The sequence below is a fragment of the Tamandua tetradactyla genome, chromosome 2 (assembly GCF_023851605.1).
Source record: "Tamandua tetradactyla isolate mTamTet1 chromosome 2, mTamTet1.pri, whole genome shotgun sequence".
In the NCBI taxonomy this organism is placed as follows: Eukaryota; Metazoa; Chordata; class Mammalia; order Pilosa; family Myrmecophagidae; genus Tamandua; species Tamandua tetradactyla.
This window is the reverse complement of record NC_135328.1, coordinates 125,733,606-125,802,339: the sequence shown is the minus strand read 5'-3', so window position 1 is coordinate 125,802,339 and position 68,734 is coordinate 125,733,606. Positions and strand designations below refer to the sequence as shown.

Here is a 68,734-nt window from a genome sequence, read left to right as displayed (position 1 = left end):
CCAAAGGCCAAGCCACTCCTCTGCACGGGGGTGCTCTCCCTCCTCCCCCAGCCGCCTCTCCCTCCTCCCCGAGCCACCCTCCTGCCCCTGGACTCCTCTTGTCAGCTGGCTCCAGCCCTGCAGGGGCCCCCCCAGCTGGATGCAGCAGGGACCCCGGGGCCAAGGCTGCCTGCCTTCCCAACTCTTGTCAGGGGACAGATTGTGTACCCCCAAAAGATGTGCCAGTGACTCTTGTGAACCTACAGCTTCTCTAATTTAAAAATAATCATAAAAAAAAAAGTACAGGGTACCGTGGAAGGAGCTTCTGGTGCCCTTCCTGGGGCCTCCTTCCCCCCGACCCAGGGCCGTTTGGAAGCGAGTTGCACAGACAGACACCTGCACCCGTGTCCATCACGGTTTATCCACAGAATTTTCCACAGTTGCCAAAAGCTGGCGGCACCCCCCAGTGCCCATCCTCAGAGAAATGGATAAATGAGACGCGGTCCCCACACCGACGGGGTGTGATTCAGCCATAAAAAGGAATGAAATTCTGACATGCACAAGAACATGGGTGGACCTTGGGATGTCGTGTTGCGTGAAATAAGCCAGACATGGAAGGACAAAGTGTGTGCTCTCACTGCTATGAAATAATTAGAATAAGCAAACTCATAAAATTAGGAGAATAGAGGTGACCAGGAGCTGATGTGGCAGTAGAGTTTCTGTTTGGAAAGTTTTAGTAAAGGATGGTGGTGATGGTGACACAGCATTGTGAATTAACAGTACTGAATGTGGCTAAAAGGGGAAATGTTATACATATGCTACTAGTAAAAATTCTTTTTAAAAACTACAGGATTGTACAACACACAGGGAACTCTAATGTAAACCATGGACTGTAGCGAATTGTGCAATTATAGTAATCTTCTTCCATCAGCGGTAACAATGTACCACACGAATGCAAAGTGTTCAGGATGTTTCTGCAGGAGTTTTCTGTAAAGCTACAACTTCTCTAATTAGAGGAAAAAAGACTTCACGGAGGTCAGGCTGTTAGAACTGGAATTAGACTAGTGACATCGAAATCTCGGTGCAGGAGGGTGGGCCTGGGCCCAAATGACTGGTGCCTTATAAAAAAAAGGAAATTTGGACACAGAGAGACAGAGGGTGATGGCTACAGATGGTGGAGGCAGAGACTGAGGTGCTGTGTCCAAGCCAAGGTCCCCGGGGCCTGGCAGCCCATGGGTGCTTCTCGACAGGGCACCTTCACCCTAGAGACTTCGGCCTCCAGATCCTGGAGAGAAAGTTTCCGTTTGTACAGCCCTAGGAAACAGATGGCCCTGCGCCCCACTTCCTGGGCATCTCTGTGTCCCCGAGCCTCTGTGCCCTCAGCTCTGGAGGGCAGACGCCATCTGGGCTCAGGTGCCAGTGAGGATGGGAGAGGATGGGGACCCCTGGGCCCTGGCGGGCGTTCAGTGAGGATTTATATTTCCTTCTTGCGGGTCCCCCAGAAGGTAGAGCTGTACACTTCAGCCCTCAAAGCCAGATTCCAGCTGGAGAGCGGAGAGTGGAGCCAGGGCCCCCGCTTAAACCTCCTGGCCCCTTCTTCACCCCCACTGTTCTAGTTAGTAAGCTGCCGGATTGCAATATACCAGAAACGGAAAGGTTTTTGGAAGGGTAATTTATTACAAGTTTACAGTTCTAAGGCCATGAAAATGTCCAAATTAAGGCACCCAGGGTTGTTTTCTTTATGCATCTCCAAAGGTCTCTGGCTGCGTGGGCTCTATTGGCTCTGGTGGCTCTCCAGCTTTTTTCCAAATGGTTCCCTCTTAAAGGGCTCCAGTAAGCAACCCCACCTTGAATGGGTGGCGACTCATCTCCATGGAAGCTACCTAATTGAAAGTTACCACCCACAATTGGGTGGGTCACATCTCCATGGAAACAACAACAACAAAAAGATCCTACCCAGTAACACCGAATGAGGATTAAAGGACATGGCTTTTCTGGGGTGCCCAACAGATTCAAACTGGCACATTCACCTCTTGCAGAAGCTGCGTCTGCAGAGCTGAGGCTGAGCTGGGGCAGGGTGGGCAGTGTGGGGAGGTTAGAGGGTACCAGGGGTACGAGAAGGGACAAGTCCAGGCATGACCAGGACAGTCCAATGGCTGTCGGACGTCTGGGGGCAGCAAGGGGGTCTCATTCCTCATCCCCAGCACAGGCACCCTCCGTCATTTGAGGGCCAGGTGCCCTTACACCTCAGATGTCCTGGGTCTCGGGAGTAAAAGAGCCCTTCACCTCATCAACTTCAAGATGCCCGTTTTCCCCAGGGTTTCATCCCTCTGAAATCCTCCAGGAGCCTCGTGGCTCACAGGCAGCACATCTGCTCCCTCAGGAGCACGCACACTCGTTGTCTTACAGGCGGCCAGCTCTGACCGCTGATGAACTAGGGGCACTGCCTTTGCGAGGCAGGGTACAGCTTTAACGAGGCTACCGAGTGAGACTGGGGAAATGGAAGCTGCTCCCACCCACCCTGTAATGTCCCTGAATTTGACTTGCAGCTCACAACCGATGCTTTTTTGGCTGGAGAGGTTGGACTTAAATGGCAGAGCCGCACAGCCAGAGGCACCTGGAACTGGAGAAAGGGCGCATGGTGGCGTGGCCCTGGGGGAGTATTCCAGAAAGATGTGCTCCACTGGAGGCTCCATCCCACAGGACAGGTTTCAGTAAGCTCCCAGCAGTCAGGCCCCAGCCCTCATCCCCCTCTGCCCGGGGATGGGGTGGGGCGTCCTGGTTTCTCTCTTGGCTCCCTCCAACTCTTGCTGTGATCTGGTGAGAGCAGGAAAGGGGAGGACCTGCCTCTAGCACTCTCTGAGAGCACTGCAGGCAAAGCAGGTAAAGGGGTCACCTGCTGGGGAGAGCAGTCAGCAGGAGCTGCCACCATCAGTGTCCACCAAACTGCAGGTGCCACTCCATGGACTGTGAAACCCCCAACCCCCCAGGTCCCTTGTCACCTGGGCAGGAACCTCATGAGCCTAAAAGGCAAAGAGGAAGCATGGTGGGTGATGGGGGACCCAAACCCAGGAGCACGGGTGAAGGGCACCACTTCTGCCCAGACACAGCCCCTCCCAGTGTGGTGCCCAACAACGAAATCCTCTGTGACGACTGGGTTCAGGTGCCAGCCTGGCCCGGTGATGGTGCCCAGTTACCTGACCTAACTGTCACTGCAAGGAATTTCATAGCTGGTTAATAAACCAAAAGGCTGGTTTATTAAATCCTGAGCACATTCTTTGCATCCATAGCTGATTACATCTGTAGTAGGCCAAAGGGTGTGTCCCCCACAATGAGGTGATGTTTAATCTAATTAGCCGATGGCTTTAAAGGAGTAGTCAGAGGAGAGACTCTCTCTCTCTCTGCTTCAGCCTGCCCGCCTCTCTTGGGGGATTCATTGAAGAACTTGACCGGAGCTGCCAGCTTGCTGTCTGCCTTACAGAAATTGGACTTGTGCATTCACAGTTGCATGAGATACTTTTATAAAATCTCCTATTTACAGATATCTCCTGTTGGTTCTGCTTCCCTGGAGAACCCTGGCTAATACATCCCCCAGTGGAGAATGTTTCAGTTTGCTAAAGCTGCCAGAATACAATATACCAGAAATGGGTTGACTTTTACAAAGGGGATATATTAGGTTACAAATTTATAGGTCTAAGGCCATGAAAATGTCCAAATTAAGGCACCAACAAGAGGATACCTTCACTCAAGAAAGGCTGATCAGGGCGGGCCATGGTGGCTCAGCAGGCAAGAATGCTTTCCTGCCATGCCAGAGGACCCGGGTTCTATTCCCAGTGCCTGCCCATGTAAAAAAAGAAAGGCTGATCATGTCTGCAGGCCCTCTGCACACGGGAAGACACATGGCAATGGCTGTTGGCCCTTCACTCCCGGCTTCTAGGCTCACACAACTCTCTCAGCTCCTTCTGCGTTTCCAGACATCTGTGGGTTGGCTTCATCTCTCTGCCTTCTAACTTGAGTCTGAGCTCTGTCTTTCTCCCTGAGGTCTTTTAAGGACTCCAGTTAACTAATGAAGACCCACCTTGAGTGGGCGGGTGTCACATCTCCATGGGAACGTCTAATCAAAAGACCCACCCAGAATGAGTCTGCACACACAAGATTGGATGAAGGAGCATGGCTTTTCTGGGGTGCGTAGCAGTTTCAAACCAGTGCAGAGAAGGAAGCAGGTGGGCATCCAGGATGGAGGGAGGCCCGAAACGTGCCTGCAGCCCTCCTGCTCCTCCTCTGCCACCCTGGTCACCATGTCCTGGTCGCTGTGGGACCCATGTCCTTGCCCCAAGGAGCGGCGAGCCAGCAGCCTTATTGTGCCCAGCAGTGCACAATATCATCACACAGTTGTGTATTCATCACCATGATCATTTTTGGAAAGGATTGGCATGTGAGTTGGGCAGGGGACACCTCTGGGTAGTGAGGGTGGAGAACCCAGCCCAGGGTCTCCCCATACCTCAGTTCACCAGGACCCGGTAATGATGAACCATGAAGTGGGCGGCTTAAATAGCGACAGTGGACTTTCTCATGGTTCTGGAGGCTGGATGCCTGAATGGAAGAAGTCAGCAGGGCCTTGCTGCCTCTGAAAGAGAGAACCCGTTCCATGCCTCTTGCTGGCCTCTGCTGGGTGGCTGGCATGCTGTCTGTCTGTGTTCACTTCCCCCTTTTTGTACGGTCATCTTGGACTAGGACTCACTCTAAGCCAAGCTGGCCTTGGCTAGTTAAGATGTCCTAACTAATGACATTTTCAAACATCCCATTTCCAAACAGGGCCATTTTCCTCAGGCTGGGCTTAGGGCTGAAACTGGTCTTTTTGGGGGGCACCGTTCGACTCAGCACACAGGCAAGAGTGGGCACCCAGGAAGCACCCTGCTGGAGGGCTGGGAAGGACGGGCTGCAGGCGGGGGTCTCCCTAGGAAGCTGGTGCAGCCTGTGTCCCCTGAGATTGGTGATGAGAGTCTGGCCTGGGCAGGTGCAGGCGGAGTGGAGGAAACAAGAGCACAGGGACCTCCTTCTCTGTCCACTACCCTTTCAAGCTCATGCTCTCCAGCCAGGCGAGATTCCATTATCCTGTCTCTCTTTGCCCCGCACCCTCACTCCCATTTCCCTGCCTCTCTCCCTCTCTTATACTAGCTCAGCCAAACCCTATCCTGGTTAAGTCCACCCCCGAGCCCTACTGCAACCCCTGGAGGGCCAGCCATGAAGCAGAGAGACAGTAGGAGGGATTAGGTTCCCGACCTCAGCCGTGACCTTGCTTCCTAGCTCTCCCGAGAACCTAGATGGAACACACCTGCCCACCGTCAAGCCCCCAGCAATCTGCCCGGCCACCACCCTCCATCCCCTCCCCATTTCTGCAGATGCACAGTCTGGACCCTGGACCCCAGCCCTCACCACTCCTGACGTCTCCCTTCTCCGGAGCACCAGCCCTTCCTCCCTCCCCCATCCTCATCAGCGTGCAGCCTGGGGCAGCATCTCCCATCTGTAAAAGTCCTTCCCCGCTGAGCCCTCCTTGGGGTTCGCCCCTACGAAACTTATTCGTGCAAAGGAGAGGCTAAGCCTATTTTAAATTATGCCTAAGAGTCACCCCCTCTTTTGTTGCTCCGATGTGGCCTGCCTCTCTAAGCCAGTTCAGCAGGTGAACTCACTGCCCTCCCCCCTACGTAGGACCTGATTCTCAAGGGTGTAAAGCTCCCTGCCAACATGAGACAGAACTCCTGGGATGAGCACCAAGGGATTGAGAAAGACTTCTTGACCAAAAGGGGGAAGAGAGAAATGAGACAAAATAAAGTCTCAGTGGCTGAGAAATTTCAAACAGAGTCGAGAGATTATCCTAGAGGTTATTCTTATGTATGATATAAATATCCCTTTTTAGTTCATGGTGTATTGGAGTGGCTGGAGGGAAGTACCTGAAACTGTTGAGCTGTCTTCCAGTAGCCTTGATTCTTGAAGATGATTGTATAACTATATAGCTTTTACAGTGGGACTGTGTGATTCTGAAAACCTTGTGTCTGATGCTCCTTTTATTCAGGGTATGGACAGATGAATAAAAATGTATGGATTACTAGTGATCAGTGAGAGGGAGTGGGAAGGGGTATGGGATGTATGAGTTTTTCTTTTTATTTCTTTTTCTGGAGTGGTGCAAATGTTCTAAAAATGATCATGGTGATGAGTACACAACTACATGATGATATTGTGAGCCATTGATTGTATACCATGTATGGACCGTATGTGTGTGAAGATTTGTCAATAAAAAAATATTTTTTTAAAAGTCCTTCCCTGGCCTTCTGGGCCCCACCTGCTTTCCCTACTCCCCCTTTACAGCGAAGCTCCTCAGGAGAGTCTCTTGCCCTTTCTCTCCTCCATGCTTTCCGAAAACACCTCCAAGCAGTCCGGGCCCCTCCACTCACTTGCACCAGCAGCTGATTCTTAATTCTTCATCTTGTCAGATCTTCCTTCACCTCTGGGACTCTGCACTGTCCTGCTGCTCCATCCCAGGGCTTGGCGCGGAGCCCTTGTCTCTGTCCCTGCTGCCTCCCCAGGGATCTCTGCCACCCCTTTCCCTGCAGCCCTCTCATCTCTGCTTCACTGGACACAGGCGAGACTCCCTCTTTCTCTCACACCCTGGCACCAAGAGCTAGCAGCTCTCCCTTCCCAGTCTACTCTGAGTCTGGCCCTTCCCTCCAGGGCCACCCCAACTCTTGCCTGGGCCACCATTGTCTCTTGGGATGGCCTCGTGCAAGTCTCCTGTTTCCCCTCCTGCTCCTTCCACATGGCAGCCAGAGGGCAGAGCCATGTCCCTGCTCACATCCTCCAGGACCACCATTACTTTCAGAGGTGAAATCATGCTCCTGCTCTGGCTTGGAGGGCTCCACATGGTCTCATTCTTGGCACTTTTCAGACTTTGCTCCCACTGGCTTGTCTTCAAGTGTGCTGAGTCCCTTCTACCTCAGGGCCTTCGCACATGCTATCCCTGCTGCCTGGGCTGCTCAGGTGCTCTCTCACCTCCTTTGGGTCCCCTTCTCAAAGAGGCCTTTGGGCACTTCTATGCAAACCAGTGCCGTGCCCATGGTGCCCTCCCCTGTCCTGCCTTACTGCTCTTTATAGCACTTGTCCCTACCCTTAGGTATTGTTTTAGTTTGCTAAAGTTGCTGAAATGCACTATACCAGAAATGGGGTGGCTGTTGCAATGGGGATTTATTAACTTAGCTTATACCTCAGAGGCTGTGCAAATGTCCAAGTCAAGGCATCATCAGGATGATACCTGAAGACTGGCTGCTGGTGACCCTGGGCTCCTCTGCCACAGGGGAAGGCACGGGGTGGGTCTGCGGGCCTCTCCCTTCTCTCTAGGGTTTCGTTGCCTTCAGTTTCTGGCTTCTCCACCTGTGGCTTTCTTTCTCAGCTCCTGTACCTTTTTCTCTGTTTCTCTTCGTCTTATAAAGGACTCCAGTAAAAGGATTAAGACCCACTCGGAGGACGCCTCAATGGAAATAACCTCATCAAAAGGCTCCACCCATGCTAGGTCCACAACCACAGGAACATGATCTTCTAAGGTTCATACAGCTTCAAAGCACCACGTGTGCTATCTTGTTTTGTGGCCTATCTGCCTGGAATGTAGACTTGATGGCACCAAGGGCTTGGTTTCGTTCTTACCTGCAATGTTTGGCAGGAGCAGGAGCCCACGGATGTTAGTGAAGGAAGAAGGGATGGGCGAATGGGAGGCGGACACGAGGGAGGGGGAGCTGCCTGTCAGGGGCCCTCTGAGTTGGATCATCTTGTGCAGGGTTTTCTAACCTTTGTTAGCCGCAAAATATTTTCCTCAGACATCTTCTGCAGAACCCCACAATACAGAGAACTGATGGGTGACTGCATGGATATAAATGTATACATGCAATTAAAAGAACCAGGCTCCTCTGCGCAATTAAACAACAGCAAAATTGCATCTTTATATTGCAGGTTTGCAGGGAAATGAATGAACCTTGCAGCCTGTGTTGCAAGAACGTCCTAAAATTTAGCTTACTTTGGGTGGACTTGTTAATTACACTTTTGAAAGAGCTAAAATTTTTAAAACAAAAGCCAGGGTGGCAAGATTCTCTGTAGCCCGGGTAGGGTAGGCAGATAAAACACCACATGCGTAGTTAAATTTGAATTTCTGATAAACAACCAATTGTTTTAATGTATAAGTATGTCCCATTAATTTTTCAGTCCAGATATGGGACGTACTTACACTAAAAAACGATCCGCTGTTCATCTGAAATTCAAATTTCTGGGGTGCTGCGCTTCTATTTTGTTACTGTGAACGTCTTACCCCGAGGTTCCGGGAGCCCACGGAGGGGGCGGGGCGGGGCCTGGCCCGCGGGGCGGGGCAGAGGTGTCGGGGGTGGGGCCTGACGCGTAAGGCGGGAGGCGTGGCCTAGCTGGACACCGGCCAGAGGGGCTCTCGCAGAGCGGGCAGGGGCGGGGCCTGGCGGGGGCGGGGCCGCGATAAGGCGGGGCCAGGCGCGCGGCCCACGTGACGGCGGTTGCCAGGGTGAAAGGTCAGCGGGCCCGCGCCGCACCGCCGGCACTTCCAACATGGCGGCGGCCGGGACGGCGGCGGCGCGCATCCCGGGGACCGGAGCTGGCACGACGTCCCGAGCCCGGAGCCGGCCCGCGTCTCCACCCTGGGCCGCGCGGCCGCGGTGGCTGCTCCTGCTGCTGGCGGCTGCGGCGGGGCCCGGGACGTGCGGCGCAGCGCGGCTGTACCGCGCGGGCGAGGACGCCGTGTGGGTGCTGGACAGCGGCAGCGTCCGTGGGGCCACAGCCAACAGCTCGGCCGCGTGGCTCGTGCAGTTCTACTCCTCGTGGTGCGGCCACTGCATCGGCTACGCGCCCACCTGGCGGGCCCTGGCCGCGGACGTGCGAGGTGAGGAAGGGCCGCCGCTTCCCCTTCGGGCGTCGGGCGCTCTCCGGCCTCTCGCGAGAACCCCCTCCCCACGCGCCCCGCCGAAGCCAACCCTTGGCTGCCCGTGTGTCCCCGGGGATACCCCGTCAGATCTGGGAAGTCGGGTGCCGGGGTCAAAGCGACAGGGACCCTTCACCCGCAACTCCCCTCGGGTCCTGGTCCCTGCAGCCTCCGTGTTTTCCCATGGAGACCCCCCAGGTACCCCCCGACACGTACGCCCACACACCCATCCGCAGTAATTCCATCTGAGTGCCTGGAAGCCATGCTTCGGGGAGTCCCTCATTCTTATCCCAACCCCTTAGCCACCTCATTCCCTTTAAAAGCCCCTTCTGCAGCTTCCTCTTTCTGGTTGGGAAAACAGTGAAAGGTACTCAAAGTGAGTCCACTGCGTAGAAATCCACATGCTCAGCCGAAAGCATTTCACTGTGAGGGTCCTTGTTCGCAAACACTCAGCGTTTGATAACGCTCGTTCACCAGACTACTAGTCATTTTCTGCACTTTAATATTGTTAAAGTACTTTCCTAACACGCCCCATCGTTGGACGGTCACTAAGCTTTAAACATCGGAGTTGTACCTGGAGGGGACATTTGCAACAACTTCCCTGCGAGCTGGCACGGGTTTAAAATGGCCTTTAGGTTCCTTAGAAGGGGCGGGCCTCCTGCCAACAGGAGCCAAGGGTTTGGCCAGGCTCTCTAGCAAGTGTGGAACTTACCCCTAATGATAGATTTCAGCAAGCAAGAGAGTCACAGATTGTTATTCTTCCTTCCTGTGCCTTTTTTTTTTTTTTTTTGTCTTATATCCAGCCTTGTGTTTTTCTTATATATGAACAAATTTAAAAGGCAAGTTTGTGTCAAATCTAAATAGACAAGTCTGTACCTAATTGTCAGGGGTTAACTTTAAAATGCATTCTCAGATTATTTTAGGGCACTTGGGGCTTTTGAATCTAATGGGTTTGTTCCCTTTGTTCTAATGATTTTGAAAGTTCTCCCTGTTCCTGGGACTTGTAATTGAGATTAGAGACTGTAGGAAACCAGACAGAAAACTCATTAGTGGGTGTTTTGGTTGTTTTTTTTTGGCCTTTGCCTTAGAAAAAACGAGTAATTCAACAGTAAAAAAAATTGTTTGGTTCTTTTTTATTATTCAGTGACAGAAGCACAGATGTGTAAATTAAAATGCGGGTAGCCCTGGGAAGACTTTTGTCACTTTTTTATGCATAAAGGCTTTGATTTTTTTTCAGTTTAGTATCTGAAATGTAAAAGCCGTAAACCAGGCTCAAATATTGCAGACTATTCCATAGTTGAACCAACAGGTTAGAAGCCTTGAAAATTGCCCCTGGAACTTTGAATTTACTTCTGAAAGTGAAACTAGAAAACCCATACCTGATAGGTGTGATTAACTTAACGAAATACCGGTGCTTCACAGGGCCCGGGCTGGGCTGGAAGGGCATGACCCTGAAACAGAAGTCAGGTGACTGGACGGGAAAGGCAGCTGTGGCCTGATGTGACCTGGAGGCAGAAGGGGCTGCGGGGCGCGCAGGCAGAGTCCCAGGCCTTCTGACCACTGATGCAGAGTCAGCTGCCAGGGGTGGGGATGGATGCAGAGCCGTTGATGCTAGGGAGAGCCCCACTCTGCTCCCAGGCCTTTAGGGCCCAGGTTCTCAAAGCTCACCCCAGACCTGTCAGCTTGGACACTGGGAACCCAGCAGTGTCCTCCCAAGTTGTGAAGTTGAGGGATCACTGTTCTAAGGGACACTGGCTCTGCAGGAAAGGGCCTAGGGCCAAGGAGCCCTGGAAACACTGTTTATCAACTGTCCCCCTTAACATGTCCAGCCCTCACATCCTTGAGCTCTGCACCCGCAGGGGGTGCTATGACCTTGCCCGCAGGAGCACAGGTCTGCTCCAGGTGTCTGCCGGCTTCCACTTTGTTCCCACCTGGTCCCCCTGTCCCTGGACCAGCTCCTTCCAGTGCTCCTCCCCAGCCTGCAGCTGACGGCGACCTCCCCCTCCCAGGCTCCTGCCCTGGTGTCTTCTTGGAAGCTGGGCTGGCTATGGGGCCTCGCTGCTCTTACCTGCAAAAACCGTCCTCCAGGCTCTGTCCCCTGGCCATGGTTGCCGTAGCTGGATGAGCACTCCATTCTCCCTGCTGATGCCTTCAAACTGCGCTCTTCCCTTTGCTCAGGACTAGTATTCCCTGGAGAGTGGGTGGGGGGCAGAGGGTAGGGCCCCTCTCCAGCACAGCCTCTTCACTCACAGTTTGGGGCACCTCAGTTCTCATACAAGTTTTTGGATCAAACTTTCTTTAGCTCTTAACTGACTTGTTCCAGTTTTTAAAATCTAATGTTTTTCTTCCTAAGAAGGTGGCTTAACAAACAAAAGGCCTACTGTTTGGTGTAGCTTAATGTTAGTTTAGTGTTTATGTAGACATGGCTCAGGCTTTCCTTCTAAGTACTTTGCAAAACAAAAACCTGCATGTTCCTGAAAACCATTTGCCCTGGAGCAATGGCAGTTAGCTGGGTTTTTGATGGACGTTAGAACACCCATGTGGCAGGTGGCACAAGGCAGGTGCCTGGCATTGTGAGTGTGCTTTCACCTCCCCTCCCGCGGAGACAGCCCTGGGGAAAGGAAAAAGCAGGTGGACTCTCCAAAGGAGACAAGCACGCAGCCGTGGCTGGTTAAGGGTGTCCTCGCTACCTCTCCCTGCCCCGCCATCCACCTGGGAGAGCAGAGCACCAGGGAGAGCAGGGGTGTTGCTGCCTGCCCAATGCCCCATTTCCTGTGCCCCTTCAGCGCCCCTCCTAGGGGGGTCCTGCAGCCAGGGACCAAGTGTCATGTAGGCACTCTACTCCTGGGTCTCAGAGGTTGCTGCAGCACAGAGTGGTGGGGGTCTGTCGGCTTGGCCTGCCTGACCATGGCGCTCTTCTGTCTCCTGCTTGTTGTATCCTTGGCTGCTGGACTAGGTGGTAGGCTTCTTGCAGATTAGTTACACCTCTCGGTTTTCCCCCCATGGCCGATGTTTGTTCATCAGAAGAAGGAAAAGAGAGGCTCATCACAGAGGCTCGAAGGTGAAAGGAGGTACAGACGGCAGCAGGGAGAGGTTCTGGGTGGACACTGGCCACATGAGGTGACATGTTAGTGCACTGGTGGGGGTACAGTAGAGCCGGGGGGAGGTACGGCAGAGCACTAGTGCACACTCCTCACGGGCCCTGCCTCCCTAGGACATATGAACAGGGGCCCTTAGAAAGGGTGGATGCACAGGTCTTGTGGAGCCCACGGGTGACTGTCGCCGAGAAGCTTGGAGGTGCCGAGATGTGACTCTGGAACCCAGATAGCACATACGGTGTTCACCCAGTATGAGGTATGTGTCTCTGTAGCCACTGTTTCTGTAATTTGCTAAGAAAGGCTTCATTGCCCCATCCAGCCAGGGAAAGCTTTGGGGGTGGGGGGGGTCACTGAACGCTCTGAAACATTGTGCTCTCTCACCTCGCTCTCTGGACAGCAGGTGATTCCTTCATCCTCCCAGGCACGTCCCTTCCTTGTGTTCCGTCCCCAAGCTTTGATGCTTCAGTCTGCTAACAGGATGTGTTCAGTGAGCAGAGTTGCTGCCCACCCAGCATTCCTTGAATGCTGAGAATTATGTGTGGGGTCAGTTTGACTGACCAGGCGCTGAAGGCAGGAAGGCCTCGAGGCCCTCCCCACTGAGTGGAGGCCGAGATACAGCGGGAGAGCACCCGGCTCTGGGCTGCTTCACTGGCCTGCCAGGGAGGGCCTGTCTCCTGGGCAAGAGAGCCAGGTGGGAGCCTGGGCCAGGTCTGGCCCTTCCTTGGCAGATGCCATTGAGGTGCTGTACATCTCCAAACACAGTCAGTCACTCGGACCTCATTCTAGAACCACCTGATCCATGGCCATGGGTCTGACCTCTACAGACTTTATCAGTAAAACCCTAAAGAAGAGTCTCTTCAATAAATGGTGCCTAGAGAATTGGATATCCATATGTAAAAGAATGAAAGAAGACCCGTATCTCACACCTTATACAAAAGTTAACTCAAAATGGATCAAAGATCTAAACATTAGGTCTAAGACCATAAAACAGTTAGAGGAAAATGTAGGGAGATATCTTATGAATCTTACAACTGGAGGCGGTTTTATGGACCTTAAACCTAAAGCAAGAGCACTGAAGAAAGAAATAAATAAATGGGAGCTCCTCAAAATTAAACACTTTTGTGCATCAAAGAACTTCATCAAGAAAGTAGAAAGACAGCCTACACAATGGGAGATAATATTTGGAAATGACATATCGGATAAAGGTCTAGTATCCAGAATTTATAAAGAGATTGTTCAACTCAACAACAAAAAGATAGCCAACCCAATTACAAAATGGGAAAAAGACTTGAACAGACACCTACCAGAAGAGGAAATACGGATGGCCAAGAGGCACATGAAGAGATGCTCAATGTCCCTGGACATTAGAGAAATGCAAATCAAAACCACAATGAGATATCATCTCACACCCACCAGAATGGCCATTATCAACAAAACAGAAAATGACAAGTGCTGGAGAGGATGCGGAGAAAGAGGCACACTTATCCACTGTTGGTGGGAATGTCAAATGGTGCAACCACTGTGGAAGGCAGTTTGGCGGTTCCTCAAAAAGCTGAATATAGAATTGCCATACGACCCAGCAATACCATTGCTGGGAATCTACTCAAAAGACTTAAGGGCAAAGACACAAACGGACATTTGCACACCAATGTTTATAGCAGCGTTATTTACAATTGCAAGGAGATGGAAACAGCCAAAATGTCCATCAACAGAAGAATGGCTAAACAAACTGTGGTATATACATACGATGGAATATTATGCAGCTTTAAGACAAGATAAACTTATGAAGCATGTAATAACATGGATGGACCTAGAGAATATTATGCTGAGTGAGTCCAGCCAAAAACTAAAGGACAAATACTGTATGGTCCCACTGATGTGAACGGACATTCGAGAATAAACTTGAAATATGTCATTGGTAACAGAGTCCAGCAGGAGTTAGAAACAGGGTAACATAATGGGTAATTGAAGCTGAAGGGATACAGACTGTGCAACAGGACTAGATACAAAAACTCAAAAATGGACAGCACAATAATACCTAATTGTAAAGTAATCATGTTAAAACACTGAATGAAGCTGCAAAAAAAAAAAAAAAACCCTAAAGAAGGTAAAAGGTTTCACCCTGTTAGGTAAAGTAACTTAGGCACTTGAGAAGTGAATTCAAAATAACGTGTAGCCACTGTAGATGGGAATGTCTAACTATTTCACAATTATTGTTCAAGCCTGTAGCTAAAAATAGCAGAGCCTGTGCTCCGAGGTGAGGGGAAGGCCTGTGCTCGGGTCCTGCTTCCCGTGGGAAGTCCCAGGCAGGCGCTGTTCCAGGGGCGCCTCTGGCTGCTGCTGGTGCCGGCGTGGTTGTGGGGCAGACAACTAGCACCAAGCTTCCTGCAGAGACCAGGCTCTAGGCAGTGGGGCCCGGAGGAGGGGTGGTGACAGTCCAATGAGACACAAACCCCAAAGCTAAACCTTAAAATGTTTTTGCATTCGATTGGATAAAAAAAGGCTATTGTGCCTTTTGTTTTGCTGTGAATACCATCCATCTGCCAGGGATACTCGCAGTTACTGCCGGCCTGCTCAGCTGTTGGCAGCCGGCGCAACTGAAATTCTCCTCATCTGCTCCAGCCTTCCGCCTGGAACAGGCGGGTAGATTTCAAAGGCAGCCGGAGGCCTGGAGAGGGGCACGTCACCCACCACTGGGCCGGCTGGTCCTCCTGGGCCAGGACAACTGATCTCCAGGACTCTCCCGGGGCCACTGTGTCTGCACACCATCGGGACCACCCTGGGGTTGGAACACATTCATATCTTCACACATTTGCGTATTTCTCTCTACCTCAAACATTGTAGGCATGTGAACCCAGCAGGGAGCACCATAGGCCCTGGTGCAGGCAGAGGCGAGAGCGAGCTAAACCAAAAGACCAACAGAATGAATGGGCACCTGCAGACCACAGGTCCTAGAGAAATGAGCAGGGTGATTTGAAAGAAAACAGATTGGCACTGGGCAGTCAGGGAAGGCCTTGGAGGAGGCGGTGCTGGAGCCTCAAGATGAGCAGAGCAGCCGGGGAGCGGGCATGCCATGGGGAAGAACAGCCAGCAGAGGCTGGGGCAGAGGCCTGGGGAGAGCCCCTCGGGCGGGCCACCGTGCTGGGCAGAGTGCAGCTCATTCTTGGGTACAGAAGGCCCAAGGATGGTTTTAAGCACAAAGTAATGTGATCTGCTTTCTGTGTAAACAAGGGCCAGAAGCTAAGAAGGAGGGATAATTGGGAGTCTATGCAAGGCAAGGGTGGCTCAGGCTGGTTGTCCCCATGGCAGAGGGAGCCCTGACGCAGTGCCAATGGGGTGGGTAGAAGAGGTGGCGGGAATTCCTGTCTCTGAAACTAAGCTCTGGTGTTTTGGAATTGACCTCTGGTTTCATGAGGGTCTCCTTGGTGAGCAGGAGATGCCGCTTTCCTGGTAGATCTGCATTATTGCCTGGTACAGATGGGTGGTTTGCCAAAACCCGCCAAACCAACTTGGTCTTCTCTTCTAGGCGGGTGAGAAAGCAACGGGATGCAGCCATGGCAGCCGGGAGCACCCCAGGGCACGGCCCCCACCCCTACCACACCTCTGGGGCTGCCTATTTAGTGCCGCCTGCTTGCTTCTTTTTCTTTTTTTTTTTTTTTTATACATGGGCAGGCACCGGGAATTGAACCCGGGTCCTCTGGCATTCCAGGCAAGCGTTCTTGCCTACTGAGCCACCTTGGCCCGCCCTGCTTGCTTCTTCCTACTGCTGAGGAAAAATTATTTAAACTTGGGACTAGGAGAGTAAGTCCTTTCACAGTTATGTCATCCTTATCATGCAGACTTTCCCAGGCCTGTTCTTTTCCTGGATGCCCCCATGTGACTCCCTTCTCTGTCTTAATGAGGTCCCTGCTAACTCAGGAACCTAACCCTGCAGGAACCTAACCCTATGGCTAGCTTCTGTCTAGTGGGGAGAGCCCCAGAGGCTGCAGACATTGACCAGTGCTGTCTGTCACCTTCTCCTCTGTCCCCTACTCCCATCAGCACCCTCATACTGGCCCCCTCCCACATCAGAGGAAGACGCCTTGGGTACCTGTTCACCTGTGTTTGTAAGAGTCACACCTTTAGCTTTTTTAAAAGTATACTTGACGCTTGTGATGGACTGGAAAATATGCATCCTCCAACTGATAAATTTACTGAGTATTTTCTTTATCAGCAATATCAAAGTAAAGATTCATCTGTGTCTGGTTTTTGAGAACACTCAGCAGACCATCTTGAGAGCAGGTGCACTGATGCTGCCTGCTTCTCAGTTCCACTGCAATTGTGGCCGTTTCCACCATTGTCATGGAAACAAGCAAGTGGTTATAAATTTGGGGGAAACCAAGAATTTCTTTTCTTTGTCATTTTCATTTTTAACTCAGCAGTTGCAGAGATACAGGGTGGGGGGGCAGCCGTTCACCCTCTTAGTGCCCCTCCCCTGACTACCTAATACAGGCAGAGCCTGGGGGGGTTTGGTCTGGAGACAATGACGACTCAGTTGTCTTCACCCTCCACCCAGGCCCCTAGCAAGTTGGGACACCTCCCTGTCCTGTTGCTTCTACCCACCAGGCTCCCTGCCCCATGTCCCTGGTGGTGAGTAGATGAAAATTTAGCAGGGTGCTTGGCTAGGTGGGGCCTGTCCGCCTGCATAGAGTCTGGAGTGGGGGTCTCAGCCATGCCCAAGGCAGAGCCAGTGAGAGTCACGCATGCCTGAGAGGTCTAAAGCCACCGTGTCACTTCCCCTCGGCAGTGGCTTGTGGTCACTTGCCCTCGGCTGTGCACATACTGCAGCTGTTCCCCGGGCACTCAGGAGAAGGCCCCAACCTGTGCCCAGCCCTGCCCTATGCCCCCGCCCCCCGCAGCCATCTGCCCCATGCTCGATTGGAGTAAGCCCTCCTGCTCTTTCCTAAGGACTCTGCTTGGTCCATGGGTGGGGATAGGGCAATCCCCATTGTGTGTTTTCATAGCACGAGGTGCTCTGCCAAACACCTGCTAAGTCCCCAGGATGGTGGGGATCAAGGCGCTGGGCAAAAGCTTGGCGGCCTGGCAGCTCTGAGCAGGTCCGGAATGATCCAGGGATGATGCAAGGCCAGAAACGTGTGTTCTACTGAGTTACACTCAGTCCACTTAGCATTGACCAAGCTCCTCTGTTCTTAGGGTGCAATGACACTTACTGGCTGGCTCGGGCCCTCTGGGGCACTGATAATGGGAAGGTCATTTATTTTTCCAGAGAATTGATTTTCTGTGTTTACAAAGGCAAATGGTCAAGCGAAATGAAGGTTTTTAAAGAGAAACTGGTGAGCTGACTTCTTTGCTTGGTGACTGTCTGAGGGCATGGAGGGGTTCCTGCTTGAGCAGCAGAGTGTCTTCACTGGGGGGAGCATTTTCTGGGGGGAGCCTCAGGGTGCTGGACGAGCGGGTCCCAGCTGTTTGGCACCGCTCCCCATCCTTGGCCGAGGCAGCTATGGGGTTCACAGTGGCTTCAGGGCTGGACCGGCTGGAGCCTGGGCTTTTCTCCTCTAGTTCTGACCCTCCTCTGCAGCAGCCCGCCTGGCTCTCAGGTTCCCAGGCAGCAAGACCCACTTGGTACAAGGGAGGTGACTGGGTACGGAAATCTTAGAAGCTAAATTGGGAGGTCGCTTTTCTTGCCAGTGTAGCTTCACCTAGCAAGGGGGTCAGGGACGCCTCTCTGAGGAGATACAGTTTGTGTCGACCCTGGTGAGAAAGCAGCAAGTACGATGGGAGCAGAGAGTCCCCGGTGGCAGTGTCGGAGCAGGATTCCCTGAGACTGCACTGGCGGTGGTCCTGCCCCAACACATATGGTCGTAGGGGGCCATGCAGCCCCTGCAGGTAGGATTTGCAGAATGAGATGCTTTAGCCTTGATTGAATGTTTGCTCTCTCATAGTGGAAACGATAGTTGGGGGTTCCAGAACCACTAGCAGACCCTTGGGCTTCCAGTACTTTGCATCTAGCTGGGAAGAAGTCAGAAAGCTGGGCTAGCCAGGAGCAATGCAGGAGCCTGCACCCAGAGCCCCCGCGTGTCCTGCTGGCTTGGAGATCTGAGTCTTTGAGGGCAACTCTCCCCAGCGGGTCAGAGGCTGGGGGCCTCCAGAGTCTCAGTTTTTAGCCAAATGGGCCCTCCAGTCCTCAAGGCTCTGCACTCGTGCTGCCTGGAATCTGTCACAGCCAGGGCCAGCCGTGTGGGCTGTCCTTTGTGTGTCCCTAGCAACTGCCCTGGAACCACTCCATCCAGTTTGCACGTGTCGCCTGTCTCACCCGCCACTCCTGTGTCATGCACTGGCTACTGTGAGGGTGCAGGGCAGTACCGGCAAAGGAGAGTGGAGCCCGCGGGAGCCCAGTCACTGTGCCGCTGGGCTGTTTTCTTCCCATCGTTTTGTTGGGTGTCTGGGTTGTCGCCTCCGGCTGTGGTTGGTTGTGTGCAGCCTTGGCTCTTTCTGGGTAGGATGCTATTGGTAGGTGAGGGCTGAAAGTGTTCATGAATTTTCAGTAAGCAGGATGGAGGCTGGTGTGGTTGTGAACCAGGGCCGAGGCCACAGAAATGAGATGCAGGATGCCTCCGGGTGAGGTGGCTGGAGGTGGGCAGGCGGCACCCCAGTGAGGTGGGCTTGGGGGGCTGGCAGGGGGCACCCAGTGAGATGGGCTGGGGGACGGGCAGGGGACACCTGGTGCCGTGGGCTAAGAGGCAGCGGGGCGGCGGCTGTGCTGTCCACAGGTGACCCTACTGGAAGTCCCGTTGGTCCCTGCTGCCTCTTGCCATCTGTTCCATAACCGGCTGAGAGTATTAACTGTTCTTTTGTTAAATGCAACTTGAGACGCTAGAAAGATGTGACCTGTGATTCAGGAGAGTTGTCATGATTTTTTAAATTATCCTTCTTCAACGGCCCTAAGACGTCAATTAGTTTCACTTAGGCAGTCACTGGTCGTTGATTACAAAACACATTTCTTTGTCCTTTTTCACGTGATCCTTTGCATCCTATTAATATTTGTATTTTTATAATTACAGAGGAAAAAGACATCTATTTTAAGCAGAGATGGCCTATTGGGTAGAAAATTTGCGGTTCTTGAGTTGCTGATATGTATACACCCTGGTATTTTTGTAGCTTTGAAGGTCGTATTTTCTTTTCCTGGGCATTTTTTTTTGGGGGGGGGCATATTTTTTAACTTCAACCTCTGAAATTTTAGATCATAGCAAGTACTCAGAGAAAACCCTCCTTTCGAAATTTTTAGCCAAATTGCAGTTTTTGGTAAGAGGTAACTTATCAGAACGCAGGGCAGGGAGGGGCCTCAGCAAGGTCTTGAGGACATGTGGCCATCAATTCCCGTTGATAATTCACTTAGATCTGGAATTGAAAGGCTGTGGGAGGAGGGGTGCAGCCTCATGCCCTTCCAGTCCCATGGCCCACCCTCCTCCTGTCTGGGCTCACCCACCAAGCCCCTGGGAACCCAGCCCCCAGACCACCCATGTGTCTCTGTCACTCATGTCCCGCCCCCTCAGGGTACCCCTGCCCCTGTGCACTTGGAAAGGCCCATGCCAGCCAGGGCCAGCACGTGCTTATGAGCCCTTGGCTATGGCTTTAACGCCCTATGGGAAGGTAACCTCCTGGGCATCTTAGGAGGAATCTAGGAAACCATTACTTTGAAACTCGTAAATAAAGACCTGACAAGCATTTGTCCTGTCTTTCCTATGTGGACCGTACTCCTGGGTCACCCAGAGGGTGGGTTTCCCTTGCAGAAGTATCCCAGCTCATAAATGATGCAGCAACTGCCCTGAGGAGTTTTTGCGTCAAGGAGAGATGGCTGATAATGTTCCAGGAAGGAGGTGATCAAGCGTGCTCGCCCCCCAGATGTGCGCACTTCCAGTGCCATCTTGCCAAGAGGATCAGACGTAGATCTAGATCCAAGGAGTAGTTTTCCAGAAAGTGCAGGGGCCAGGGGTGTAGATGACAAAATCCAGACCGTGGGAGACAGGATGAAGGGCCCAAGTTCTTCATCAAGTAAACTGCAAAGAAGGAAGAAAGGGGGGGTGTAGGGGAAGCAGCAGGTCAGAGGGTGAAAAGAGGTCCCCACCCCTTGCCATGAGGTACACACGGAAGTTTGTTGTTGTTCTCTTTTTATTTAAATGTTTGAAATTTTCTGTATTAAAACTTTAAAAATAAAGAAGAGCTGGAAAAGAAGATATTTAAAACCTTACTCCTTTTCTACTCCCGAGAACGGTAGTTTCCCAGGATTTGTGGACGGTGCTTTGGAACGGTTTCACTAGAAACCACCTCGTCTTCTTGCAGAGTGGTGACCCGGACAGGCCCGGGGGCTGCTGCATCACCTGCCTCCTCCTCTGAGTGGGTGTGTGGGAAGCAGGTTGACCTACAAATGTGGGTGTGGAGTCCCCATCGGGCCCCTGTGGGTTGCTATGCTTCTTCATTGGTCTGCTGTTGGCAGGGCCGTGAGTCAAGAAGCGGCCACACTGAGCCGCCCAGCGATGTGCAAATTCCTCAAAGACCAGTCTCCTTTATCGTCCTCAGTGACAGCAGAGGTGTCCGCTCTGCTGTTTGAGACTTGATTCCTCTTTCCCAACTTGGCCTCGATACAGTCCTGTCCATGAAAGGGTGTCATTGTAGGCCTGAGGGGCGGGCCCTGGGCTGATTGCTCATGGCAGCCATGCACCCTGTAGATGTGTGCCAGGGAGGGTGTTTGGCACTGGCGGTCTCGGTGTGGGCGTGCCTGGCACCTGGCACACTGAAGAGCGTGCTGGTGCCTTCCAGACTGGGCAGCTGCAATCCGCGTGGCGGCTCTGGACTGTGCGGAGGAGAAGAACCAAGGTGTCTGCAGGGCCTATGACATCCACTTCTACCCCACCTTCAGGGTAAGTCTGCCCAGCCCCAGCACGCTCCTGGGCCCTGCACGCAAGGTGCCCGCTTTGCGCCCCGGTGTCCTCTTTGGTGTCAGGGCCACTGGGTCCGTCGTGCCTGGTGTGTGAGTGTTTGGGGACGTGCTTCTGCAAGCTTCGTAGGAACGTGTGTTTGGAAGGGGCCGCCTTTCACAGTTCCCCCCACTTGAGCTGCTCACATATGTGCACAAGGCCCCCCATGCTCAAACACGCACACACGCGTGCACGCACCACGGACACCCCACCCAAGGCACACGGTCACACACCACATCCTCGCACAGGTGTGGCAGACCTGAAACCGGTACACAGCTATGTGTCTGCGCTTCTGCAAGCTTTGTGTGGTGCTGGGTCAGTGCCAGTTCATGAGTGGGGGGGAAGGGGGAGAAAGAAGGAACTTGTGTAAAATCCTGTAATCTACTTGCTGCCTTTTCTGTTGTTTTTCTTTCTTTTTTATTAATACTTTAATTTGCCCTCTCCAGACCCACTGAGCACCCCCTTGTTTTGGAATGGACTGGCTTCCTGTTGGTCTCCCCTGAGGCTGCAGGTCCCTGGAGGGCAGGAATGCCTTTGGCCAACCTCTGTCTCCAGGGCCCAGGCCCTGGCAGGGGTTCCAGAAATGGGAGACACTCAGTGCTTCGCAGTGCCCCCCACCCGTGTCCTTGGGTCTCAGGCCTCTGCCCCATGCTGCACCCATGTGTGGTCCAGTGTGGTTCGGGTCAGCGATCATCACGTGCACCAGATGCTGTTGTGGGTGGCGTTGTCAGGAGGGGCTAGGCTCAACCGTGGTGCCGTGGTCAGCGTGAGCCCTGCAGACACAAGGGGCCAAGCTCTACAGAAGGGCCCCTGAGAGGGAGGGGAGCATGCCTGTGTGCAGTGCCTACTGGCCCATGGGCACCCGCATCCCAGGGCAGCCTGCCGCCCCTATACAGGTACTCCCTGGGGAAGCCCCCTGGCCCTGCCTCTTTCAGCCTGAGAGCCATTTGCCCCTAGGGGTTGGCTATTCTGATCATCGCAGGGCACCTCTGACCCTGCCCTGCAGGCTGGACCCTCCTGCCCTCCTTACTGTTGAGGCAGCTGTGGCAGGGCATGCTCCCGCTGTGCTCCACGTGTCTGCGACTTTGCGACAGGGCCTCAGCTCCATGGGACATGGGGGTGGAGGCTCTCCCTTCATGCCTGGGGTTACTGGGGATCATCAGCTGTGAAGCTGAATGACATGTCCTGGGTGACAACAGCACAGCTGCCACTGTCCCCGCTTGCTGCAGGGCATGCGGGCTTTCCCGAGTCTTTGTTTTCTGAGCGCACAGCTCCAAGCACAGTGCGTGCTCCTTCCAGACACAGGCCTTGGCGAGAATGGCTGCAGGACACGCCATGCGCTGCAGGCCTACCCAGTAGGCACAGCATGGGGCTCCCACTGGGGCCATCCTGGAAGGCTTCCACGCCGCATGTGTTTTCTTCCTGGTTTGTTCTTTTTCAATTTACAGAAGTTCTTGTATTTCCTTTATGCTGACTATTTTTTCAGTTGAGAATATCAGAAGTGCCTTCACCCCATCTATAACTTGTCTTTTCACCAGATTTAATGTGTCTTTTGATGAAGAAGGTTTTTCATTTTAGTATAAAACTCTTTTCAACCACTTAAAATACTTGTTAGAGCCCCTTATGTCCCCTTATAAATCCCTCCTGCTTTCATAGCCAGCCATCAGAATGCTCATTTAATGCCGGAAGGAAAGGGAGATGTCATCCTTTATGATTCCAGCCCCATTGAACTGTCTTGTCTCTGGCTGTTTTGGGTCAGAAAATGTAGATAACGGAATGTGGTGGGTCCTATCTGCCCTTCTTGGAAATCTGGTTGGAAGCACTAATATCCACAGAGATATGAAACAGGTGGCTTGTCACCAGTTCATGGAAGCTTCCTGGAGGGAATTGCCTACCGTGCTCTCTATAAGACAGTCTTTTGTTGCTTAAATGTTAAATATAGCCACAGATACCGACTTGAAGCTGTTACTTATTTGTTCTGTGTTTTTCCTCTTAGTATTTTAAAGCATTTACAAAGGAGTTTACAACTGGAGAAAATTTTAAAGGTAAGGACATTAGCCTCATGTTTTAATCAGGTAGATCCACCCCATATAATTATTAAAATGGAAATGGTCCCAGGAGACTAGGGACCCTGCGCCAGCGTCAGCCTCTGCGTGTCAGCGCTGTCCTGCCTGTTTTTATTTCAAGTTTCAGCATTGATAGACTCAACAAGTTGTTATTTTGTGGTCTGCCTTCCTTGGCAGATATGACAGTGAAGTTTTTTGAAAAGGAAACTGTATACAAATGCATGCATGGAGACACGTATTAGTCCCATGTATGGTGGACAGATTCTTATGGAGCCACACTGCATCCGGCAGCCAGCCCCCATGTGGAGCTGGTCTGCACCCCACCCCCCACCCCCACCCCCTGAGTCCCTCATGTGTGTAAACTTTGGCCCAGCTTCTCTCCTACCTCCCCACCCCCAGCACGTGTCTGTGCCCATGGGCCTGTTGATAGGCCTGGGACGCTCCTCTCGGGTTTTGGGGTGGGGACTTGTCAGGCCTGCAGCCCAGCCCTGCTCAGCACAGGGAGACAGGTCACGGCAGTGTGTTGGTTTCCAGCAGGACCCGACAGAGAGCTTCAGACGGTGCGACACGCCATGGTTGACTTCCTGCAGAACCACACGGAGAGAGACAGGCCCCCTGCCTGCCCGGCACTGGACCCTGTGTCGTAAGTATCTGCACACGAAAAGCGGCATGTCACAGTCAAGTTTAATTTTGTAAAATGCAGATTTACATTAAGCAATGAGCACTTGTAGCTGATGGCAGGTCGCTGTTCTTGAAAGCACTAAAAGCCTCTTTTTTCTCTTAAAAGGCCCAGTGACATTCTTTCTCTCTTTGACAACCGTGGTGGCCATTATGTGGCTATTTTATTTGAAAGCAATAGCTCCTATGTTGGACGAGAGGTACTGTGTCCGCATTTTACCCAGTTCTTACTGCGTGATGTCATTCAGTGTGGTGGGCCCCGGGCTAGGTCCTGCTGCGGGAGCAACTGCTGCCGCCTGGTCAGCTGTGTTCATGCATTTAGCGCGCGTGGTTTATAGGAATTGCAGGCTGTGTTCAGTGACTTCACTAGTTTATAGAATAAATGACTGTGCCTTTGAGGATAAAACAGTAATAGGAATCCAGCATGTGTGGTCTAATCCTAAATTTGCAGGTAAGAGAATTCGACAGAAGACCCAGCTCTTAGGGCTCGCTGAATCCTTTCCTTGATGGAGATCTTTCATTTCTTGTGCCTTGTCATCCTGAGCTTTATTTGCTATATTTAGCACTCTTGAAATTGTTGCCCTGTCCAAGATTATTTAAAGCATTGTCTCTGTTAGAAATTCGACTGTGCTTCCACTGCACACATGCCGGGACCCCATGGGGGCCAGGAACCAGACACAGTCATGGGCCTCCAGCCATCTTAGAGACTAGAGGAAAGTCACACCCACCTCACTGCCCTCTCAGCACCGGGTGCCCACCTTGCTCTCTTGCCTCTTCTTCTTGCCGCTGGGTGTGAGCCTCCTTCTGTTGTCTGGGAGACAGTTTTGCTCCTTTTGGGAGCTTCTGGGGTGCATGGTTCAGAAGGAGGCTGCCAACCTCAGAGCTTTAAGCCGCTCACTCCACAGCTCCTGGCAGCACCTCTGGACACCTTGTCACTGCCTCCATGTGCGGTGGTCCCCGTGATTGACCAGGGTCCTGGGGGTGAGGGGGCTGTGATCACGGGCAGTGGATTGCTCACCCAGATCCCAGCATGGACCTCCTTCCTCTGCTCACTGCCTCCAGCAGCCTCGCTCACTTGCTTCACAGTTGTGCACCCCCAAGTCCACATGTGCACATACAGGCCAGGAGAGGAAGGGACAGGCCCCATTTCCCTGTGGGCCAAGCTCCTCCACAGGGCCGATGGGCCGGCTGCCCAGGGCTAGCACACTAGGCCCACACAGGGCACACCGCACCTTGGCACACCACGTGTGGTGTCCGACAGACACTGGCCAGCTCCTGGTAGAGGCACCCCGCTCCAGAGGGGTGCAGCAGCCAGCTTGTCTCGGGGTGTTCCCAGCTTGCTGTTGTAGCAGATGCCCGCAGTTCTGAAAATGGCTTTTCTATGATGGTAGGTCTCTTTGGCAGGTGCACGTTGGGCTCGTGGCTTGTTTTTTCATCCTAATCTCACTCCCTTGATCCCCTCACTGTGCCTCAGCCAAGGAGCACTGGGCAGGGTGGGTGCTCCAGAAGGGTCAGGGCACCCACACCTGCAGGCGTTTAGGCAGGCTGACCTTCCTTGCTCCCTGGTTTCGTGGCCTCATGTTGTGAGGAGGGAAACAGGAGTCCGCAGATTAAGAAAGGGAAGCGAAAGTCCATGCACATGCGTTTTCCTTGGTCTGTAAACCTGTTAGGTAAGGTTGCCCTTTCTGCCCACAAATGCAGGGCTACTCGGTTGCCTTGAAGTCCAGTAGAAATGATGGCATCAGTCATCCAGCTTGTAGAGGGGGTGGATAGAGGTTCTTCCAAAGATGTGGCTTCCAGCCCCTTAAGCAGAATGCTGTTTTTCTTTCTCAGCATTCATGGAGGTTGATCTCCTCCTAACAACATTTGCGACGTGAAGGAAAGCACATTGGCAAGCCGCCTGGCGTCAGGGCATGGTCCCGCCCCGGCAGGGCCCCTTGGGCCCCGGGGGTCTGATTCCCTCTGTGTAAGGGCTGCATGCACCGTGACCGTGTCTGAGAAGCCCTCTGCTGGCCGCAGCGGTGCTGACACCGTGTCCCCTTGGCACCAGGTGACCCTAGACCTGATCCCATATGAAAACATCATGGTGAGCAGAGCATTGGATTCGGACTCCACACTCCTCGAGAAACTCGGCATCCCTTCCATCCCTTCATGCTACCTGATCTGTCCAAATGGGTCCCATGGAGTTATTCATGTGTAAGTGGCTGTTTGGCTAAGGGTCTCTGCACCCCTGGGTGGGGGCCAGGAAACTCGGGCAAACATGGGAAGCCTGATGAGAAAGCCCTGTGGGCAGAAATGGAAATCTCAGGGAACCCACTGCTAATGCCCCCACCCCGGGCTCCTGTGAGATCTGCTCTGCTCGCCACAACTCTTGGCCATGGGTCTCCACTCCCGTGTTGTGTTCCTCTACGTTTCTCCACAAGCACCACGTCTGCCCGTGGGTGTGAATAACACGGGGTACGGGGCCACAGACCCCGCTCCGTCCTTCCCGGTCCCCTCTGCTGGCCAGAACCACAGAAACTGTGCTGAGGCCATTTGACTCTTCGCAGGGACCTGTGCACCCCTAAGGCAGTCACCAGTTGGGACCAAAGTCAAACAGAGGCCGGTCAGCGAGCATGTCGGCCATGCTGCCCGAGGCTGGGGGCGCATAGTTCCGGGCCTGAACGTGGGGAGCGGGCCACCTCCCGGGCCTGTCCCGGCCCTTCACCATGCGGTCACTTTGTTGTGGTCTGGCCAGCAGTGTGTGGTTGAGTCACCATGTCCCGGGCCCCACTCTGGGTGCTGGGGACATAGCAGTGAGGTGACAGGACAGCTTTCCAGCTTCAGGGTTCTTCCTCTCCCAAGGAGTTTAACTTGGTGGTCACGGTGTCCCATCCTGAAGCCCTGAGAGTGCAGATTCCTTGGGTCTGTTTCTGTTTTAAAAAAGGAATCCCCAGCAGCAGAGGTCTCTTCTGAGGTGCTTGCTTTGCTGCCATGCTCGGTGATCGAGCCCATTTGGATGTGCCCTAAGCCCCCAGCCAGGACTGCAGAGAACAGACCTTACTGCAGGGTGGACCCCTTGACTGAGCTTCCTCAACTAAAATGCCATTTTATTCTGAAGAAAAAGTGTTGTTTAGCCATAGAAGTTATCATGTATGCAGCCTTTTCCCAGAAAATGATGTCAGCGTTTTTACAAACAACATGGATAGGTCCTGAGCTACATGTGAAGTGCTCAGTAATGCTGTTCTCCATGTCGCCAGAGGTGCGCCTCCTCACCCAAACGGGGCTGGCCTGGCCGGCCCGGAGCTCGGGGAGCTGCCCGAGGCCCCTCCTTCTATCATCACGCTCAAAGCTGGCCAGTGGCAGCCGGTCGGCAGAGACTCTCAGGCGTGTTGGAAAATCACAGTGTGAATAAAGCTGATATTGGCAGTTACTCAACCCAGCTTCACAGAACATCTTTAGGTCCCCACTAATTACAAGTGAATCATGGTTTTTATGAGACTGTGACTTGGTGCTTGTTTGTGATTCCTTTCATCATGTCTGTTCGGTGGAAGGTGCGCTTCCCGGGGCAGGGCACAGGCGTCATGCTCGCTGGCCCTAGCCCTGGCCCCCGGACCTGCGGGAAATGCCCACATGATGAGCTGGGGTGGGGGGGGCAGTGGCTTTCCTGGCTGGTGGGAGGGCTTCTCCCGGCCCTGTGAGCCCCCTGACTGGAGACTCTTAGCACTTCCTTGGGGTGCCACAGGCACGTCGGCCCTGCAGCAGCTGGCTCCCGCCTGCACCTATCTCTTCCCTCTCACAGAGGGAAGCCGCTCCGGTCATTTTTCTCCTCGTACCTGAAGTCATTGCCGGGTGTGAGGAAGAGGTCACTTTCACTGCCTGAAAAGCCAAGCAGAGACGAGAATTCTGACCTCGTGGTTTGGAGAGAATTTGATAAGCAAGTATCCCTTTTGGACACAAGCCCCTGGGTGGTGGGGGCGGGCACGAGCAGGATGGCAAAGCTAGGCAGCCCTGACCGTCTGCCGGGCCGGAGCCCCCATCATCACTGTCCCTGGGGAGCAGGGTCCGCGTAGGGAGGGCGGGAAAGGGGGGCCTCTGGCTAGCTACGGCTCCCTCAGGTCCCAGCTGCACATGGCCGACCTGGAGTCTGGGCTGCACCACCTCCTGAGGGTGGAGCTGGCTGCGCACAGGTCCTTGGAGGGCGCCGAGCTGAAGACACTCAAGGACTTCCTCACCATCCTCGCCAAGGTGTGTGGCGCTGCCGAGGGGGGCTGTGAGGCCTGTGGGGGGGCTGGGCACAGAGTGGTACAAAAAGATGTCTGGCCTGTGTAAATTAATTAGATGGAGGGGGTTGCAGGGGGAGGAGGCCGTGCTGAGGGCCCGTGCCTTTGCTGACGGGTGACCTCTGAGCGAGGGGTGAAGGGAGAGTGGGGAGCGGGGGGTGGGCCCTGCTTGGATCTGGGTGGGGGCCTCCCCAGCTCCACTGGCAGGTTGTGCTTAGGGAGGGGTCCCTGCCACCAGATTTGGCGTCTGGAACCACATGGCTGATGAGGTCACTGAGGGAGGTTGGAGAGATAGGACAGAGCCCTGGGGCCCTCAAGTGTCCAAGGTTGGGGACGTAAGGGGCCATGGTCTTCCAGAACAGAGCTGAGGAAGCCTTTCTGAAGCAGGGAGTGGTCAGTGTAAGGCAGCAAGGGTCAAGAGTCATGGGAGCTTTAGCAGCACAGGAGATAGGGGTGGATCATAAGTCCCACAGGGTCCAGGGACCCCACCCTGGGGGGCTCTGGAGCAATCTGTTGGGGTGGGGTCACAGACCTTCCTGGAGTAGCTCCAGAGAGAAGAGATGACAGAGCCCGCAGAGTCGGGCAGGTCCTGGGGCCCAGGAGGGATGTGTGGGCTATTGAAGTGTCTGTACTCACCGCCCATGTCCACCTGGGAGTCCATATGCACGGAGGCCAGGCCAGGGACAGAGCAGGAGGAATGGCCAGTCTGTTAGTCAGGTTTTACCAGTTGCCTGTCTGTCCAGCCAGTAAGAGCTGTCTGTTCCAGAGCTAAAACCCAGCTGGTTGTCTTCTTGGTCAACAACTGTTGTGTCCTGCAGGGGCTCATCCCATTTCCCCTGGGCAGCCCTGGGTCCTGTCACTCAGAGTGCAGGAACCTCAGGCTGCCCATGCCCCCATGACTCCCCACCATCCTCACGCATTGCTGGCATTGGCCAGCTCACTGGCTTCAGTTGTGCAGCCACTGGCCAACGGGAAAAGCTCCTGTCCCTCAGATTTGCTTTTTCTGTCGTTTCACTCTTTGCCCCTTACTTTGGTTAAACGTAGCACTTGAGGTTTTACACATGTGGCATAGGTAGCTCATTTAAGTCAACATGGCAATAAATCATTCTTACCATGATTTTTCTAAAATTAAATAGTCCTTTTGAAGCCTATATAGGACAAAAAAGATAGTGCAGAGTTTGTAATGTGATGTTTCCATTCCAGCTGCTTATTTTCGAATCACCTTTAGTAAAATTTTAGTTTAGATTTTTAAGAGTTCTCTCGGCCGCCTTTGTCTTGTACATTAATGAGGTGATCTCTAATCAAAGTTGCTTTTTAATGGGGGGTGGTGCCGCTGGGCTAGTTTCGGCTGGATCCGTCCAGGTGTCCGCACTGGCCAGTGACCCTTTGCTAACAGGCAAATCACTTACTCTGCCTGAAAACCTTTGCAGTGTTCATACTCCTCTTACAGATGGTCAGGAAGTCAGCACCGGCCAAGGAGGGTGCGTGGGAAACACCCGCCCAGCCCTGCAGTAGAACATCTGCATGAATGGGCCTGGGTGGTAGGAGAATGGGCAACCACCAAGCACCTGGCAGCCTAGCTGCCCCCAAACTACCAGCACGCCTAGCACCTCTCGCTGGGAAGGGGTTGCGTGGCCAAGGATGGGGGGTGGGCAAGATGCCAGAGGAAGAAGGCTGGACTTCCTGGATGCTTACACAGGTTTCCAGGGGAAGGTGTTGAGAAGCCTTCCCTGCAGCCCTGGGGCTTGTGCCAGAGCCAGGTCCTGCCCTGCAGGCTCAGGGAGGTGGCGCCTTCCTAATCACCTGTGCTTCCCCACTCAGCTGTTTCCAGGCCGGCCGCCGGTCCTGAAACTGCTGGAGACCCTGCAGGAGTGGCTGGCCAGCCTCCCCCTGGACAGGATCCCCTACAATGCTGTGCTTGACCTGGTCAACAACAAGATGCGGGTGAGCCCTCTCCCAGGCATCCTCCCTGCAGCCCCGGGCTCCCCGGCAGGAGCAGGAGAGGTGCCAGTGCGTGTTGTGGGGAACCCCACAGCGTCGGTGACCCGTCCTCTCGAGGGTTGGGCCCCACGATTGCCGTCGATCCTCCTTCCGTGACGACTTCATAGCTGTTCCCCAAGGTGCCTGTGGTACTGTCAGCGCCGTGGGGAAGCCTTCGATTTGAGGACCGCCCACTAGGCACAGGCTGCAGCAGTGCCCCCTATGAATGATGGTGCTGATTTCAGGCAGTGCAGCACTGGGTTGAATTTTTTTTTTTTTTTAGTAGACTCCTCTGAATTTCACTTCTCACAATTAATAAGACATTTGTGTTTAATAAGCAAGGGTGGCAGCTTGCAGGAGCTGTCATACAGGATGTTGCTAGCTGAGGATTTGGGTTGCCTTCCTTCCCTGCAGCCCTGGAGGACTTTGCAGCCGGATGGAGCCAGATGCCACATTGGTCCCGCAGCCCCCCGTGCCTCTTGGTGGGAGTGGGTCCACGGGGCGCTCTGTGAGGCGTACAGCAGTGTGGGCCTCTCTGCCTCACCACCTGCTGTTTGCAGCTTAGAAAGAAACAACCCTGGTCTCTTGCCTGCCCCTTCGTCCACACTACTGCCATCCGGGGCCACAGTGGCATCCTCATGTTACCTGTGCTGCCCCCCGCAGGTGCTTCATCGCCACAGCTGCCCCGCTGTCCATTTTCCTCCCGAGCTCTTTCTTCTACTATGCCTGGCCATCAGCCTGCTCCTTACAGGGTGAACGCGCCTCATTCCAAGGACTGTCAGGCAGTTGAATTTTTTTATTATGAGTCCTTTCTCTTATTGATTCCGTGATAGCATGTTCTGATTTGAAAGAAGAGACGTGGGTCAGTTTTATGACTAATATCACTAAATTATTGAGGAGCAGATGAATTCTTTCCTTCGTCCCAAAGATTGGGAAGCAACAGGTTGCATTTCCACCTTTGGAGAATTCCTTTCATGAAGTAGATTTTGTCAGCCTTCCTTTCAAATATGTTTCTTTGGAATTGACATTTACACATGGTTGGCTGCATGGCTCCCGGGCACCCTTGGCTCAACCCTTGAGAGCCACCACCCCGACTGTGATTGTGGAAGTTTGCCAACTGTTTTTAATTTTTTAAATTGTCTTTTATTCTTTCCTTCCCTTTTTTTTTTTTTTTTTGTTTTTTCAGATTTCTGGAATATTCCTTAGTAATCACACAAGGTGGGTCGGCTGTCAAGGAAGCAGACCGGAGCTGCGGGGTTACACGTGCTCACTCTGGAAATTGTTCCACACTCTGACCGTTCAAGCTGGGGCGCACCCGGAGGCGTTGGCTGGCACAGGTAACCGTCCCAGCCACAGTGGCAGTTCTTGGCGCAAACATGTTTTCCACGCATGCAGTGCCCATGCACAGGTTTCTTTGCTGTCACCTGAAGCAGCAGGTCTCGTGGTGCCACTGGAGCCCCATGCTGAGGAGGGGATAAGGAAGGTTTTATCAGAAGTTCTGACTACCCCACCGAGGGATTCTGGGAAGCTGGTGCCTGAATTCCTGCCATCCTGAACAATGAATCAGAGAAGTGCTTTGAAAGGGTGTAAGAATAAGCAAAAGATGTTTGTATTATCTAGCGTTACCTTAAGAAATTACCCCAAAATTTGGCAGCTTCAAACAGTGCACACTGCTTACCCCATCCTCCCTGTGTGAGTCGGGAGTCAGGCTTCCCGAGGTCCCAGCTCCGGGTCTCTCCTGGGGCAGTGGTCTCCCCTGAGGTGCCCCAGGGGGAGGGTCTGCTCCCACTGCTCACTCGGGGCAGGCAGCTTTCCGTTCCTGTGGCCTCAGTCGCTGTCGGCTGTTGGCTGGAGACCACCCTCTGGGCCTTTGTTTTCGGTGTCTGGGGGTTTCTCCTCAGGGCAGCTGGTTCCTCAAAGCAAGTGAGTGCCCTCACTCGCCGTGTCCCCTGGGTGAGGAAGGGGTCCTGTGGTCGCCCACGCTCCAGGGGCTGGCTGCCAGGAGTCTGCTTGCCGGGAGAGGTTTATCATCAGGAAATAACATGACACTGAAGCATGTGCCGCTTTTTCATCCCTGGATGTGTTGTACGTGTGCTTCTCAATTAAAGCTGGCCCCTAGCAGCCAAGGGGAGCAGTCTGAATTTTATCTTTCAGTTTTTTTAAAGACATCATTGAAGTTCACTGATATTTACACTAAGTTAAATTCATGGAGTTTTTTGAATCACATAATGGAACCCTTTTTCCATGTATGGTAGTTCCTTTTTACTGCATAAGAAACCTACCCCAAGTGCCACCACCATTTTGTGTGCTCACCCTTCTGTGGTCAGCAGCATGGGCTGGGCTCCTTTGGGGGTGCTCCTTCCGCTACCCCCAGGCTCACTTAGGTAGCTGCAGAGATCTGGTAGGAGCTGATGCCATGTTTAGGGGTTCAGGGATCTCACAGCCTTACTCCCGCCCTGGCCTATGATCACAGCCGGGCTCAACTCCAGCCCAGGTTTCTGGTAGGGCGGCAGATTCCTCCATTGATGGGACAACCAGCAGTGCCCCACCGCAGGGGGGAGTGGGGCCTGCCCGGCAGCTCCAAAGTCATCACCAGCCACACACACCCCTTGGGGGTTCTTATGGGACAGGGTTGGACTTTAAACTTCAAGTTCTCTTAAGAATGACACAGAATAAAAGGGTAGTGTGTTTCTCAGAAGAAATCTGAGGAGCTCCTCAAATTGAAATCAAAGTGTTGGCGTTGCAGAATCTAATGTAGACCGGACTGTTTAGACCCTCTGATCCTCTTTCCGCAGAGACCTCCTCTCCGGGGGTGGAAAGACCCTGCTGGCTCTGCCCCTCCCTCTTCAGGCCTGCTTCAGGAGGCAGGGTGTTCAGCCTGGAGAAGGATGCCCTGGCCCAGGAGAGTCACTCTAGAACCATGATGGCGCTTAAGTGGGTGGCGGAGTTGGGAGGGTGGCGGGAAGACAGAACCCTGGGCAGAAAGCTCTCCTCTCCTCCCGTCCTCGGCGCGAGTGGGAGCCACGTCCAGGGGCACATCTTGGGCAGGAGAACTGGGTCAGGCCGGGGATGCAGATTATGTCTTGGGAGGTTTTTCCTCTCCTTATTGCTTGTCTAAACCCCATCGACTAACAACCTGCGGCCCCTCCCCCTGCCCCGGCAGAGCTTTGCAGTTCTTGTGCACTTTAAAGATTAGGGGCCCGAGTACTCAGTGCTCTGGCTGGAGGAGGGAAGGAGGATTAGCTGGCGGCGCGGCAGATGTTGCCGGAAGGCCTGCTTGGCTGGGATGAGAAGGGCAGAGGGGGCCATGGTGGGACCAGAAGCTCTGGGCGGCTTGTCCCCTAGCCGAGCACGCAGACATCCGCACCTGCCCCCTGCCTGCCCTTGGCGTTGTGCAGAGTCGCAGAGGAGTGCACCAGGCACCTGGGGAGGGCATGGCCACCTTGAGTCTGCCAGCAGACACTGTGGGTGCTGGCTGCCAGTTAAGGCGGCCTCCTTACCTCCCACAAGCATGTCAGGTTGTTTTCGCATTATTTCCTTTTAATGCTGATGTAATCTGTTTTAATCTCTTGGGTCTCTTATTCGTATGTTCAGACCCCAGTGAACGTCTGGACAGGACTGCTGCATTCTGCTGCCCTTTTCTTGGCATGTGCTACTTTCGGCATTCCCAGGACTTTGACTCGGGCTCGCCTGCATCCATCAGCCAGGTCCATATGCTATGGCGGATGCACTTTCTGTGTGCAGCTTGGAGTGCTGGCATGTTCTCTCACACAGGGGCTGAACCTTTTTAAAGAGAGTGTGGGCCCCAGGTGAGGGCTGGCTGCTGGGCATGCTGTGACCCCTAAGCCATGTCACCAATAGCGCATGGCTGGTGGCCAGCCATATTCACACTTGGACTTGTGTTTTGCAAGCATTTCAAAGCAAAAAGCCTACAATTTCTGAATGAGTAGCTGCCACCGCCACAGAATCAGCTTTTGGGAGTTGTTGGAAAGCAGATGGGCAGTGGCCTGCGATGGCACATCACAAGGACAAGTCCTGGCTTGTGAACAAGGCTGAAGGTGGCGCTTCCGGCAGCCCGGGGGAGGACACGAGCCACATTGAAGGATCTGGTGCTCCTCACCTTGAGGCTGCTGCCCGCTGACAGCAACGCATCGCCTCTCCTGGGCCACCATCGTGGTGCCATGGGATAGGAGGCATCAGATGCCTTAGGCGTTTGGGGCGCACACCCAGGTGCCTCGTGTCAGAACTTGCCTCTGGGTCTGCAGATGTGTGCTTTACCCTCCCAGCTGTGTCGGGCACAGCTGGCTCACAGTTCACAGGTGTGCCTCACAGGCCCCTGAGTTCTGGTGTCTGTGTGTCGAGCCAGGCGCCCAGTGCCCACCGTGTCCATGCCCCTGCAGGTTTTGAAGATGACCCCCAAGCAGTGCTGCAGGTCATGAGAAGGTACATTCGCACCTTTTTTGGGTGTAAAGAATGTGGTGAGCACTTTGAGGAGATGGCCAAAGAATCCATGGATTTGGTGAAAACTCCAGACCAAGCAATTCTCTGGCTTTGGAAGAAGCACAACGTGGTGAATGCCCGCCTGGCAGGTGAGAAGGCCCACCCCCTGCATGCTGCTTGCCCTCTGGACAGCTCAGCCAGGAGCCCCCGACTGCCATGACCTGGTCTCCAAGAGTCCCAGAGGGCAGCCTGGGACAGTGGCTCTTGCCGAAGGCTGCACATGGTGGGGGATACCTTGCACCACCAGGCCGGAGGCTTAGCTGGGGGAGCAGAGGCCAAGGCTCCTGGGTTGCACTGGACCAGACTTTGGCTCCTAGAAGCAGCAGCCCTGGGGTCCTGGCTCTCCTGGCAAAGCCTCACAGGCAGCAGCTTCTGGGCCTTGTGGGAACCAGAAGCAGCTCTTGCTTCCCTTCCTGCCTTCTGGATTTGAGACAGGAAAACTTGAAGTAGAATCACTCTTTGGTAAGGAATTTCAGTGTCATTAGGCTACTCTTAGGCTGCAAACCAAATCCATCAAAGCAGTTTTGTTTAAAAAAAACTAAATAGGGCACATGCCTTTTCTTACAGTTAAGTAATTTAAGCCCTTCCTAAATCATTGGCAGATTAAAATTAGGCTTAAAAATAATTCCACTGGGAATAAATCTTAATAGAGATGAATAGAAAATGCTGCTAAACTATTGGTTTTTATTTAATCCACTGTATTATAAAAACATAAGTCAAGCACTAAAGAAAATTGGTTTTTCTTTGCACTTAAGGCTTGCCTGCAGGCACTTCTCACAGTGGCCACAATTCATGCTCATTGCCATCAGCTGCTGCGTGAAGTGTTTCCGGGGTCCTAATACAGACTCCCCTCCTGCCTCCCTGACCGCAGAGCCTATGAAGCTCCCCATGGCCTGCCTGCCCTGTTTTGGAAGCCCCTGCTCTCAGCCCCCACCCCCATGGCCTGTGTGCACTCCGTGGCATGGTGCTGCAGCAGGAAGGGGCCTCCATACCCTACGCAGAGTCCTTATGTGCCTGTCGTGTCACCTTCTGGCCCCAGATTGAAGTCCAGCTCCTGAGCGTGGCCTTCCTGTCTGACCAGTGGCATTCGTTACCTGTGCCCCCGCCCCACCTGCTTTATGGCATGGGCGTCACATCAACCCCTGGGCAGCAAGCCCCCAGGAGCAAAGCTGTACAGGTGGCAGCCTGGGCATCCAAGCCCTCCCAGCCTTGTGCGTAGCAGCTGGCCATAGCATGCTTGGCTGTGCTGACAGTGAGAGAATGAGCCGGGGCATGTGCGGGTTCCAGGCTGGTCAGAAGTCCTGCTGCAGTCCAGCATTACTGTCATTGTGCATGCAGATGTCAGGTGTCTGCCAGCCAGGCATGGGCGAGGGTGGCCTCGAGAGCTGGGAGCACCATGCCCACGGCTTTCTGTACCACAGGGGGTTTCCTCAGGTTTACCCCACAGAGCGCAGGCTGGGCAGAGGCTCAGAAACAAGAGCTGCTGCTTTTGGCTCTTCTGGGTCTCAGGACCACACATGCAGCAGGGCCGCTGGCCTGGGGCTTCCCAGACCCCCTGGGGGGAATGGGGAGGGTGAGGGGGGGTGAGAGCCAGGCAGGAGAGGCACACCCCATGGCTTTGCCTTCTTAGAGTCTGCAGCACTGTAGTTCTTGGTTTTCCCTCTAACGAGCATATATCCTTCATGAAGTGTTCTAGAATCCTTGGGGGTTTTGTAGTGGAGGGGATTCATGGTGTAGACACAGCCCTGTGGGCCTGAAGTGCTATAGAACTGCCAGTCAGTGGGTGATGAGAGAAGGGGGTTTCTCCTGGGGCCGCGGTGGTCAGGGGCTCTGGGAGGCCTCTCCTCCTTTCAGGTAGGGGGTGGCAGCAGAGGGGGCAGCCAGAGCTGTGGGCTTGCAGGGCATCCAGGGCCCGTCTAAGAGGCAGTCTCTGGGTGGGTGGGTGGGAAGGGGTCCCATTAGGTGAGTGGCGGGCAGGACCTGCTAAGGACCGTCTTGCCTCGGCTTGGAGGCCAAGAACGCAGGACCTGCCAGAGGGCGTAAGGAAGGAAGTGGTACATCACTGAGGCACTTTTAGAGGACAGTCTTACAGCCTCAGCAGGCAAGATGGGAGGGGCAGAGAGGGGCACTGGGCAGCGGAGGGGGGTAGAAGAAGACTTGGAAGGACCCCGGGGAGGGAGCCCACGGCCTGCAGGTCTGCTGGGGAATGAGGGTGCTGTGTGAAGCCCATCGCGGAGGGGCTTTGCCACCCGCGTGGTATTTTGTCATGTTTGGGGCCCTCTGTAAAAGCGTCAGCAAGGTTGGCTGCATGGCATTTTTCTTCATGTTCTCCCTTTTCTTTTCCCCCCAGGCCATCTGAGTGAGGACCCCAAGTTCCCCAAGGTATTGTGGCCCACCCCGGACCTCTGCCCAGCCTGCCATGAGGAAATCAGGGGCCTGGACAGCTGGGACGAGGGCCAGGTGCTCGCCTTCCTGAAGCGGCACTACAGCAGGGACAATCTCGTGGCCCCCGACCCTGCGGACCTGGGGGAACCTGGAGGAGGTGGCGCCAGGGGTGGAGAGGGGCCAAAACGACTCGCTGCCCCCAGGAGGTCGAGTGGAAGCTGGGGCAGTGAGGGCCTCCGCCGGCCCAGCGTGCCGGGCCCCAGCCCCCGTGTTATAGAGCGCTCCCGCCGGGGGCCCGCAGCTGAGCAGGGCGCAGCTGCCCTCTGGCTAGGGGCCGGTTTCTCCAGCCTGGACATGAGCCTCTGTGTGCTGCTCTACGTGGCCTCCTCCCTCTTCCTCATGGTGATCTTCTTCTTTTTCCGCCTGCGGTCCAGGAGGGGGCGGGCGAAGCTCTTCCACCCGGCCGCGTAGTCCCTGCGGTGCCTTCTGGTGACACAGCCGCATCTCCGCGTGGGCCTCCTCTCCAGGCAAGAGGAGGGGAGTTCTCTGTGGAAGCGCTTGCACTTCCGGCACACTCAGTCTCGTCTTTTATAGACCTTATCGCAAAAAGAACTTTTCTATTTTTCACTCTTCTAGATCCAAGAAAGGGGCTGGGGCCCATGCGCCAGGACAGTTGCCCTCGCAGTCATCTCAGCGGGCCGCCTGCACATCGGCCTCTCTGTGCCTCAGCCTTGCATATGGAGACCAGGGTCCCTGTGGTGTGCACCACAGCGAGGGGCTGGCGGTACCTTGGCGGGGGCCTCGGAGCAGCCCTGCCCAAGAGTCCTTGCTTTGTAGCTGCCCAGCGTCTGCTTAGCAAGGTCTGTTCCCTGCAGTCTCAGGCCGCTCAGGACCCGGGAGAGAAACACTGGAGAAGCGGGGCAGCCACAGGGACCAAGGGGAGGAAGGAGGCTGCCGTGTTGCTGAGAGCTAGGCCTGGCTACACCCCCAGCCCCGGCCCTTTGCTGGCTGAGTCCCCAGGGCCCAACCTTCGTCTGCCTGCCTGTCTCTCTGTTGATCCAGTTACCAAAGGCTAGAGGATGTGGGCCAGGGGCCTGTCCTGTCAGCATCGGGCCTCCGGGGCACTTCCTGGCACTGGGAGGGGAAGTGCCTGGAGGGGGGTTGCTGGGGGGGTCTTGGAACAAACACCCTTTTATTGTCTGTGCACCATCATCATCGGGACACCTGATGAAGCATCTAACATTCCCCACTTGGAGTGGGGTGGGGCCCAAACCTACTGGGCACAGGTGAAATGGCCCTGGGGTCGCTTCCCAGCCAGGAGTGCACCTGCCTGAAGCCTGATTTAGGAAAGCCCTGGCACGTGACCCTCCCCTCCTGGGTTTTGGTCAACACTTGTTCACCATTTCATGTTTCACACACCTCATCTGTAAAACCCAAAAAAGCATTTAGGGGCAAATTTGCCTCTGAAGACTTAACTAAAGCCAAACCATGCCCTGGGATGCTTACATTCAGACCCTTGTGGCTCCTGATTTGTCCCACAAGCTCAGTTTTATTTGGATAAAACGTCGAGTTTATTGATAACATCTAGGCACCGAGATATTTGTGTACCGTGTGTGTGTGTGTGTGTGTGTGGTGTGTGTTTCCCTCAGAGTTGTATTTCTTTCCAGTTTGCCTGCTTTGTATTTTGTTCTCATATATTTACTAATTAGAGTTCATCAAGTGGGTGTATTTATAAGACCACTGTATCTTGGATGCTGTTACCACTCGAAAGCCGACAGCTTGTTTCTCGAGCCAGTGTCACCAGCTTCCACTTCCCACCTGCAGGAGGGAAGGAGCCAAGGGGAGAGTGAGGGTGACCGAGCCTGGCCGTCTCTGGGGCTGCACTCCAGTGCGCTGCCCTCTGGGCTGGAGAAGCCGCTCTGAGTGGGCCACTGTATCTCCTGCTGTGAGATGTGCTGCCACTTCCTTGGTTGACACTTTCCTTTTAACCCTTGGGTGCCTCTGTCTTCTAAAACTATGAGCTTGTCTTTGTAGTCAGTTGTGCTTCTGTGTCGTTGAAGATACCATCTTGTTCCTCTTTTCAACTTGAAAATCAGGTGATTTAAACACGGGTCCAAGAGAAAATATGCAGAACCTTTAAGCTGCCTTTTGGTTCTTGTCGAATGTCTTTTTTCTCCCTTTTCGCTCTCACTATCTTTTTAAACAGTGTGAATGGAATGATGCTACTGTGTATTATGATCCCTTTAGCCTTTACTGAAAACCTGTTTGAAATGCAATGTTGCATCATAACATTGCAGTTTGAGGTGGCCAGGATTTGGGAGACAGAATGTAACTTCCTGGGGGCCGGTTTTGAATGGATCCTCAGTGGTCAGCATGCCATTGGGGAGGTGAGGTGGGCAGGCAGGAGGCTGTGCACGCCTCCCTCCCCTGCTCCTGCTCAGAACCGGACACTACCTGCCGCAGAGGGTAAGGTATAGTTTCTAAATTTTTAAATATTATAAGAGGTATTGAAACCAATAAATATAATGGTTCAGTAATTTAAATGTTTATTTATTTTTATTGGAAGGATTTTGATTTTAAAAAGCCAGCCAGCATGGAAATGTCAGTGAAATTTCTTACCCATGAAGTGAATGTTTTTTATTTAAGAAAAAAAACTATAATGTGCACACTTTAAAAATAAAGAAATCTGACATTTGAAAAAATTGTATTTTTCTTGAAATGTGAATCAGTTCGACCGTGAGTCTGGGGGATGGGCGCAGACGGGAACCTTCCTTGCCTTTTAGAGTTTATGGATGTTTTAAAATCAATGTTTTTATTGAACCAGAGGCTTTTTGGAAGACAGCCCAAGGGTCAAGTGGAAAGTGAAGGATGGAGGTTGGACAGAGGTGGTTTCCTAGGGACTGGTCCAAGAGTCGGCTCAGGGCGCGACCCTTACTTGCACAGGGAGGGAGGTGCTCCCCCGATGGAGGGCACCTCTGAGAACCCCAAGAGAAGTGGCCGCCAGCCCGGCCTGGTTGCTGTTTGCGGGATCAGAGGGGCTCCCTGGGTGGGCCAGGCTGCCTAGTTGCAGAGCCCTTTGTGGTGAGTTACATGGGGGTGGGGAGTGGGGGACCCATTTCTCCCCTTGGCTTTACCAGTAGAGAGGCATCCAGTTTCTGTGGATTCGCCTTCCCGTCCTGTACCAAGACTGAGGGGAAATATCCCCTCTGCTTTGCCCAGCAGGGCAGGGGTAGCGTGGGGACACTGGTGTCGTGTAGGTGTCTACTGACCACCTGTCAGGGCCCCGGAGTGCCTTTCTCCCCAGCCGGCCTCGAGCCACAAGTTGAGAGAGTTGAGAGCCTGGGCTGGGGCTGTGAATCCTGGGAGTCCCTCAAGGTCACCGCAGGCGGCCATCTCCCAGCCCTGCTGGAAGCCGGCCTGGCCCAGCCAGGCCACCAGGGCCCACTCACCCCTCCACACCCCATCCCTGCTTCTTCCAGAAAGAAGGCAAGCTCGGCGACCCGCTTGCTGCGAAGGCACGGAGCCTTCTATCCGGGCCTGCCCGGGCAGTCGTCTGGGGCGCGGCTGCCGGTGGCGAGTCCGGCCGGAGCCGGGCGCGGGAGGGAGGTGCGCCCGCCACGGCCAGCGGGGGCGAGGTGGAGGGAGGTGGAGGTAGGCCCGAGGGCGGGGAGGGAGAAGTGGGGAGAGTGGATGCGGAGGCGGGCTGGAGGGCTGGGGCGCGAGGAGAGGGGTCGGGGGGAAGTGGGCGGGGCCGGGGCCTGGCCGGGGCGGGAGGGTGGCTGGTGGGGGCCGGGGGAGGGGGCCGGGGCAGGGGATGGGGAGAGGAGGGCGGGCAGCCGGGGTGGGGCGGGGGCAGTGGGGGAGGGGCGGGGGAGGCAGGGGCGGCGGGCGCCTCCTTCAGCACCGCGGACAGCGCTCGGGCCCAGTGCCTCCGGGGTGCCTGTCTCGGGCTATGCGGCGGGACCGCGATGCTGGCGGCGCCGACGCGCCCGGGTTACAGTGAGCTCTGAGCCCTCCTCGGAGCCCCGGAGTAGGAGGGAAACAAAGGCCGCGCCCGGTCCGATCGCTGCGATGCTGCTGGAAGCGGAGCTCGAGCGCGACAGAGAGAGGCCCGGGGCCCCGGCGGCCAGCGCCATCCGCACCTTCAGCGGGACTCGGGGTAAGAGTCCCCGCCGCTCCCACCTGAGCAGAGGACACCGAGTGAGGGGTGGGACGGCGGAGAGGGAAAGAGTGCGTGGAGACCACAGCGGGATGCAGATCCCAGGCTGGCGGAGGGCCTGGTGCTTGCCCCGACGGTGGGCTGGAGTTGGAGGGGCGCCATTGCTGCGGAGGCTCCGTGATGGAAGGGAAGGAGCCCCGGGAGCGCTACTGGGGGGACAGGAGGCCAAGAGAGGGGCGCCGCATTCCCCCACGACCCGCTGCCCCTCTGCTTCCCCGCCTGCCGCTGAGCTCAAGGGCCCCCTAGACGGGTTCAACAGCATTAGCTCAGGGACGCCTGAACCTCCACCTCCCCAAGGGCCGTCCTCTGCCGCGGACGTTGGGACATAATGGAGGCATTGTTGGTGGGGCCACCAGATGCCCAGCGGGCGGGGTGGCTTCCCCGCCTCCAAGGGGATTCCGGCTGCCCCTTCCCCGGCGGACAGGCCACACATGGCCCTTGGGCGCCTCCATGGCAGCTGGCAGGCAAAGGCCCACCCGCCAACGGGCTGGAGACCCAATCAGCAACGCAGCCCGCGCACCCTTGCCCTGCCCCTTCTGGGGTCGCAAGTGCAGTTCAAAGAGCATGGGGAGGTGGGGTAGGGACGTGGGCTGCGCCCAGGCTTTGCTCAAAACTGTGAGACTGTGGTCTGCTGGGAGGGGGTGGTGTGTTCCCTGCACCAGATGCCTCGGTCCGTGGAGATCCTGGCTGTTAAAGCACAGACAGGAAACGCCAAGCAGAGCAAAGGGAGGCTGGGTCAGGACAGTTAGAGAACCTGGAGGATAGTAGCCTGAATGCTAGCCCCCGACCCTTCTGGAGCCTTCCTGCCAGTCACCATGGGTTCCCTGGCCTGGCTGTGCCCCATGGCCCAGGGGCCCACATGCCTCTCTCTCCTGATTGTGGGCACCTATTGTGGATCTGGCGCTGGCCGGTGGCCGAGCACCTGTGTGGACAGGTGCAGCCTCCTGGGCTGGGTATGTCTCTCTACATGCAAAGATGAGTGGATTCCAGTGGGCCTACCAGTTTGGAGTGGGGAGAGGGATGTTGGAAACTCAGGCGCTGGAGCAAGGACTGGGTGCCGCCTTCTGCAGAAGCCGGTGCTGGGGAGGGAGTGGAGAGAGGTGCCGCAAACGAAACCGAACTGGGGCTCCTGGGCTCGGCCCCTCCTGGCCCGGGGGCTCGGCTGCATGTCCATACCAAGGATGCTGGGCCTGACTCTGTCTGGAGAATCACCTTCCTTCCCTGCGCCCACTCCCGGCTGGCAGTTCCAGGGCTGGTGCTGGAGGCTGGTCAGAGCCTGGAGTCAGGGGCGGCATCTCCTGGCTCGGCCTTGAGACCCTGAGCTCCATACTCACACTCTTGGGAGCCTGGGTCAGTGCTGACCGGATGTGGCCAGACCACCTCCCACTGTTGGCTCCTTGGGCCTTAGAAGGACCCGGCTCCTTGGCTAACCATCTTTCAGGTTATCCCCGGCCCTCCCCACCACACATACCGGCCCACGCCGACGATGCGGCTCCTCCCCAGCCCCTCCCCGCCCTCTGGCACCGGGGATACTGGGGCGCAGAGGAGTGCAGAGCCCCACGGTGTGTCCAAGCGACCCGGGTCCAGCCCCGCCCCTCCGCCGCCCCGCCCCCCGCGCAGCGCGAGGCTCCGGGCCCAGGAGCCGCCCGCGGGCGCAGCGCCCAGGCAGCGCCGGGAGTCGCTCGGTTGCGGAGCGGGGGGCCACTGCGGTCGTGGCCTCGTCGATCCCCGGGAAAGTTCCAGACCGGACAGCGGCGGCTCCGGGCGGCGGGACCCATGGAGGCGCGCGGGGAGCTGGGCCCGGCCAGGGAGTCAGCAGGCGGGGACCTGCTGCTGGCACTGCTGGCCCGGAGGGAGGACCTGCGCCGAGGTGGGTGCCGGCCGGGAGCTGCGCCTAGGGGAAAAGGGTCTCCAAGACCCCCAAGTCTGCTTTCCTTTCTGGGTCTGGCTGCGGGGCGTGTGGGAATAGGAAAAAAGCTCCCAGCACACCCCTGGCTGCAGTGGCCCCAGGCTGAGTTTGTGTGGGGGCCCCTGGGGCTGTGCTGGAGTGCGTGGTTGGGGCGCTGCAGGTGCTGGGAGTGTGGCGTGGGCTGCTCAGGGCCCGGAGCCCTCTTGGGGAGCAGGACCAGCCCAGGAGACCCTCTACTGCACAGGGTCCAGTTCCCTGAGCAGGAGGGGTTCAGGGGGCAACTGCCAGGCCCAGTGCCAGAGGACCAGGAGGGTCGCCAAGAGGTTAACCCCCACCTGGAACCTTCCCATCTTCTGGGGGACAGGAGTCAATGCAGGGATCAGTATGAAGCTGGACCCTCAGGAGGTTGCTCCTAATTTCTTGCCTGGGTCTCAACATCTGCAGCAACCAGCCGCTGCTGCTTTCTAGCTGGTCACCAGGGCCACTCTACAGGAAAGCCCCGCTTCTCCTGATCCCCCAACTTCCCCATGGCACCAATACCACTGCCAGTGCTTCAGCTGTGGAGAACCCAGGACCTGGCAGGACGGAGCCAGAGGCCGCCAGTAGGGTGGGGGGGACCAAATGGGCGGGAAAGAGGGCTACTTCTAGGCTGCGGGGTCTCATCCGTACCCTACCTATTAATTTATTTTCCGAAGGTTCCTGGGAGGGGTTGGCCGCAGGGGCTGAGAGAAAGGGGTGGGAGGACGGAGGGAGCGGGAGGGAGTGTAGAGGGCTGGAGCCCACGGCTGGGGAGAGCAGGGAGTCGGCGGGCCCTGAGTCTGCACCAGGCGCTTGGGCCCCGCCAGCTCAGGGGTCGGAGACGCCGCCGGGCTGGAGTCGCCATGCAGCGTAAGGCGGGGGCGCGGGGCGAAGCGGGACCGGGAGCTAGGCTGCGCGGCGCGAACGGCTTTTGCCCGACGCGGGCTCCCGCGGCCGCACGGCCGAGGCGCTGTCCGGGCCAGGGTGCTGAATTCACGCTGCTCAAGGCCCCGTCCAACTATCCAGGGCTATGCCGGTGCCCTCGCTACCCTGAGGCCTCGGGCCGGAGAAGGGAATCCGGGGCTCGCGTGGGGGGTCCCGACTCTGCGCCCGGAGCCATGGTTTTGCCCGACGCGGGTCGTCGTACTCTGCGGTTTTTCCACCGACCCAGGGGCTCTATCTGGCCTGGGGCGAGGAAGCCTCTTTTCCCACGTGTCCTCCTGCTCGTGGGGCTGGGGAGGCGAGCATGGGGTGGTGTGTAAAATGAGTGTAGATCTCGCATCCGTCCTGCTCGCAGCTCTCCCTCCTGCTGGAGGCCCTTTTAAAATTAACCCCGCGTCCTCACCCTGCAAGCACCCTGGAGAGCCGCTCCTAGATGCTGCACAGCTCCCAGGCCGGATTGCCCCAGAGCTCTGCAGTCTGAGAGCAGAACCTGCCAAAACCAGAGCTTTGAGTGACTCGGACTGTGGGGAGTGCAAACCACCTACTGTGTGCGAGGGTGGCAAATCCACAGTCCTGCCCGCCCATGAACACCCATGCGAGTGCCCAAGACGGGAAGGCACCGACTGTTGGGTGGTGGCCTGCAAACGGAACCACCTCAGCAGGGAATCTCTTTCTAGTCGCCATGACGCTTGATTGTGCAAAGTCGTCCGGGCATCCCATGTGCCAGGCCTCGGGGTGTTGGGAAGGACCCGTTTCCAATCTGCGAGTCGGGAGCAGAGTCCGAACGGGGCTTTCATTTGAGCTTAACGTGGGCCCTGATGCAGCTGGCGAGCCGGCTGCCCTCGTGCTCCAAGGCACGTCTCTGAGCGCGTTTTGGTGTCCCTTCCCATTTGCTGCGGGCCGGCATCAGAATCGGAGCCCTCCGGGAGCCAGGAAGTGGCTAGAGCGGGCTGGGCGGGGGGCTGCCGGGAGGCATGGGAAGGGTTCTACAGCTGCCGCCGGCCCCTGCCGCGCCCCATGACCCCGGCGGCTCCTCGTGCCCGCAGAGATCCCGCTGTGCGCAGGCTGCGACCAGCACATCCTGGACCGTTTCATCCTCAAGGCCTTGGACCGCCACTGGCACAGCAAGTGCCTCAAGTGCAGCGACTGCCACACGCCACTGGCTGAGCGCTGCTTCAGCCGTGGGGAGAGCGTTTATTGCAAGGACGACTTCTTCAAGTGAGCTGAGGGGGTTGGAACGCGGGGGGTGGGGAGCTGGGATTGGGCCCCAGAGGGTAGAGGCCTGGGGTGCAGCCACCACAAGGGACTCCCGACCCCCCCCACACACACACCTTACACCCCCCTCCCCCACAACAACCAAACCCGGAGGCCCCTGGAAATCTCTATTTCAGGCCAATTCCCAGGCAGCCCCACCACCACCACCCAGGCCAGAGCACCTGGGGGTCTCTGCAGGTGGCTGGGCCCAGGCTGGGACATCAACAAATATTATTTGAAAAGAAAATAATTTCATATATTTTGTAAATTGTAGAAGCCTTTAAAAAAAAAAAATAACACGTGAAATTTGCTGAACCTGCTTGGACAGACTACCTCATAATTTGCCCTTATTTGATCCTTCATGGCGGGGAGGGCCTCAGGTTTCTGGGGTTTCTCCTGGCAGCGCTGGGTTCACCTTCCCCGAGATCAGGGGGTGGCTGTGCTCCGCGGCCCTCGGGCCCCGGAGCTTCAAGTCCCTTCTCCGGTAGCTTCCGTGCGTGGCCGGGTCGGCTGCGGAGAAGAAAGGGGCCGCGCGGGCCGAGTCTTCCCCCACAGCCGAGCTGCAGGCAGCGCCGCCGCCGCTCGGAACCCCGCTCGGCGCGAAGGAGCAGCGGCGCTGAGCCGCCGCTGTTGTGTCCCGCAGGCGCTTCGGGACCAAGTGCGCCGCGTGCCAGCTGGGCATCCCGCCCACGCAGGTGGTGCGCCGCGCCCAGGACTTCGTGTACCACCTGCACTGCTTCGCCTGCGTCGTGTGCAAGCGGCAGCTGGCCACGGGCGACGAGTTCTACCTCATGGAGGACAGCCGGCTCGTGTGCAAGGCCGACTACGAAACGGCCAAGCAGCGAGGTCAGCGGCACAGGGAGATGGCCACCGCGGCCGGCCGCCCCTCCCTGCCCCCCACTCCCACCCCGTTTCCGCCTTTCCACCATGGGGCTTAAGGCCAGTCCCGGCCACGGGCGCGGGACTCTTCCTCGCACAGCGCGCCCGGGGCCAGGGAAGCGCGGCCCTCGGTGGCCGGCGCAGGGAGGTGGGTCTGCAGGCTCTGGAATCGCCCCTAAAACGCTGACTGCGAAAACTTAGAACAAAAGGGAACCCCGGGAGGTGGCGGGGCCGAGGCTGGAGGGGTCGGGGACAGCGATGCCGGGCGGCGGGGAGGCTCAGCCCGGGCTCCTGCAGCTGGGGCGCTGGGGATGGCCCCGACGTCGCTGCGCCCGGGGAAAGGGGCCGGAGGGGTGCAGGCGGCGGCTCAGCCTCACCCGCTCGCCCCGCGGTGCAGAGGCCGAGGCTACGGCCAAGCGGCCGCGCACGACCATTACGGCCAAGCAGCTGGAGACGCTGAAGAGCGCCTACAACAACTCGCCCAAGCCCGCGCGCCACGTGCGCGAGCAGCTGTCCTCGGAGACCGGCCTGGACATGCGCGTCGTGCAGGTCAGCGCCCCTCCGGGCTCCCGGCCTGCGGGCTCCTGAGTCTTCCTCCCTGCCCCCCGACCCTCCAGGGCGCCCCGCGGGCGGAAGGGGCTCCCCGGCTCTCGCTGGCCCCCGCGCTCGCTCCCGCTGTCCCCTCCCCGCTCCCACGAAACGACCCGCAAAGTCGCTGGCAGCGCAAGGAAGCACCGGGGTGGCCCAGACCCGGCCCGCGGCGGCCGCTCACCCCGCCCTCCGCCCCCACACCCCAGGTTTGGTTCCAGAACCGCCGAGCCAAGGAAAAGAGACTGAAGAAGGACGCGGGCCGGCAGCGCTGGGGACAGTATTTCCGCAATATGAAGCGCTCCCGCGGCAGCTCCAAGTCCGACAAGGACAGCGTCCAGGAGGAGGGCCAGGACAGCGACGCTGAGGTCTCCTTCACCGGTACGGGCTCCGCTAGGCCCTCCTTGCAGACTGTTCCCCGCAGGCTGGCCCGAGCCACCATGGGCTTCCCGGCTGGTGAGGGAGGGAGAGCTGTGGTTTGGGTAGTTGCAGGGGGGGCTGGAAATCTGAATTCTGATAGCCTTGCTTTCAAAGAAATTGCATTTCCAGGCCCTGTCCCCCACCCCGGACAGGGCTAGGAGGTGGCCACTCCGAACAGCTGACGACCCCCTGGTGGGGACAGCGTCCCTGTGACCCTAAACAGACCTGCCAGGCTTTCTCCTGGGGGAAAGGGCAGCTCTTTTCTCTGGTTCCCAGGTGTTGCAATACTTTCTGGGAGAATGGGTAGTACCTTTGGGGGAATAAGTGGTTTTTTAGAAGGCTTGGCTGCTTGGTTTTGGGGGGAAGATTCTGCCGTCTTCTGTTTATTTATTCTGGGAGACCTCCCCCTCTCCTCCCACTTCTCAATGGTTGTCCCCAGAGCATTTGTGCCAGAAGCTTCTTTTGGGCTGCATCCGGGCCTCGGGCTACTCACTTGGACTGTCTGGGCCCCGATTTACCCTTCTGCAAAGTGGAGGGGGTGGTGTCTGAGCCACCCCCTCTTAGGCTGCCTCGTGGGTCCATGGGATTCTTTCTGGCCCTCATTCCACGTCCGTTAGATATCCGCTGGGGAGCAGGGAGGCGGGCAGAGGGCAGTGGGGATCTTAAGAGCAGAGGGGCTTGCACGGACCTGTTGTGAGCAGTGGGGTAGGTCCCCCTGCTGGGCCTCTGCGCCCCCCACCAGCAGAATGGGGCGACTGAGTGCCCCTGAGGTGGAGGGGCGCCCCTGAGTCGCGTGCTTTGTTTTCCTTGCAGACGAGCCATCCGTGGCGGAGATGGGCGCTGCCAACACTCTCTACGGCAGCCTGGGTGAGGCCACCCCGGCCCTGGGCCGACCCGCGGGGGCCCCTGGTGGCTTTGCGCTGGAGCATGGAGGCCTACCCAGGCCAGAGCAGTACCGCGAGCTGCGCCCCGGTAGCCCCTACGGTGTGCCGCCGTCACCCGCTGCCCTGCAAAGCCTCCCCGGCCCCCAGCCCCTCCTCTCCAGCTTGGTGTACCCCGACGCCGGCTTGGGCCTCGTGCCCACAGGGGCTCCAGGAGGGCCCCGGCCCATGAGGGTGCTGGCGGGGAACGGACCCAGCTCTGACCTGTCCACGGGGAGCAGCGGGGGCTACCCCGATTTCCCCGCCAGCCCCGCCTCCTGGCTGGATGAGGTCGACCACGCCCAGTTCTGACCGAGGCTGACTCCGGACGTGAGGATTCGGCAGTGGTGTGAGACCCGGGGCGGGTGCCAGGCTCTGTGCTCTCCTGTCCCCAAGCCCTGGGGCTCCATGGGTGGGTGGCCAGACCTGGGCCGGCAGGAAGTTGGGTCTGCAGAGCTGCCCCGTGGCCCCTCCCTCTGCAGGGCCTCACCTGGCTGGCACAGGGCGGCTGGCTCAGTACCACCCAGCAAGCCAGCGACTCTTGGGCCGTGTTTTGTAAGCAGATCTTCCCCCTCCCCCCCTTTATTGACCAGTCACCCGAGCTTTCACGGCCGTCCTGAGATGCGAAATGTCCCTGTGCCCCAGCCGGCCCTCTCCTGGCCCAGGCCAGCACAGCGCTCCAGCTGGAAATCGCTTTAATTTCTACAATTAAAATAAGAAGTGTGCTTTCATTTCCTGGGCTCAACTGTCTCTATGTTGTATGAAAGTCCCTGGCCCCCCAGCTCAGGCCAGAGGTCAGCCTCGTGGGTCCAGGCAGGAGGCAGCAGCTGGGGTGCAGAGGGGGGCCCCTGGCTGTCCTGTGTGACTCTGTCCAGGCCAGTTGCCTGCCGGAATGACAGGACCACCAAGCTCCCAGCTGAGCACCCTTCTTTTCCCAGGCTTCTGGACGCCTCCCTGCCACAGGCTCCCTCCTCTCCGGGAGCCTCCTCACCTCCGGCCCCTCAGAGCAGCCGGCTCTGGAGCCCTATCCATCCTTCTGGAACCCTCCACCCCGGGGGAGGAGACAGAACTCCCTAGGGCCCCTCCTTCTCTCCTGATCCATTCTTTAAACCCATTGGGAGGCCTCTCCGAGCATCCGGGGCCACTTCCCACAGAGGCCCCCAGGTCCACTGCCAAAAACAGCTGGCCCTCCCTGCCCAGGCTGGCTCTGCCTGCCTGTGGATCGGAGGGTACCTGGCTGGAGAAAGCAGGGCCGGGGGCTCACCTGAGCTGCCCCGCCTCCACCATCAGGTGTGCTGGGGAGCTGCTGGGAGGCCCCCCTGCCCCTGCCCCATACAAAGACCCACGTGTAAATTGAAGTCATTCCTGTAATCTTGAATCTCAAGCTACCTGCTGGTTTTGTGAATGTCTAATGTCTTTTATTTATTCTCTGATGATCACCTCTTTCCAAGACTTCAATAAATTTGTCAGTTATAGTCGATGGCAGGTCGATGTCTTCAGCCTCGGCAGTGGGGTGGGGGTGGGGCTGCAGGCTGGGTGGGCGCGGCGGGGGGGGGGGGGGCCTTTGGGAGTTGAGGGGCTGTGAGTTCCTGGTGGCATCTGGTGTGGGTTCTGGTTCCCTCTGTCCCTGGGTCTTGGGCAAACTTCTGAGTACAGGAAGGAGATATGGGAGGACACACCATCCACCCAGGAAGGGGGATTGAGAATGCCACATGTGGGACAGGCAGTGGCTGGGATGTCTAGGCTGAACAAGAGCCCCCCCAACTCCCCAGATGGCCCAGGGCTTGGCAGAGGGGCCCCCACCGTGGCGGGCTACCACCAGCCAGGAGGGGGGGACAACTGGAGTCGGCTGGTCAGGAGGGTTACAGCACTGGCCTGGGGAACCTTTCTCACTCGGATTCTGAATTCCAGTCCCAGCTGTGTGCTAGCCCGCTGCTGGGCTCTGCACAGGCCATGTGCCCCATCTGAAGTGGAGGCAGGGATCATGGTACCTGGCAGGGGAGGTGGAGGCTGAGCTACTGTGGGAGGCACTGCCAAGGCACTGGGGGTGCTGTGCGGGGAGGGGGATAGGCCCCTCACCTGAGAATTGGGGCTGGAGGTGAGCGGGAGGGGGGGGGGCAGTGGTGCTCAGCCTGGGCAGAGGCACAGACCGGGGCATGGCTCCTGGAGCACCTGCCAGCTTCCCTTGGGCCTCGTGGGAGGGCCAAGTCCTACCAGGGCCTCTCCTTGGAGCAAGAGGAGGCAGCATGGCTGGGGAGCCTGTTTCTTAGTGCAGAGGGGAGAGGGCAGGCTGCTGGGAATAGCCAGGGGAGCAGCTTTCACTCTGGAAGACACTGGAGGGGCAGAGAGGGCAGAGTGGTGGCGGTGGTACTTCACCCTGAAGGCGGGGCCACAGAAACCTGCCCTGGGCTGTAGGGGGGAGCTCCACTCTCTTCACCCCCCATTACCACCTCCAAGTAGGAGGAACAGCTCCACTCCCTTCTTCCCAGAGGTCAGCAGTCTCTCCCCTGAGCCCCTCCCCACACTTCTCACCGAGGAGGAGGCTGAGACCCATGCAAAACAAAGGAAGGGGAAGGTCCCCCTACCCACACGCCTGGGAGCCCCGGGACCTGGTGTGGATGGAGGGTGGGGTGAAAGGGCTCCTAAGGCAGCCTGGCCGGTACCAGTGCCTGGGGGAGGACGAGAACCGCTGCGAGGAACCCCTGGACGCCCTCCCCACAACACCTCCCCACCCCCAAGAACGTGTGCTATCCCGGGGTGGCCTCGGGAGAAGAGGCGGGACGGAAGAAGGGGCCCCTGGCGGCCACCCGGAGTTCAGGACCCCACCCCCCACCCCAGACGGTGCACCTCGGGTCCGGGGTCCGTTTCCCCGCCTCGGGCATTGATTCCAGGCGCCGCAGGAGGAACCCGCAGACAAAAGCGTCTGGGAGTTCCAGGGACAGAGGGCTCTCTCGGCGGGGGGGGGGGGGGGGCGGGAGGGCAGGGATGGGGAAGGAGGGCAGGGGTAGGGGAAGAGGCCGCCCTGAAGCTGAGTGGGGAAGCGGGTGAGACCGTGCCGCGAGGGTGGTGCACTGGGGGAGACTCGTGAGAAAGGGAGAGGGTGGGGGTGAGGGTTGGAGGGGGGTACTGGGGGCGAGAGCGCGGCGCTGGGGTTGGGGGATGGAGGGTGGAGGGAGGGTGGGGAAGGGATCTAGGGGCAGAGAGTTTCCGGCCCGGGAGCCGCAGAAAGGGCGGGGTCCTGGAGAAGAGCCCGGGAGGGGGAGGGATTTAGGGCGGGGCACGGGCCGTCCCGACGGGGGAGGGGGGAGAAATCCTCAAACTTCGCCCCCTCTCGCCGCGCCCGCTCTCGCCCACAGCCGCCCGCCCGGGCTTCCAGCCCCTCCCCCAGGCCTCCCGGGACCTTTTAGGCGCTGACAGGTTAATAGAGTGCTAAGTGTCCCCGAGGGGCCCTCCGCCTGTTTGCAGTTCCCGGCCCCGCGCGCTCACTCCAGCTGGCGGCGGCGCGTCGATAATCCCAGAGCCCCGCGGCCCTATCCCTCCCCCCACCCCGCCCTCGGCCCGGGACCCGACGGCGCGCGCCGGGCAGCTGAGGCCCCGCCCCCCAAGGCCCCCAGGACCCCCGGCCCGGCTGCGGGGAGCGAACCCCGTGCGTCGGCGGGAGAAGCGCGCGAAGCGCTCGGGCCGACGTGGCCGATCCAAGGCTGCCAGTTGTGGAGTCCACGCCTGCGAGCCCGCCAGACTCAGTTCCCCCATCAGTACAGGGGCCGGGCCTGAACGGAGTAGGCGCCTCTCTCGCTTCGCGGCGGAGGCAAAGGCTCCCTTGCAGGCGGGCAACCCGAACCCCGAACCCCGAACCCCGAGCGCCGCGCGTTAGGGCCGCGGCTGTAGAAGGGGCGGGCCGGGACCTCGGGCGGAGAGGGACAGGCCTTGGTGTGCGGGCCCTTGGCGGGGGGGTCTCTGCGGGCCGGGAGCTGGGGAGGTGCTGGGAAGGAAGACCGATTTCCCGGCAGCGCCGGGTGCCCCTTCGGCGGGGGTCACATGGAGACAACAGGTGGGGGGGCACCCCAGCTCGAAGGCCAAGGGGCGTCCTGGGTCCAGGCCTCGGACCCACAGCGGGCGGCACTGTGATGGGGGCGTAGCCTGAGCGCCGTGTGGGAGGGGCACCCGGCGAGTAAACCCGCCGGCGTCCGACCGGGAGGCTCTACCCCGCGCTGCGGGCGGAGCGAACCGTGTTGGGAAGAGCGCTGCGAAGCGGGTGGGTGCCCAAAGCGCGGGCTGCCGCGTGGGGAGCCAGTGGGGGTGGGAGCCGTTCCTCTGCCTTCCCGCCTTGATTCGGGGGAGGCCCAGGCAGGAGGGGCAGCGGGTCTGACGAGGGAGGCCCCGTTTCCTGCCCAGAAACCCGGTGTTGCCCGCGATAAGGATGGACGCGGGGGTGGAGGAGCTGGGAACCCGGCGAGCCGTGCTTTACTCACTTGGGCTTGTTAACTTTTGAATCCAGTGACTTATATATCCCCAAACGCAGATTCCTGGATAATAAAAATAGTAATTTTGACCAATAAATGAAAGGACTTATTTCCTTTAGAAATTCAAATGCATAGAAAGGGCTTCTTTAGTCCAAAGGATGCTCCCAAATCAGGGGATACCGAGGAACTTTCAACCATCTCCCCATCTCCCCAGACCAGGGCAACCACTGCCTCCCTCGATTGCCCTCCTCTCCCTGGCCCCCGCTGGATTTATAGTCCCTCACCCCCACTCCGTCGGGCTGGAGGGGTTGGGGATGGGGGCCAAATCCCCGAGGCTTGCCTGCTTGAGCTGAGCAAAACGATAAATCAGTGGCTTTTCAAAGGAATCAGTCTGGGGCGCTAAATCCAGGGGCTGTAATGATCAATTCTTTAAGCCCATAATTGTTCAAATTACTCTGAGCAACATAAAACATTAATTTTAAGAAATTTAATAGAAAAAAGCTCTTTAACTCCACAACGAGATAAATGACACCCAGCATGGCGACCTTTTTTTCCATACCTTGGTGACATTGAATAATCTTAAAGTTATTTACATTTTCATTCTTCGTGGAAAAATGTTGACAAGCTTTCGGCTGTGGGCGAGGTGCGACCCCCTCCCCCCTAATTAATGGGGGAGCAGCGACTTCATAAGCTGAATTTTCATCAGTCTGCCTGGGCCACCTGCCGGTGATGGCTCCGACCCTTCTTGGAGCTGACGCAACGTCGGATCAGTTTTCACCATAAAAATATTCCCTGCTGACCCACGGAGCCTCTCTTGGCATTTTGAGTGGATGCGAGGCTGAACAGCAGCTGGCACGATGGGGTGAGGGGCACTGGAGTGATGGAGAACCGGGGAGAAAGCCTGGCCTCTGCAGCCCCCTGAGTCAGTGATGCAAGTGTGTGAGGATGCGATGTGTGTGCATCGGTGTGTAAGGGTGTGATGTATGTGCATGAGCGTGTGAGGGTGTGATGTGTTTGCATGAGGATGTGTGTGAATGTGGGGGTGTAGTACTTGTGTGTAGGTGTGTGAGGGTGTAAGGGCATGATACGTGCATGTGCATGAGGGTGTGAAGTGTGCATGAATGTACATGGGTGTGAGAATGTGATGTGTTCATGAGTGTGTGATGCATGTCCATGGGTGTGCGTGGGTATGTCAGGGCGAGGTGTGTGAGGTGGAGCGTGTGCACTGGTGTGTGTGTGTGTTAGGTGAGATATGTGGGTGTCTGGGGTGTGTACACGAGTGTGCATGGGTGTGTTGCAGCCTGTATGGCAGTCACCCTGGAGGGGTGGCCTCAGGCACAGCCCTCAGGTCCCCACTACCTGCACTTTCCCAGAGAGCTGACCCGGGCAAGGCTGTGGGATGTGCTGTGCCAGGGTGGGCCACCAGCCAACATCTGTGGGGCTGGGCTGGGAGCCAGGGAGTCTGTGGAACACAGGGTAGGGATGTCTGGGCTCCCCGCTGAGCCCTAAACATGTGTCCTTAGGGACATGGTGGAACACTGGCTGGGGCAAATGCCCTTTCACCTTCCCATCCACGCCACTCACTCACTGCCACTGTGTGACCTTAGGCGAGCCTCCCAACCTCTCTGAGCCTGCAGGGAGCAGCTGAGTGGCCTGCTTTACAACATCAGTGAGGTTCAGTGAGGGGGAGCTCAGCCAACGTGGGGTGGCCAGGGGACTGTGGTGAGACCCCCTGAACTCACCTGAGAAACAGAAGCCAGCTCACACCAGACCCAGACCTGCGACGGGCCTCAGGGCTCCAAGCCCAGTGCTCTGGGCCAGCATGCTTACACACGCCCACAGACATTCACACCTACTTGCACACATGTGTGCATGGTCTCTGAGTGTGTAGACATGCCAACCATGGTGGCCAGGGAGTGTCCTCTCTGGTGGCCCCTCCTGCCAGTTATCACAGAAGTGGAAATGCCCCAGCCTGGTAAGGACACCTGTATGCTGAGGCAGGGGGACGCATGGGCTGACCCCAGGCTCCCGTTGTGGCTGCTGCTGTGGCAAAAAATGACTTCAGAGCCCTAAATTCTGGGACCTCAGAGGGAAGAATTTTCAAATCCAGGTTTTCTCTGATCCGGCCAGGGTCAGAGTTGGCCCGTGTCCGTCTGCCCCCGCTCCAGACAGTGTCTGCTGCCCGCTGGTGGGGTCAGGAGGGAAGACTGGGGGCAGGGGAGGAGGGAGTGCTCCAGGTGCGTTGTCTGGGCAGGCCCCCACCTAGAACCTGGGGGTCTGCGAAGAAACTGCCCTGTCCACCATGCCCCTGGACAACCAGTGGGCCCAGCTCTGCTGTCAGCCAGGTGCAGGCTGCCCCACCTCTGCGGTCCTCAGTTTCCCCATCTGTAAAAGGGGACCACATTTGGACAATAACCACGTGAAGAGACTCTCAGCCTCATTAGTCCCTAGGGAAATGCAAATCGCAACCCCAGTGAGGTCCCACCTCACCCCCACCAGGATGCTATAGTCACAAAGACAGACAAGGACATGAGGTGGGAGGAGGCATGGACCCTGAAGCATTGCGGGGTGAGCGGACACTGGTGCAGCTGCTGTGTTTCCTCTAAAAGGTGACGATCGAGTCGCCCCAGGACAAGCTGTCCCACTAGGGGTGAGCCCGCCATCAATGACAACCAGGGTGGACGAAGGGAGGTGTACACCAGCTCTGCAGGCTACGCACGGAGCCAAAAGGAGGAAGCCACCCAGGGGTCCTGTGGGTCCGATAGATGGGAGGTGGGCGCGCGACGCTCCATTCTGCGTAAGGAGTGGGGAGTACTGAGACGTCCCACCATGCGGGTGGACTTTGAAAAGGTTCTGCTGCGTGAAACAAGCCAGAGCCAAGGCCACGGCCGTAAGGTTCCCCTAGAGCAAATGTGCAGAGAAGGCAGAGCCCCAGACAGGGAGCAGGCAAGTGGCCGCTGGGGGTGGGGGTGGGGGGAATGCTCAAAGGGGATGGGGTTTCCCGCATGTCCCCGGGGCCCCTTTTGCTTGTGGCTGCACTCTGCCTCCTCAGTGGAAAGGAGGGCACCGCTCAGGGCACCTGTGGGTGGGGGCTTGGGGTGCGGGCTGCCTGCGGGGTGAGGCCACTGGCTCGCCTTCCTGCGGTGCTGTTAGCTGCTCCTGCCTTGCCCGCTCTGGGGAGAAACGTCTCTGCTGCTTCCACACTGCAGGGCCGCAGTGGGGCTGGCCCAGGGCACCAGGATGAGGAGGAGGCAGGGCCAGTTTGCAGCCGAAAGGCCCAATCCCAGGGAGCTGGTGGCAGGAATGGACGTTGACTCCCTCCCCTGCTCGGCAGTTGTCCAGCAAAGGACTTGAGGACGCAGGTGTGAGTGTGTGTGTGTGTGTTTGGAGCCACCCTGGTGGGAGAAGGCTCTTGGACACAGGAGGTCAGTTATAATGTGGCCCTGTCCCGTCCCCAGTCAAAAGCTCTTTGAGAGGGCCCTTGCCATTGTCCCTGGGCCACCAGCTTTGTTTGACCTCCAAGAAGGTCAGAGGTCGAGCCCCGTGATGTTCTAAGAGTGATACCCTGCCACACACCCTCACCCCATGTGTGCCTCCCCCCTTCCCTTGCCTGGGGAACAATGCCGGGCTGGAGGCAGGGAGGGGCTGGCACATGTTGGGGGGGGACACAGAGAAGCTGGAGCTGGGGGCGTCTGGGCATGGCCTCCCCAGGGACCAGGGACAGCAAGCCAGCTGGCTGCCGCCTGCTCTGAGCTGGGGGACGGTAGCCCCCACATGGCTGCCCCTGAGCCCCACGGTAGGCCCGGCTCTCCTGTAGGCCCCTTTGGGGTCTGTCTCATTAGGGGGGAGCCCGGTACCCCTGTTACTGTCCTGGTCACTGGTGCCCAGAGCTGGGTGTGAGGAGAACACCCGCTGCCAGGCCAGTCCCTGGGGCTGCTGCGGGGACCTGGGCTCTGTGGCCCCTAAGGGTCAGCTGGGAGTGGAATGGTCGCAGAGCGGGCGGGCAGGCAGCTCGGGCTCCCGCCTCAGGGAGGGGTGGCCCTCCCATCTCTCTGACAACGGCTTTGTTCAGAGCTCCGGCTAATCCTTGGAATGACAAGCTTTAAAATTTAATTAGCAGGTTCCTCTTATGCAAACTCTCCTCATTAAACTAAGTGTCCTATTAGTTAAAAGGAAGCAGTGGGGGTGGAATTTGGCTCTGTGGCTGGTGCTCCAGAGGAGATTGATAACGCGGCCTCTCCCGTCTGCTTTGGCCCAACTGGCCACTGCAGAGCTGGGTTATAACTTGGGGGCGTGGGGATTGAGGGGGTGTTATTAATTGGGGGAGTGGGACTTTTTCCCCAGCCCTTCAGGAGACACAGGCTGCTGGAAGCTGGAGGAGGAGCTGGGCAAGGCTGTCAGTGGGTGAAATATGCAGGGAGTGGCCAAGCCCAGTGCACACCCACGCAGATGACGTCACTGATGGGGGGTGTCACTGAGCCCAATCCCATCTGCCAGGCAGGTGGGGGTTTGGGGGCGGCCACTTCCATGTCCGTGGGCAGCTCAGCCCTCCTGCCCTTGGGTTCTCCCTATGGAACCCTCATCTGGCCCCCTTGCCCAGGGTCTACCCCCACCCCTGCAATACGTGGACACACAACTACATGGGTGCATTTACAAACTCACGCATGGGGCTTATTTTTTTCTGATTGCAAAAGCAGCATGCATAGGTAAGGAGGACATCGTCTGTACTTTAGAATGTCGCCTGTTCTATGAGACCAAAGGAAGAGAGGTTGATTTTGTACAAAACCTAAATGTTCTGTAGCACACAATCTAACTCAACCTGTCTGGATAGAACAAAGGTTTGTATCTCTGTGTAGCTTAATGTATTGCACAGATGCATCCCAGATTGTATTGAGCACAAAATTAGAAAGTATTGGCCACGTACCTTGAGAGGCAGGAGAAAAAATATGGAAATATTAAACTTTATCACCGGGGAAATGCCAGATACTGTGTCAAACATTAGGGACACCAAAACAATAGGTCAAGTCCTTAATCTTGAGGCTTGCTCTTGTGAAGCTTATGTATGTAGCAAAGAAGCTTAGCCTACCTATAGTTATGCCTAAAAGTTACTTCCAGAAAACCTCTTTTGTTGCTCAGATGTGGCCTCTCACTCTCTCTGAGGCCAGCTGTGCAGGTGAAGTTATTACCACCCTGAGTTTTACAGGTCCAGAGCCAGAGGAGAATTTTGCCTTAGGCCAGGCCAGGCCTGTAGCTGACTTTGATGAGACTTTGTCCCACTGGTTTTAACCTTGTATTATATTTGTATTGTTACTGAAATGGCTTAAGGCTTTTCTGATATTGTGATGGAATGAATGTACTTTACATATGGGAAAAACGGGTCTTTTTTAAGGTCCACAGGGTGGAATGTGCCGGTTTGAAAGGATTCTGATTCCTAGAAAAGCCGTGTTTTAATCCTGATCCGTCTTGCAGAGACAGCACTTTCTTTTCATCCCTCTTCAGCACTGTAGTTGGAGATTTGATCATCTCCGCAGAGATGTGACGCGCCCAATTGTGGGCGTTAACTTTTGATTAGAGGTTGATGTGATGCCACCCATTCCAGGTGGGTCTTGATTAGTTTACTGGAATCCCTTAAAAGAGGAAACATTTTGGGAAAAGCTTCAGAGCCATGAGAACCACAGAGCTCACAAAGCCAGAGACCTCTGGAGATGAATTTGGAAAACGCCCCTGGGGGAACTTCATGAAACAAGAAGCCTAGAGAGAAAGCTAGCAGACGCTGCCATGTTCGCCATGTGCCCTTCCAGTTGAAAGAGAAACCCTGACTACATTGTCCTTTGTAGAGTGAAGGTAACCTCTTGTTGCTGCCTTAATTTGGACATTTTTATAGACTTGCTTTAATTGGGACATTCTCACAGCCTTAGAACTGTGAATTTGCAACTTAATAAATTCCTCTTTTTTAAAAGCCATTCCATTTCTGGTATATGGCGCCGGCAGCTGGCACACTAGAACACCTCCCCACTCTGTGGAACATGACATCCAGGGGCGAACGTCTCCCTGGCAGCCTGGGACATGACTCCCAGGGATGAACCTGGCCCTGGCACCATGGGATTGACAATGCCTTCTTGACCAAAAGGGGTAAAGAATTGTAACAAATCAGGTATCAGGGGCTGAGAGAGTTCAAATAGAGTCAAGAGGCTATTCTGAAGGTTACACGTGTGCAAGCTTCAGCTAGATACTGCTATTTACCATGGCTTGCCAACCCCCAACCAACACCATTCCTGCCAACCCTTAAGGACACCTAGGGCTCTAGCTGAGATTCTACCCAAGCCCCATGCTGTAGGATTACTTTCCAGAAAACTACAACCTCCTCCAGATGGGTTCCTAGGCCAGGTAAGTCCTGAAACCCAGAGGGCCCAGCCTCTCCAGAACATCAACTAGTTCCATCCCCCATTCCATATTATAAACAGCCGTTGTAGTTAGATTCAGTTGCCAACTTGGCCAGGTGAAGGCACCTAGTTCTGTTGCTGTGGACATGAGCCAATGGAACATGAACCTCATCTGTTGCTGATTACATCTGCAGTCGGCTAGGAGGCGTGTCTGCTGCAGTGAGTGATGTTTGACTTAATTGGCTGGTGCTTAAATGAGAGACTCAACGTAGCACAGCCCAAGCAGCTCAGCATTCCTCATCTCAGCACTCGCAGCTCAGCCCAGGCCTTTAGAGATGCAGAAAGAATCACCCAGGGGAAAGTTGTTGGAACCCAGAGGCCTGGAGAGAAGGACGGCAGAGATTACCCTGTGCCTTCCCATGTAAGAAAGAACCTCAGTGGAAACCTAGCTGCCTTTCCTCTGAAGAACTAACAAAATAAATCCCCTTTTATTAAAAGCCAATCCGTCTCTGGTGTGTTGCATTCTGGCAGCTAGCAAACCAGAACAACAGCCCTTTCCAATATGAAAAATTAAGAATGGGCATCGTCCAAAGACCCTAAAGATTGGGGGAAAGATCAAAAGAGAAGGAGGACTATAACAGAGAAGACAGGATTTAGCAAATGAGTGGGACTGCTGAATCATTATATTGATATTTCTTTTAGTCTCCAACATCTTGGAGCAGCTAGAAGGAAAGACCTAAAATTGTGGAGTTGTCTCCCATACCAAACTCTGAAATCTGTTCTAGAACTACTCATTCCAACGTACTTGGAAATGGCTTGCTTTTTTGTATATATTTTATATTTCACGATAGAAAATGTTAAAAAAAAAAAAGCAGCATGTGCTTCTCGCAGGTCAATTCTATCCCACCAAAGCCCTGTTGGCATCCTGCCCTGGTCCCGAGGGTGTGGCCTTATTTGGAAACAGGGCCCTGACTAGTTAGAATGAGGCCATGCTGGACTCGGCGGGCCTGACCTAGCATGGCCCCCATCCAGGCAGAAAGAGGACATTTGGGCACAGACGCCGGGAGGTGGCCATTGGCTCAGGAGCGTCCAGGTCTCCGGGACTGGAAGATGGGGCCTTCCTGCCAGTGTCAGCCTCCCACAGTTTGTTTCTGTATTGGGCAGCCCCGGAAGGCCGAGGCTGTGCCCTGGGACAGCTGAGTGGCCTGGAGGAGCTCACCCCATGTGCCGCCACCCAAAGGCGCTGCTCAGTGACGGCCTCTTTGGCGAGTGACCACGGCTGGGGAGTGTGCTTGGGCCCGACAGCTTTCTTCTCATCTTCACATCACACTGCTTCTTATCTTTATGTCACACTGCAGGCATTGCCCAGGCCATCCCCTGTCCATCAGAGATGTGTCACAGCAGGCCGTGTCCCCTGTGGTCTGGCAGGCCATGTAGGCCCCGCCCAATATTTCCACGGGACTCATGCGGCGCTCAGCGCTAGCAGCCCAGCGCCTTCGTTGACCCCAAGGAATGAGTCCAGCCTGGCCGGAAGTGGGGGGGCGTCTCGCCAGGTGGGCGGGAGTGATGGGCGGCAGCTGGGCTCAGCACCTCACTAACTCCTTGGAGACCGTAGATGTTGGCCCAGGACCCACCCAGGAGAGGGGCCGATGCCCGCTTTCCCCAGAAATATCCCTCCCAAACGGAGGGAACAACCCAGAGGTCAGGGTTCCCTGTGCAGCCTTCCTTTTCCTTTCTAGAATGTTCCCTGGCCTGCCCCATGCTAAGACCACTGCCCACTCCAATCTAGAATCTTCTCCTTCCCTGTTAGGGCCTCTGAGCGGTTTGGCAACCCTCTCGGTGTCAAAGCCCTCAGGTGTTTGGCCCCTTCCAGCCCTGCCCTCACCCCCGCCCTGGCTCCAGCCCACCCTACCCCGAGTCCTTGGTGCTTTTCCCCAAATGACAGCCCAGCCTCCTGATTCTCCACGGGAGTCTTTAGACTCTCCGTTTTTGAGGTGAGACATGACTCTGGACCCAGACCACACATCAGAACCCCCCGGGGAGCTGGGAGCAAAAGGTGCCCATGGACCAGTCTGAGGCCAGGGCTGTGGGTCTGGAAAGCTCCCCAGGCGGAGCTGGACACAGACTGGACTCCTGACGCATATCGCAACATCGTCGGAGTCGCTGGGCACAGGAGGGCCGGGTGCCAGGGCCTCCGCCTGTGGTGCTTAGGGGGTCCCCGGGCCTGGGAGTTGGGTTCCAATTCCTCAGCAGGAAAAGGATAAGTAGATGTTAGAGAGAAACAGCGGATGGAGATGAGGGGCTGGGGGGCCTTTGACTTTTCCTTCAAGTTTTCTGTGGGCTTTGTGGTTCTGAGAGCAGGAAGCCGGCGGGAAGGCTCAGTGGTCCGAAGGCAGGGTGAGGAGCCCCGAGGCTGGCCCTCCCCAGGGCGCGTCCGCCCAGAGGCCCCGCGGGGCGTAGACGGCCCGGACTTGGTCTGGAGGGCGCGTGTGTGGTGCCCTCACGCCCAGGGGCCACAGTCTGGTGCTGGATGGCCGTGGGAGCGGCCTGGCCTGTGCGAACCGCTGAAGGTAAAACCCCAAAACGAGGTGGGGACCCCGACCCAGAGACGGCTGGCACAGTAGAACACGGCTGCTACCACAAACCCAATGGTCGCGAATTTAATTTCAAAGTGGGTTTTGGTTTTATGGTAACTGAGGAACCGAGAGCATTTGAATTTCCTCCTCGTTCTCATTGTTGCGTGTCCACGATATAACAAAGACAGCCGGGTTCCCGAGGAGGGCCTGAGAGTTTTTCCATCAAGTTTCCAGGTCAGTGGGCCAGCGCGGGGGATTTGGGGCTCCCCTGCTTGGCAGTGGGACAGCCCCGGAAACTTCTGGAACTCTGCTCTCTTGCCCACCCTATGGGGAGCAGGGCAGTGCTTCTTGGGGAGACTTGGTGCAGGTTAAATGAGCCAAGGGATGTCTTCAGTCCTGGGGAGCGGTGGCCCACGAAGACAGAGTCCCTGCTCCCAGGTGTCGGACGCGTGTCAGGGCTGGGGTCAGTCCTGAGCTCAGCGGTGTGGCAGGCTGGGGAGTGATGGAGCGTCCCGTGGAGGGCAGCGAGGGAATTCCCTCTAGGCAGGTGAGGTGTGGACCGAAACCTGAGCTGAGCGACAAGGAGCCAAGCCACACCTGACCTGGGAAGTGAAGGACGGAAGAGTTCAGGGTCATGGGGAGGGGGTGCTGGTGGGGAGGGGGCAGTACTAGATTTCTGAGGCTGGGCCAAGAAGTCAGGTGCTTATGCCAAGATGCGGGGGCTCACCCAGCCCCTGCACTCTGGTCGGGGGTGCAGCAAGCAGCGGTGGGGAGCTGGGGAGTGGGTGGAGGTGGGGCTCTGTCATGGCTGCCCAGTTGGGGCTGGGCGGTGACTGGGGTGCTGCGTGTGGAGGTGAAAGGCATGGGTGGGTGTGGCTGAGCTTGGGGAGGTTATGGGGGACATTGGGAGAAAGAGAGGGGCCAGTTCGCCTTCAAGCTTCTGGTCCAATGGTGGCAGTGCCACGGCCCTCATGGGGCGTCGGGGAGGTGGGCAGAGGGACTAGCGTTTGGGGGTAGATGTTGGGTTTTGGCGATCCCAGCCTGATGGCCTTCCCATAGGGGTGGAGCAGACCTGGGGGAGCGAGCAGACCGCTGGGGGAAGGAGTGGCGGTCTCCTATGGAGAGGGAGGGGCTGAGAGGACATGGAAGCCACCAGCAGCCGCTGCTGCTCATTGCTGGTGACCTCCCTTAGGGACGGCCACCCACCGGCCCCTTGCCCCCAGCTCAGCCCCCCGGCTTCTGGGACCCTGCTCGGTGCACCCCTCCCCACCCTGCACTGCCCCTGCATTGGGGAAGCGGGTCAGGGGGGTGGGCTTGGGTCACCTGTAGGGCAGGTGAGGCCTGGGGACGAGGCAGACCCCTAGAGAGGGACTGTGGGGTCCCGGGGGCTGGGTCCCTCCCCTGTGTCTGGTTTCCCATCTGGCCTTTTCTATGCACGGCCGGGAGCCCAGGGAGGTCAGGGCCCCTCCCCCAGCCGGCGGCCTCCTGTCACCCACCGGCCTCAGCAAACTTCGGAGTAGCTGGCTTCTTTCCACTTCCCCTGCATCCTGGGGCCCGGGGTTGATGGGGCCCCACCCTATGGGCATGGGGGCCCCCAGACCCCCTCCTGTACCCAGGGGGACACCTGCTGCCCCTGGGCCCCTGTCTGGGTCGTGGCAGGAGGTGGATGGCACTGTGACCCCATTTCCATTCTGCCGCCTGTGTCACTGTCGCTGACCAGGGGCTGCCCAACCCCCTCTCCCCGTCCGTGGCACAGACGGTGGGGGGAGATGCTGGGAACAGGAGGCCCCAGGCTATGTGGGGGGGGGAGTCTACAGGAATCAGAGGGTGGGGGGACAGGGTGGGGGAAGGGTGGGTGGAAGGGGGATGGGGTGGAGAGACTGGAGGGGGCGGGGGGTGACGGCCTGTCCCTGTGGACAGCCTGACCCCTGGCCGAGACTGGCCTCCATGAGCCGAGAGGCCCCACCCTGAGATTTCTTTTGGAAAAGCAACTTTCCAACAGCTCTGAATTGTTTCCTTGAATCAGGGAAACTTAAAATGAAGTATAGGAAGGTTTGGGTGGTTTGGACTCGAGAAATCTGCACGCTTGTTCTCTTCCAGCTTTGTGTGAGTTGAAGTCACAGGTTGGTTTTGTGACTCCAACAGAACGTGGGTGAGAAAACGATTTAATCAGAATACAGGATAAAGGATGATAGGGTTCCTATTTTAAAACTTGAACTTCTGTGTGAAACCAAAAGGAGAGATGTTTATTTGGTGCAAAATTTGCATTTTGGGTAGCACATTAGCTAATTTAACTTTTATGATCAGTTTATTTGAACACCATAATTACGTGGACTCTTGACTAGGGCGTGAGATCTGGTTGGTTTGTACAGGTTAGTGTGATGCCCTGGTATATCCCAGAGTCATTTGGGCAGAGAATAAAAAGTCCCCCTGGGGGACTGGGGAGAAAGGAGGAAATATTGAACTTCCCCATTTGGAGAATTCTGATGTTCTCACAAGCAGTGGGGACAACCAGTTCAATAGACTGAACCCTTCTTCTTGGGGTTCACCCCCATGAAACTTATTCCTGCAAAGGATGGGCTAAGCCTACTTATAATTATGCCTAAGTGTCACCCCCAGAGAACCTCTTTTGTTGCTCAGATGTGGCCTCTCTCCCTAAGCCAACTCGGCAGGTGAACTCACTGCCCCCCCACTATGTGGGACATGACTCCCAGGGGTGTAAACTTCCCTGGCAATGTGGGACCTGACTCTTGGGGATAAGCTGGGACTCAGCATCATGGGATTGAGAAAGTCTTCTTACCCAAAAGAAGGAGGAGAGAAATGAGACCAAATAAGGTATCAGTGGCTGAGAGATTTCAGAGTTGCGAGGTTATCCTGGAGGTTATTCTGGTGCATTATATAGATATCCCCTTTTTAGCTTATGGTGTACTGGAATGGCTGTAGGCAAGTACTTGAAACTATTAAACTGTGTCCCAGTAACCTTGATTTTTGAAGACAATTGTATAACTATGTAGCTTTTAAATTGTGACCAGCGATTGTGAAAACTTTGTGTCTGATGCTCCTTTCATCCAGGGTATAGACAGATGAGTAAAAATACAAGGAAAAAAAATAAATAATAGAGGGGGATAACAGGTAAAAAAAAAAAATTGGGTAGATTGCACTGCTAGTGGTCAGTAAGAAGGAGAGGTAAGGGGTATGGGATGTATGAGTTTCTTCTTTTTATTTCTTTTTCTGGAGTGATGCAAATGTTCTAAAAATGGTCATGGGGATGAATACAAAACTATGTGATGATTCTGTGAGCCATTGATTTTATACTGTGGATGGAGTGTATGTATAAAAAAGAAAAAAGACAACAATTTAAAACCTGCGTCAATCTCTTATTGACTTTGAAAGCTAGAGTGGAAATGTAAGAAGACTGAAGAGTCTCCGGGCTTCACGTTTAATGTTTGGAGGTGTTTTTTTTTTTTGAGCAATGTAAGAATGGCTTTCCTGAGCAGGAAGATTTCTCTGTTACATCCAACCACCCTCGCTCTTAATAAGGAAAGAAAATATAACGTTGTAAATGGAGTGTCCCCATTTAAGGGGATTTAATTAAAAAGTTCCCTGATGTAGTTCTAAAGAGCAGCTAAACTCAGTAGAATCCTGCTTGTAAACTGAAACCCAAAAGCTTGGTGAACAAGTAGATTTTCAGTAAACAGAATATTCGAGAAGCCATAGGAGCTTCGCTCAATGGGTTTTCCTATGGGAAAAAAAAAAAATCCCAACCCCTAAAACCACATTTAACCTATTACGTCTCGTCTCCCACCTTCACTGGGGGCCTCTTGTGTCCTGTGAGCGTCCTGTGGATACGCAGTGACAGCCCCCAGCCCCCGGGCCCAGGCGACAGGACCCGTCGGCCCTGAGTGGGTCCGTGTGGGAGTAGGGTGGGCTCTGGCCGGGGTGCTGGCTGGGGAGGGGGCTGCCCTGCAGGATGACGCCTCGGCCTCGCCCCCAGACTCCTAGTGCGATCAACCCGCTCGGCCCGCACAACCCTCTGGCCGGCTGGAGACCCTGGCCCAGTCCTCCCAGATCCGCAGAGGTTACAATGGGTTTGCGACTCGGAGGAACAATGCAAAGTTAAATTGCTTCCGCTCCAGTTTAAATGTTCCTATTCCTAGTCTCCATAAAGAAATTCCATTTGCTGCAGCTTGGTGGCCCCCCAGCTGCCAGGGCTATGCATAATGAAATTGCTCCTCAGAGTGGGGTGGGTGGGGGGAGGCAACCGAGGAGGGGCGTGGGGGGGAAAAGGTAAAAGGCCAGAGTTCAAATTATTTATCTCCCTAATAACTTAATAGATTGCATGCATTAGGTGTTGGCTGGACGGCAAGTCGGGCGGGGGTGGGGGTGGGGGGCAGGGCGGTGATCTATGAGGAGGGGGAGGGGGACCGGATGCCATTGGGGACAGAGGGGGCGGTGAGGAGGAGAGATGGGAAGGGACCCTTATGGCTGCAGCCCCACTGCAAGAGCATAACAAGGACGCCCTTTAGATGTCCCAGAGTCAGGGACATTTCCAACACACGTCCAGGGAGAAACAGGGGTGCCCAGGGTAACCCCGCAAGCGTGGAAGGCGGGGTGGGGGCAGAGGCCTATGGGGCTGGTGCCCTCGGGGGTTTCCGATGGCATCTGTCACTGTGGTTTTCCTGGGGGGCCCTGGGACCCTGTGATGCCCAGGAGTTGGGGGGCACCGGGGAGGGTGCATGGGGGGGTGCAGAGACCCTGGGCCTGCCTTGTGGGGCTCAGACAGAATGACCTGGAAGCCAAGGCAGCCACGGGGGGGGGGGGGGGGAGGCCACGGGCTGCAGCCGGAGTCCACATCTCATGCCTTTTAAAGTGACCAAGGTAAACTCTGTACTGCAGGCAGGACCTGACCTGCGTGCTGCCTGGTGAAGGCCACGGCTCTGAAAAGACCACAGAGCCTAGGTGACTTTCTGGGAAGGAAAGTGGGAAGAATGGTAAAAACTCAGAGGACGCCTGGGGATCCGGGGAGGAAGCGGGTGAGTCGGTGGCCCGGGACCCTGAGCCTTTGTCAGCGCCCGCCCGTGGGCAGTGCGCAGCCCTGAGGACACCAGGGTCTGCACGTGTGGGGAGCGGCTCCCCCCCCCCGCCCCCCCACCCCACCCCGGCCCTACAGCCCCACAACAGCCAAGGATAGGGGATGGTGCATGCCGATGGGAGGGGTTTCTACAAAGAAACTCAGCACCTGTGTGCAAGTTTTCCGTAAACCTAAAACTTCTCCAAAAATAAAGTGGATGATTAAATACGTATCTTTGTCATCTGAGCTGCAATTTGCCATTTTAACCATTTCAAGACTACGGTTCCGTGGCAATTACGTTTCCAGTGTGGTCCAACAGCACGATTCCCAGACCTCCACGTGGCCCCAAACAGAAACTTGGAACCCTTTAAGCAACAACTCCCTGTCCCCTCCCTGGCCCCAGCCCCCGGGAACCTCTGAATTTACCTGTGCTTGTTCATAATTTGTTATGATTTAAAACAAGTATGCCTGGGCGGGCGATGATGACTCAGGGGCAGACTTCTCACCTGCCACGCCGGAGATCCGGGTTCGATTTCCAGAGCCTGCCCATGCCAAAAAAAAAAAAGAAAGAAAGAAAGAAAGAAAAAGCTTGGGTGCACCAGCATTTAACCACCCCGGAACCCTCCAGCGCACAGAGGCTGGCTGGTCGCTCAGACCCCGAAGCCGGCGGCTCGCAGGGTCCCATGGGGCCGTCGTTAGGTTGTGTCCCTCTCAATTGGGAACCAGGGTCTCCGGCCCGTTTTCTGGTCTCCCCAGGCCCCGGTGGCCGTTGTCTGGGCCCCCGGACCCACCCCCGCCTGCTGCCTGCCTCCCTCTCTGCCCGCCCCCCCTTAGCCCGTATTTATGGCCACTTAATCTGTGTGAGCGGCCGGCCCCCAATATATCTCCAAGTATTGATTAGCTTTAGGCTGATAGAAGTTCAAGCTCACGAGGTCTTGCCCTCTGACCCCCAAATAGGACATGAATCTCAATCGAATGGACTGGAATTCACACGCGGCTCCTACCCCAGGCTGGAGGCTGGGGGCAAAAATCAATGGCGAGTGCTAATGACTCACGATTTATAGAACACCTGCCATTTTAATATTAGAATAAATGTTATATTGCAGAGGGAGGGGGGTGCAGGGGGTCACTGGGAAAATATTTCTTAGAGAACCTTTTCTGCTGGAAAATGATGTGCGTGAAATTTTATGAAGTCAAATTTATAGACCTCATTTAGCTTATAATTTAAAACTCCTTATGAGAAAGACATTAAGCAGAGTGCTGGAACAGGGAGGAGGGGCTGGGCAAGTAGGTGGTCCAGGGCTGGGGAGGGGAGGGCTGCAGGGCGCCAGGGGTGTGCGGCGGGCTGCTCCTGGGTGCTGAGCGGCTGGGTGGGCTACAGGAGGACCGTGGGCTGCAGGGAGGTGGACCGGGGGCCATGGGGCAGGTCCATCCCAGGGCCTGGGAGGGACAACCCCAGAGTGTCAGGTCACAGGGAGGGAGGCCTGCTTGCAGACAGCCACCGGCGTGCCAGGCACTTCTACACGCAAGTGTACACACTCACACATGGCAGCCCTGCACACAGCCACATGGTGCTCGTTTATACACGTGCACACATGCATAGCCCATGCATAGCAGGTGTGCATGGCATCTGCATGTTTACACACGTGTGTGCAAACACAGAGGCACATGCACATGCAAACCCACACATGTGTGCATACAAACCCACACACATGTGCATACCTGCTGCACAGCAGCCTTCCCAGGCCTCCTGCCCTCCCATTTCCTTACTGGAGAACATTCTTGGCCCAGAGTCGCCATCCCAGAGAGGCTCAAAGGTGCCACACTCATCCCTGGCTGGCGAGGGCCAAGGGGGCTCCCTAAATGTCTTCTTACTTATTTAACTCTCAAGAAAGCACCGCTGGGTGGCTGGGGTGTGTCAGCTGGGGAGTGGTGTTCGCACTATTCCGTAGAAATTGGCGCAGACCAAGGAGAGAGGCTTGGCTTTGGCTTTTACACGGCAGCGAAAAGTGGCAGATATTTCGCGACAGAGACAGACCGTCCTTATGGCGGCACAGGGTCGGAGGGAGGGTCCGGAGGCCATGCCCAAGGCCTCAGAGGGTGGGGGACCTGCCCCTTCCCAGCCAACAGGCCCCTCCCAATCCCCCCGGCCAGGCTCTGTCTGGCAGCAGGGGCTGCATGTG

At 56.3% G+C, this 68,734-nt stretch overlaps 2 protein-coding genes across 3 annotated transcripts; both read left to right on the top strand.

The window, feature by feature from the left end:
* Positions 1-8,595: 8,595 nt before the first annotated feature.
* On the top strand, positions 8,596-39,611 carry QSOX2 (quiescin sulfhydryl oxidase 2). Its single transcript, XM_077148788.1, has 12 exons — positions 8,596-8,926; positions 20,881-20,981; positions 23,035-23,083; positions 23,642-23,747; positions 23,892-23,982; positions 25,833-25,978; positions 27,564-27,698; positions 27,880-28,009; positions 29,866-29,988; positions 31,211-31,361; positions 34,425-34,613; positions 36,875-39,611. The coding sequence occupies exons 1-12, from the start codon at positions 8,596-8,598 to the stop codon at positions 37,378-37,380; spliced, it is 2,058 nt and encodes a 685-aa protein (XP_077004903.1). The 3' UTR covers positions 37,381-39,611.
* A 1,369-nt stretch (positions 39,612-40,980) lies between these two features.
* Positions 40,981-48,370, top strand: LHX3 (LIM homeobox 3). Of its 2 annotated transcripts, none has more exons than XM_077135311.1 (6): positions 40,981-41,068; positions 45,044-45,215; positions 45,895-46,097; positions 46,528-46,679; positions 46,928-47,099; positions 47,952-48,370. In XM_077135311.1, the coding sequence occupies exons 1-6, from the start codon at positions 40,981-40,983 to the stop codon at positions 48,368-48,370; spliced, it is 1,206 nt and encodes a 401-aa protein (XP_076991426.1). The 2 variants fall into 2 exon arrangements, with proteins under 2 accessions (XP_076991426.1, XP_076991419.1); XM_077135304.1 differs by lacking the exon at positions 40,981-41,068 and adding an exon at positions 42,905-42,998.
* Positions 48,371-68,734: the final 20,364 nt, after the last annotated feature.

What these genes read in the sequence shown, in the direction of transcription:
- QSOX2 (XM_077148788.1), top strand. Translation starts at nt 8,596, where the DNA reads ATGGCGGCGGCCGGGACGGCGGCGGCGCGCATCCCGGGGACCGGAGCT. An exon ending in TCCTCACCATCCTCGCCAAG is followed by an intron (nt 28,010 to 29,865) that starts GTGTGTGGCGCT and finishes TTCCCCACTCAG; the next exon opens with CTGTTTCCAGGCCGGCCGCC. An exon ending in GGTGAATGCCCGCCTGGCAG is followed by an intron (nt 34,614 to 36,874) that starts GTGAGAAGGCCC and finishes TTTTCCCCCCAG; the next exon opens with GCCATCTGAGTGAGGACCCC.
- LHX3 (XM_077135304.1), top strand. Translation starts at nt 42,905, where the DNA reads ATGGAGGCGCGCGGGGAGCTGGGCCCGGCCAGGGAGTCAGCAGGCGGG. An exon ending in GAGGGAGGACCTGCGCCGAG is followed by an intron (nt 42,999 to 45,043) that starts GTGGGTGCCGGC and finishes TCGTGCCCGCAG; the next exon opens with AGATCCCGCTGTGCGCAGGC. An exon ending in CGCTGAGGTCTCCTTCACCG is followed by an intron (nt 47,100 to 47,951) that starts GTACGGGCTCCG and finishes TTTTCCTTGCAG; the next exon opens with ACGAGCCATCCGTGGCGGAG.